General features: G+C 40.1%; 7 protein-coding genes and 1 pseudogene across 8 annotated transcripts in view; 4 read left to right on the top strand and 4 right to left on the bottom strand.

Annotated features, from left to right (window-relative positions):
• The window catches only part of LOC115690401 (sodium/proton antiporter 1), a 7798-nt gene extending 2425 nt beyond the window's left edge, over positions 1-5373 (bottom strand). The window contains exons 1-8 of the mRNA XM_030616729.2: positions 4924-5373; positions 4038-4211; positions 3766-3894; positions 2388-2564; positions 1410-1516; positions 642-762; positions 211-272; positions 1-115 (exon numbers count right to left, since the gene is read on the bottom strand). The exon at positions 1-115 is cut by the window's left edge and continues 188 nt beyond it. Coding sequence (XP_030472589.2) covers positions 1-115; positions 211-272; positions 642-762; positions 1410-1516; positions 2388-2564; positions 3766-3894; positions 4038-4211; positions 4924-5214 — 1176 coding nt within the window. The 5' untranslated portion in view covers positions 5215-5373. The remainder of the gene's footprint in view (positions 116-210; positions 273-641; positions 763-1409; positions 1517-2387; positions 2565-3765; positions 3895-4037; positions 4212-4923) is intronic.
• A 2207-nt stretch (positions 5374-7580) lies between these two features.
• LOC115690402 (ribosomal RNA small subunit methyltransferase-like) lies at positions 7581-12355 on the top strand. Its single transcript, XM_030616732.2, has 3 exons — positions 7581-8076; positions 8785-9547; positions 12206-12355. The coding sequence occupies exons 1-2, from the start codon at positions 7759-7761 to the stop codon at positions 9526-9528; spliced, it is 1062 nt and encodes a 353-aa protein (XP_030472592.2). The 5' UTR covers positions 7581-7758; the 3' UTR covers positions 9529-9547; positions 12206-12355.
• LOC115690382 (stress enhanced protein 1, chloroplastic) lies at positions 11131-13468 on the top strand. Its single transcript, XM_030616710.2, has 4 exons — positions 11131-11294; positions 11401-11505; positions 12203-12381; positions 13212-13468. Exons 1-4 carry the CDS (start codon positions 11249-11251, stop codon positions 13314-13316), a joined length of 435 nt encoding a protein of 144 aa, XP_030472570.1. The 5' UTR covers positions 11131-11248; the 3' UTR covers positions 13317-13468.
• A 404-nt stretch (positions 13469-13872) lies between these two features.
• LOC115690384 (ADP-ribosylation factor 1-like) lies at positions 13873-16474 on the top strand. Its single transcript, XM_030616712.2, has 5 exons — positions 13873-14362; positions 14640-14710; positions 15401-15520; positions 15873-15991; positions 16093-16474. The coding sequence occupies exons 1-5, from the start codon at positions 14215-14217 to the stop codon at positions 16181-16183; spliced, it is 549 nt and encodes a 182-aa protein (XP_030472572.2). The 5' UTR covers positions 13873-14214; the 3' UTR covers positions 16184-16474.
• Positions 16475-16627: 153 nt separating this feature from the next.
• Positions 16628-19604, bottom strand: LOC115690383 (uncharacterized). Of its 2 annotated transcripts, none has more exons than XM_030616711.2 (6): positions 19439-19604; positions 19267-19341; positions 19132-19190; positions 18855-18904; positions 17233-17375; positions 16628-17117 (listed from the first exon to the last, which is right to left on the bottom strand). In XM_030616711.2, the coding sequence occupies exons 2-6, from the start codon at positions 19284-19286 to the stop codon at positions 16916-16918; spliced, it is 474 nt and encodes a 157-aa protein (XP_030472571.1). In that variant the 5' UTR covers positions 19287-19341; positions 19439-19604; the 3' UTR covers positions 16628-16915. The 2 variants fall into 2 exon arrangements, with proteins under 2 accessions (XP_030472571.1, XP_056163877.1); XM_056307902.1 differs by having other exon boundaries at positions 19267-19328; positions 19439-19579.
• Positions 19605-28418: 8814 nt separating this feature from the next.
• Positions 28419-29783, top strand: LOC115690413 (LRR receptor-like serine/threonine-protein kinase FLS2). The gene has a single exon (XM_030616745.2). It carries the CDS (start codon positions 28532-28534, stop codon positions 29723-29725), a length of 1194 nt encoding a protein of 397 aa, XP_030472605.1. The 5' UTR covers positions 28419-28531; the 3' UTR covers positions 29726-29783.
• Positions 29784-33272: 3489 nt separating this feature from the next.
• On the bottom strand, positions 33273-37337 carry LOC115690415 (D-3-phosphoglycerate dehydrogenase 3, chloroplastic-like). The gene is made up of 5 exons (XM_030616748.2): positions 36417-37337; positions 34860-35236; positions 34669-34779; positions 34492-34587; positions 33273-34090 (listed from the first exon to the last, which is right to left on the bottom strand). The coding sequence occupies exons 1-5, from the start codon at positions 36943-36945 to the stop codon at positions 33410-33412; spliced, it is 1794 nt and encodes a 597-aa protein (XP_030472608.1). The 5' UTR covers positions 36946-37337; the 3' UTR covers positions 33273-33409.
• A 6876-nt stretch (positions 37338-44213) lies between these two features.
• LOC115663649 (D-3-phosphoglycerate dehydrogenase 3, chloroplastic-like) lies at positions 44214-45413 on the bottom strand (annotated as a pseudogene).
• Positions 45414-70651: the final 25238 nt, after the last annotated feature.

The following is a 70651-nucleotide window of genomic DNA, read 5'->3' as shown; positions in this document are numbered from 1 at the left end:
TACTGGAACAAAGATCAGTGCGCCTATTCCCACAGAGAAAACAAGCTGTCCTCGAGGAGCCATCTGTTCAGATGCCAAAACATCGGTAGACTCCTGTCCCTTCCCATTAACTTCACTGTACAGAATAAAAGAAACTAACCTCACAACTCCAGATCCATATAGTAGGAGCTAATTGCATTCGGCATATGGCTGGATATGCTAGGAGAGTACCTGGTAAGGGACATAAGAGCCAGTGGGACGGCTAGAGAAACTGCTGAGGGGAGAACCAAGTCCTGCAATTTACATATTCTGCTATGGTCTTGAAAGGGCACCAAAATATGAAAAACTATTGACAATAGAGGGTTAACACAACGGTGCGCCCAACAGATATATCTCATATAGGAAAGCAGTTAGTCATTGTTCAAGGAAATTGAAATTCCAATGCCGAGTTTTAAAGTTCAAATTCCAACTTTCATTGATGTTGTTAGAGCATGAGCAAATTCAAGCAGAGTGTTACTGTCATTGGTCATATAAACCTATAGAGAAGCATGGAAAATTCAATCACTATATGAGGTAATGAAGTTGAATCACTGGTAATAAATCATATGTTATTGGACTGTGTGAGGTAATTAAATCCCGGTCGAGAACAAGGATAAAATGACCTTCATTGTCTGCACTGTGGATATCTGACCATGAATCCAAAGCATAGTGGTAGTAACATCGCCTATGGGAGTCCATGCACCACCAGCATTTGCTGCTATAACCACAACAGCTCCAAGAAGCCTGCCAACATACAGTGGAACATTGGTTAAATAGAATTTCTCGAGAACATAGCACAAAGCAATTGAGAAGTGATGCACAGCACTACAAGAAATCCTACCAAAAATGCATGGAAAGGAACTAAGTCAAGCTAAAAAATGAAACATTAGAAGCTGATAGAATCAGAAAGCACTTGACAAAACGAGCATCAACCCGCGACACCAGCAAGGTGCTCTTTTATGTATTGTAAAGAAGGGGCTATATCAACCAGCAGCATCTATCACTAAGATTGAAAAGGTCGGTATGTGGCCATCTCACTTCCTTGAACCACTTGTCAACGTCGTTAGGTAGTTGCACTTATTATAAAAATAATTCTATTTTTTTGATCTGATAAACTATCTCAACTTAAAATCTCAAACTCAATAAAAGGAGCTGACTTCTGAAGTTACGATCATTACAAAACCAACTTAGTGGCTCATACTCCTAATAAATAGATTATAATGTTCAATATGGCCTAATGACATGACATCTCAATATGAAAGAAAATCCTATCAACACAGTAAGGGCGCAGAAAGACCCAACTGAAGGAAACAAAACACCTAAAAACCAAAATACAAGCTACAGATGTTGACATGGGGACTTCACGATAATCTGAAAATGTTGTAACATACTTGCGGTACTCGGAAGCAGGAACTAGCTTCCGCAATAAGGACACCATGACAATTGTAGATGTCAAGTTGTCCAGGATAGAACTTAAGAAAAATGTCACGAAACCAACCTGAAAATCCAAAAAGTTAAAGGTCAGCACCACACTGAATTGAGAGGGTTGATACTCAATTAGTCTCGTACTTATTCAAAGTTAGACATTGAGGTACCTAAAATGTCCATGAGAAGGATTGAAAGAAGTCATCTAAACTATAGCGATTACCAGTTTCTTTGCCTCCTTTCTACTTCCTGAATGGGCAGAAGCCAGTGTTACCAGTTCAATCTAGAACACAAATGGTTATCCTCCACAGTGTCCTTGTCTTCCATTAGAACTAAACACTAAAGCATCTCACGTTAAACAGGCTCATCCAACAGCCAAAGTTTCACCAGCTATGTCTAGTTCATATCCATGTAGATTTAATTCTGATCAACCTATTCAATGAATTCCATTTGTTGTTGCAGTACTTTCAAATGTCCTCCTCTAACTGTACCACAAGAAGCAATCTCAATGACAAGTTCACCTTACCTTCTTTCTAGTCCTTAAGTGGTTGGATGCTTCTTGAAATTCAGATGACAGTCATCACACTTTGGTCAACTAGGGATGTCAATGGGCTCCAATTAGGGGCTTAGGCAATACTCAATGGAAGTGCAAAGCTGACAGAAGTACTGAATCAATCACGATATGCACCACTTCCAATTTAAAAACAAATTTTAGTCATTTATGCAACTGTCAATGGATTATGTGATCAAATGTCACAGGGGGTTCAAACTAAAGTCATTTACCGCCCCTCATGCTAGTTGCTATATGAGATGCAATATGAACTGGGTAAGTGAGTTTGAACTAAAGGTTCAATAATGTATTAACAGGAGTTCTAATTGCAATTCACTGACTATACAGCTAAGAAGGATTCTTCAAGACACTGTGAGAGCAGAAAAGCACCTACCACCCAGAGAAGAGTACGTGGCTTCCGAGTAGTTATATTGTCTGTAACCAGCTTGAATCCTTGATGAGCATCTACTATCTCCACGATGGTCATTGCACCAAGCAAGAAAAAGACTATCTCACTGACTTCAGCTGATGCATGTCTCAGCTCTGAGACAGCTACATCAGTTGATGGAGCCTAGGCAAGTAGAAATATGAAATATCATAACTAATATAACTAACAAAATATAAAAAAATCATAAAACAAAACTTCAGTCAAGGGAATATGAAACAGTGATTGCCTACCAACAAACAAAAAAGAAAGTAAACAGCTCAATGTGACATTTAAGCATTGGAATTCAGAATGTACTTTCGCATGGAGACTTAAAAAAGTAGCAAGAAATGTACAGTACAAGAGCAACTGTCAAGAACCTTCTCCATCATCTGACTCAGAGACTAGAGGATAGTAAAAGGTGCTTTAATTAAGAATTCCTTCGCTTATTAGCTTCCACAGTCAAGAAAGAATTAGCCTAGTTAAATGCAATAGTCGCATGGACAATAGCTTAGACGTAGATGGCTACAGAAGAAACAGATAGGCAAGTCAATGTAGCCAATTGTTAGTGACTTCGTGCTTGACAAACACACCACTATTCATCAACTTCTTGGAAGATAGAAAATTTTTCACAGGCTTCCTAGCCAAGAGAAGGAAAGGCCAAACGCAAGGAGAAACATAAATAAATGATCAGAGCTTAAGCTAAGTGGTGTTCGTAGACCATAATTTTCCTGTTGAATATCGCAAAACAAAAGAAATACCATGAGAAAGATATCTGGAGCCTTCCTAGAAATAGCACTAAAGCCTCCCCTGACACACTAGCAATTTCTCAGAAAGAAACGATTTTCAACAGAAATTTTGCCATACTAATGAATAAAAACTTAATTCAGAATCTGCATCTACTTTGTGTGCCTTAAGGTTTGCCAGGGAAGACTTCTCCTACATATGCTAAATGTTTCAAGATCTACGAGCTGGAGGAGTATTAAATATTAAGGTGGTTTCAAAAGCAGCTGTCCTGCATATGGCATACTGAATTTATCAGGAAACAAAAGGAAAGAAATGACTTCTAGCATGGCATGATTCGTAAACACATATGTAACTTCACCTTTTTAATTTGGCAGTCACACTCCCAAATTTAGATTAAGATTCAACTAGAATAGCGAGAAGAGAAACATTTAAACAAACATGCTACCACATCATGCTTCAAATAAATTTTGGCCTGTTATGGGCCAAATGGTAAGGAGAATGTTCATGTCAGTATAAATAAACAATTAAGGATGAGCCAATCTACAATTAAAGTAACTGGCTGGCATAGACATCAATAACCACAACTTTATTTGAAGCTTACCCCAATACTTCGCACTACCCATAAGCTCACAGCCATCAATAATCCCACTCCACTTTTATTGAAGGCTAAAGATTCTTCGAAGATTATGCCTGCGTATCCTAATACAAATAAAATTGCCATAGCAAGATCCTGTATCACAATATGAACAAAATTAAACAAAAATATGAGTTATTCACACTAATATGTAAGAAAGTCTTTGCCACATAATGGGCATCCAATATATCAAAATTCCGAAAAAAGGAAACTGGCAACAGAGCAGGGGTCAAACCGACCTGATTGGCAGCAACCCATGAGTGGTTAATGGCTACAGCTCCTGTGGCAGCTGCAGCAAAAATTGCTAGAGCTTTTACCAAATCAGTCTTCGGTTGATATGAAACTTCAAATTCCTGTGAGCTTACTTCATCAACTGAACATAGGGGATCACATGACCCAGATGATGTAAGGTCCTAATGATACAGCAGCAGGTCAACGTAATGTCAACACTAATTTCATTATATAGTATGTCAGAGAGTTTCTTTAAGCAGATTAACAATGCTTTAACTTCCACATACAAGAAGCGCAGAATCGAATGCGGTCACTACTATTTAAGTGAGTGCATTAGCAGACTCTACTGCGTACAGAAAACTAGAACAAATTACTACAGTTATCCTCAGCCAGAACTTCTTTCTTTAAGACACATCCTTTCCTATATCTACGTCGCATTACACTTGTTAATGCAATATTCCATGGTCTTTGGGATCCAATACCATAATCTTCCAACTATTGCCTCTTTCAAAAACTAAAGACCACAAACATTCATTTCTGTCCCTCAACTGCTCTACATCATAAAGCAGAAACTTAATCAGTGAAAGCATTTTTTTCCCTCGTCCTGCATCGGCCAAGACGAGAAACAGTCAAATTGCATAAGAGACATGAAGGTCGACTGATTGTCCCACTGGGCTCTCAAGAAACAGAGCAAATCAACTAGTGTAAGTATCCACATTCAATTAGAGCCATTCATGATAAACCAGAGGCACCGTCAAGTGTAACTCAATCTTCCTCATAAGCCCCAATATCTTTGGAAACACAATTCATCTCACAGGTCACAAGATCACACGACCGGGGTTGTACTACTGAAGAAGTCAGATTATCAGAAGAAAAGAACAGGCCCAGGACAACCTTGACCCGCTCCTCCGAATTGGGTTGAGCTTGCCGTTGCTGAACCGAAGACGACGGCGGCGGCGACGGCGGCGACGACCCTTTGGCTTTCTCTTCGGCTCGAGCAAGAATGCCACTCCGGAGCAGCCTCGAGCTCCTGGAGCCGCACAGGGGCGAGCCGAACAGAGGCTTGGAAGAGGGCAGTGAAGGGTATGCGCGGAGGAGCGAAATGGGTGACGGCGGAAGCAATTCGCGCCGCGGGAAGGGGCGGGAAGGGGAGACATGGGTGGTCCCGGCTGAGAAACACGCCATTAAAGTTTCGATCTTTTTTTCCTGTAGAGATCGAAGCTATACCCAGAAAAGGTTTGCGCTTTGGATTATTTTCTTGAAGTGATGAAGCTGATTTGATGAGGGAAGACTCAAGACGCAAGAATCTGGGAAAGGATAAACGAAAGAAGCGTCGTTTGGGAGAGAGAGAGAGAGAGAGGGCAGTGAGAATGGCTGGCCACGCTCTCCCTGGCTCGCGGGAGGGTGTGGGATTAGTGAATCCTGGCCGTGGAGATAGTGATTCCTTGGCATTGATTAGCGCGCCCCAATTTTTATAAGGTCCCGGGTCGGGCTTTAATCACGTTCCTTCCCGCTAAGTAAGGGTGAGCGATTCCAAGTTCCGCAGATTCTATCTGGAATCTGGAATCTGCCCATTGAAACAGATTTATCATTTTTTTGGAGCTTAGAATCTACCATGTCATAGATTCCAATGTCTACTCAAATTCCACTTGTATTATTAATTGAATGATTGTAATGAATTATTACATTTAATTACCACCACTTGCTATTATAATTTACTGATCACAACTTATATTTAGGCACACGAAGAATATGAAATATTAACAAAGTAAAAGCCTCAATCAGAAAATAAAAATTCAGACTAGTGATTCAAAATTATATGCTCATCATCGAAAGCCGTGGAATACCGTAAGATCACGCGAAGATATAAATCAAGAAATACACATAAACCTAGGTTCCCCAATTTTTAGAATTTGAAATCGAATAGGTTTCCACTAATTCGATTCTCCAGTTTAACCATGCTTTTTCCTACCACCAGGTACTTGATAGGTCGGTCAATAAGCAAGAAGAAAAATCCAAAAAAGAAAACTTGTTTTAAATCTGGTGTCTTGCAATCTTTGGTCCTTAGATAAGTGAGAAAAAAATGATTGTCAAGTGGTAAACAAACGAAGAAAAGGCCCATAAGAAACCATTTTGTTGAATCATATAGTAGAGAACATTAAATTTGAACATTTTATGACCAAATTTTTTTTTTCATGCATTGGACACACAACTTGGCAATTAAAACTAGTAGAATTATCTGGACAATCATAAGGACTTGGTCTTAAAAATCTAATTAATCTCTGAACCTACTTGTATCAGTCTAATTAGCATGTAATTTACGTGAGCTTATTAAAATATTCTTGATATGCAAACGTAATTTAGTAATTTTTTTAGAGGTCGGGTTTGACTCCTAATTTTCTTATGCAATATATGACTAAACGGGTCGCCAAAATTTATATATCAATTAAAATTTCATTAAAAAAGGGGTAATATCACAAAAAACTCCAAACCGATATACCCGTGACAAATTTATCCCAAACTTATTTTTACCATAAAAAACCTCAATCTGGTACACCTGTGACAAATTTACTATATGTTAGTTTCCGTTAAATTTTACTGTCAAATTACTTAGTTAAATTACATGTGGCAATTGACAGATGTACCGGTTTGAGGTTTTACTCTCCGTTTGTCGCAGGTGTTTGAGTTTGTATTTTTTTTTATTAATCCAATTTAACGGAGGGTAAAGTTGTTACAAGTATACCGGTTTAGGATTTTTGGTGGTCAAAATATAAGTTTGAGGTAAATTTATCATGAGTACACTAGTTTTGAGTTTTTAAAAAGGACACGTAGGATGAATAATCGGAGACATTTAAGTAATTGTTTTTCCACCAATGTGGAACTCAAGTGATCACTAGTAAAGTTTGGTACCGAAGTTAACACTGTATAAAAATCATAACACTTTTCATGTTATATTCCCTTAGAATGCGTTCCTTTTATTTTATTTAAAGATAATGACACAAACAGTCCTTAAACTTTGACCATTCAATTGGTCCACGAACTTTTAATTTGTTCGATATAATCCTTAAATTTTAACTTAATATTTAATGCGGTTCTTGAACTTTTAATTTGTTCAATGTCATCTCTGAAATTTTTATATATGTTACAAAAATTTCAAAGACTACATTAAACAAATTAAATATTGAGGGATTACATTCCGCATTGAGTTAAAGTTCAGGAACAGCATTGAACAAATTAAAAATACAGAGATCACGTTGCATATTGAGCCAAAGTTCAATAATTGTTTGTGTCATTTTCCCTTTTATTTACTCGATATATATTTTTATTAACTATACAGCTTTGAGTGAAAAGTATTATGGAGCACTAAAAAAAACAAAAAACATTTAGACGGGATAAATGTTGTTTAATGAAAATGACGCTAAATAAACATTTTATTATCAGCCGTAACCAAGTATTGCCTTTTATTAAGAAATATTTAACAAAATCATAAAACACACACACACATATATATATATATATATATATTAAATAATTCTACTTTTTGAAAATTACAATAGAAGTCACGAACTTGCGCACGGCAGAACCCTACAATCACCCGCGCCACCCTCCAACAGAAAGTGAAGGCGGCGGAGCAGCTCGCAGCCTCCAACCCTAAGCTCTCGCCGCCGCCGCCGCCGCCGCCGCCGTCACCGTCGGAAACCCTAGGCTCGAGACCACGCTTCACTGGCAATGGCGGGGGGCAAGGTGAGGAAGGACAAGCCCAAGGCCAAGGCCAAGGCCGCCGCGGCGCCGTACCAGGGGGGCATCTCGTTCCACAAGTCGAAGGGCCAGCACATCCTGAAGAACCCGCTCCTGGTCGACTCCATCGTCCAGAAATCCGGGATCAAGGCCACCGACGTCGTCCTCGAGATCGGTCCCGGTACCGGTAACCTCACCAAGAAGCTCCTTGACGCCGGCAAGTCCGTCGTCGCCGTCGAGCTCGACCCCCGCATGGTCCTCGAGCTCCAGCGCCGGTTTCAGGGCACGCCTTACTCGCACCGCTTGAAGGTAAATTGATTATTGAAATCGAAATTTATCCGGGAAGGTTTTGGACTTTGTCGGCGAAAAGAAGGGTCTTTGTGCGTGAATTTGCAATTTTGAGTAAATTTGCAATTTTGAACAGACTTTGAGGAGTTGAAAGGGTTTTGATGGGCATATGAATTGACTTGCGTTGTTGGTGCTTTGTTTTTGGAACTTCCTACTTTATCAGCACTTAGCATTAAACAACGTTAATTGGTAAGAATTCTTAAGATTTTGTAGCTTCAATCTATCTTGCTCTGTGAAGAAGTCATAAGGATGGCTCTGTTACGTTGCATCTATGGTTGGTTAACAGACTCGACATGTTGGTAGAGCTTTATACAGCAGATTGTTCAAGCTATACCAGCAAGACTAGTTTTTGTGTTTGCAAAAGGGTCTGAATCAAACGTCACACGCTAGGCACTGACGATGAATTGGTGTTCTTCCCCGTGAAAATCGTAACGCGTGTAATAATTGATTGCTTGAGTCGTGAAGATTATACGGCTGTCCTGTTTTTATCGGTTTCTGAGAATGTATATCACTGCTCTTGATTGCATGCTTGTTCTGCTTCATTGAGCGGTGGAAATTGCAAGGCTGCTCTTTGATTGCTTTGTGTTCCTTTAAAGATCATTGTAATTTTTCTTTAAAACGGCTGTTGGAGATGATCAAAGTTTCTCTCTCCAAATTTCACATACACAGGTTATCCAGGGCGATGTGTTGAAGACTGATCTACCCTACTTTGACATATGCGTGGCCAACATTCCTTACCAGATCTCCTCTCCCCTCACATTCAAGTTATTGAACCACCAACCGCCCTTCAGGTGTGCGGTGATTATGTTTCAGAGGGAATTCGCAATGAGACTGGTTGCTCAACCCGGTGATAATCTCTATTGCCGTCTCTCTGCAAACACCCAACTGCGTGCTCGAGTCTCTCATCTCCTCAAAGTCGGAAAGAATAACTTCCGGCCGCCACCAAAGGTGGACTCATCTGTGGTTAGAATCGAGCCACGAAAACCGGCTCCTGACGCAAATCTCGTGAGAGAGTTTGATGGGTTGATGCGCATATGTTTCAATCGGAAGAACAAAACACTGGGTTCCATTTTCAGGCAGAAGACAATCCTTTCGGTGATGGAGAAGAATTATAAGACTCTCCAGGCGTTACAACAATCGCAGAGTAATTTATCAGGGGATTCAAATGTTGGAATGGACAGTTTGGATTTTGGAGATAATGGGGATGACTTGAGGATGGAGGTCGATGACGGTGGAGACGACGAGATGGAGTTGGAGGATGGCGACGGAGGGGAAGTGTCCGAATTTAAGGCGAAAGTTTTGAATGTGTTGAAGGAGGGGGATTTTGAAGAGAAACGATCATCCAAGCTTACGCAGCAGGAGTTCTTGTACCTGCTCTCCTTGTTTAATAAGGCTGGTATACATTTCTCTTGAAGAGTGTTGCAATTCTGAGGTATGCAATTTTGGCGATGTTTAGTTTCACAGCTTTTAAATGTAAGAGTGAGGAAGAAGTCCTTGTTGACTTACTTGATTAGTTATCATCTACATGTTGCAATTTTACGATAAGAATTTTAACTTAGCGGCTCCTGCTAGTACTTATTACACCAGCTGAGATTACACTGCTGCTAGTACTTATTACCCCAGCTGAGATTACACTGCCCCTCTCTCTCTCTCTCTCTCTTCCCTAACCATGCCTTTTATCAGACAAACTGCCCTTATGATGTTCTTGTTTTTCCCTTCTTTTTCACACCGCTGCTGATGCGAGGTGTTGATAGTAAAAAAAGAAGCAAGATTCTGTCTGGGGATTTAACATTTACTCTCTCTGAATCCTTGATACCGTTCTTGTTATCGACTTTGGAGGAACTAGATGAGAGACAATAAGCTCGTTAGCTAAAATCACGAGATTGTTTTGATTAAGTGAGGTGGGATATTGAAGTGGCACGGATGTAGCTGAAACCTTATTTCAGTTCACGGTTAGGAAGTATGGTATAGTCTCCCATTGCACGCCTGTTACTGCAGAAAACTAGCACGACACAGTTCGCGGGCGGCTAGCTCCGTCTACATCAACCGAACTATATGAAAGATCAACGGGGGTTGTCGCCAAGGGCTTCCTTGCGTCTTCTACTGTGCGCTTGCAAATTAGTTCCTGCCCTGCGATTTAGATTTGGCTAAGATCCCCTGGCTTGCAAGATTTTCTATGTTTCGGCTTATCAGTGATTCAGTCGCTCGTCTAGTTGCCGGTGCCATATTGGTTCGAGCACATCCAAACTGGCTTGAGCTTGACCAAGTTTTCAGTGATTTGTCCGTCGTAATTTTGTATACCCCTTCAATTACCGCCTTTGTTCCTGGCGATGTTACGGCTGCACTCGGCTTTAACATCGTCCCGTGCTCACGACGTAGGTCCACCGGCATGCTTCTTTTGCTTATCCCAGCTTGGCTTTCTTCCCTCACCCGCGAGCTTATGTCATCGAGCTTCAGACATCGCTTGTTCGAGTCACAGACACAACTCCAACCATGGATAGACAAAAGAAGCGCATACCCTCCAATGGGTTGTTTATATTGCGGCCCCCCGCGGAGACATTTCCGGTTCATTTGTTTGACCTAATATCAAGACACCACGAATTTGAGAACTGTGGATGCAAACAAAATTTCGTATTTCTTTTCCTCACTGGAGTTTCTTTAGATTTGCCTATCGATTGAAAAGTATAACATGATCACTCTGTCGACGGTTTTCCGTAATCTTGAGCCATGATCTCAACATGGAAAAGGTGAAAATAGTAGGTATGGAACGTTAATTGCATTTTTTTAAATATATCATGACTCAATTATACTTTCGTGATAAATTTTAAAATTTAATTACGTATTTTTTTATCACAATCGTAAGTCTCAATTGCGCGCATGTACCTATTTCATGTTTTTTTTCTTCCCAATCTTTTCTGGGGGAAAAGCTAAAAATACCTGACGGTCACGCAGCAACGAGACACGTGTCCCAATCCCCTTCTCTGGGTGAATGGGTGGACATCGTCATCATCATCTTCTTGCTTTCGCTCTCTTTCTTCCCTCCCTCCCTCCGATGCTTCGCAGTTGCAGAAGCAGATAAAATTCTCGAAGCTCGTCTTGTCGCCTCACAATTCTCTCTCTATCTCTGTCTGACATGGCCGCAGCTCAAGTCTCTGCTTCGCTCTCCGTCTCTGCTCGCGGTACCCTTTTCTTCATCTCTCTCCGCGGCAATTTGTCTCCATTGTCATCTCTCTTATGAAGCTCTGCACCGGTTCAACCCTCCGCTTTTGTCTTGTTTGGCCGCAGATTTCTGCGCTGTCGTCGGCCCGCCGAGAACCACCGTCATCCCTCGGGTTCGGCTCCCGGGCCGCGGTCCGAGCGGCGCCACTTTCGCCACCGGTTCTCCTCTGGGTAAGCATTCCCGAATTCGAATGAGTGTCGGGTCATGTTAGTGTCAACGGACCAGCTCAAGCTGTTGTCTGAATTGGGCGAGAGAGCTTCGCGGCTGAAATGATGACAGTTGACGTTGAGAACGGAGGAAGTGAGTGAGGTGGGTGAGGCTGCTTTGGTTGTTATGTCAGACTAATTAGGTGCTAATGAATTAGTGGCCCAGTTGAGTGAAGAAGAGTGATTTCTTCATGAGAGTCTCCATGAACTATTGAGCTGAGCTGGCTTTGAAGCCTAATGGGTTCCAACTTCCAACCAAGCTGACTTGTTTTCTGATCTGAAATCAGGTTTAAATTCGCTTCGAGAAAACCCATCAGCCCAACAGACTGTCTGGCATTGCTATGCAGATAGTTGCTACTTGTTTTTCCTGTACCGCTGTATCCTTCGGATCATTATCGAGGACCACATGTTCTTACCTTTATAACTGTTTAAAGTTTGTGCAATACTCTGTAGCATCATTAGCATTAGTGAATTTGGTAATGTGTGCACTAATGACATGTTAGCAACGACATGTATTAGTGTATGTCCTTCTATATTTGGATGCTGGAAATTCTCTCAATCTGCTGAAATTAGAAATGCCTTTGTGTTGCAACATTGATGGCTAGTCACTACACCACATGCTGATGTTTCTTCGTCTTTTCTTTCTCTTGGTCAAATGCAGCAGTAAGGAGATCCTCCTCTATTAGAAAATCTGCAAGCAAGGCAGCAGCAGTATCCATTAGGTGTGAGCAGAATACTCAAGAGGGGAACAGTTTAGATGTATGGCTGGGCCGTCTTGCAATGGTTGGATTTGCTGCGGCAATCAGTGTTGAAATAGGAACAGGCAAGGGACTTTTGGAGGTATGGGTGGCACATGGTCTGAATTTTAAATCGAAACTGCCAAATAGCATTCTTTTCCTATTGTGGTTTCTGCCTTTGGGTACTCATCAATTACAGATACTTTTTATGTTAAGATCCATGCCGCATAAAGTCATATCGCAGCTTGTCAAGATAAGTAATTGTGTTGGGACTTATGGTCTTTTTCTTTTCCTGCTAAAGAAGAAAAAATAGCGGGCATGGCTGCGGTGACATCTCTCCCTTTAAATTAACTTCGGAAGTCTGGCTGTGGATATTAACGTAGTTGGCAGTAATAGAACCTTAGTCCTAACTTTGGGTTATGAAAGGAACTTGTAGAAGTCTTTTTCTGAGATTTGAAGTATATCCTGGCTGAAGCTCCACCCTGGCACCAATTACAAATGCATGAGATGAGATACATATTATAAGTACTCAATAGATATTTTCTTGGCCTTGAAATTAATAGCCTTTTTGACTTTGTGTTTATTTACAGTTGATGTCAACAATGACTTGCGCTGTCAAAAACCAATAAGCTATTCTCAGGAGCTAAATTAGTATCTGTAATTTTGATGAGTCTGTTGGCAGATGAGAGAGCTTCTGTTTTATCTCGGAAGTTATTTCCTAGAATTCAGTTTACACAGCACAGAATAGAAGCTAATCAAATGAAGGTAGATATGTTTCTAGAAGTTAGTATTGCACAAACAGCTTCCTTTTGATTTTAGGTAAGGCTTTGTTGGAGTTCCTCACTGCTGTGAGGTGCAGTCCTAGCTACATAACTTACTATGTTCACAGTTTGAGAAGTATCTCACGAGATACTTTTGACTTCATCCCTGCAGAACTTTGGGCTGACATCCCCTTTGCCGACAGTCGCTTTGGCCGTTACAGCATTAGTGGGAGTCCTGACGGCAGTCTTTATCTTCCAGTCCGCCTCTAGCAAGTGATTGGATCCATGGTGATGTTTGTGTCTGTAAAGTTTGTTACTGTGAGGAGATTACTCAGTACATATTCTCTAGTTGTAATTTTTGTAAGGGACACATGTCATACGACTTTGTGACCGTAAAAGTAATGGAATTTTCTTCCCTCTTTCTTCTGATTTGCATTTCCTTTTACTTCATCTTTTTGCCTTTTTGACCATGGTTGGTGGGTATATCATTGCATTCTCTATGAAAGCAATTTTAGCTTTGTGCCTTTAGCTTCCTCTTGACACTGAGAATGCTGCTGAATCAACTCTCATGATCCAATTTATTCTTTTATCAAACAGGGTGAAGTAAAAAGAGGAATGACTCCATTAACCATTGTCGCATAGAAAATTACATTTTCCCCTTTAAGAGTTTGCCTATCTGTTTCTGGCATCATGGAGCCTTTCCCTTTAGATCTGGTATAGACGAGTTATCACATTGAAAAGGAAAGCCTGAACACTTCTGCTGAAATGGGCACTCAATATACATTTTATTTTTTAGCCTTTTCAAGTCTAAAGATATGCCTGGATACTTTAGAGGTAGTGTTGGTTATGTCAGTGATCGTGTGCCTTTAGATGTTGGCACTCGTACCCCTGCATCAATCAGGGTTTTAAGAGAATCGACTTTTCCTCTTCTTTATACAAGAATCAATTCCATTTCCCTTTTCTTGCAATTGCATCTCACAAGGTGCTTACTTTGTGAATAAGAGATCTTCTTAACAAAAGGTCTGATCTTTCCTCAACCATAGGCTTCCTTTCAAGTGGCCATTTTCCTTCATTTTCAAGTTGTTTCCCATCTCATTCTCGAGTCTACTCTCTTGACGGAACAATCTTACTCCATCTTTCTCTGTTCTTGCTCCCTCTCTGCACAAACTCCGAGCATGGGGGTTGCGATATCTAAATTTGCAAAGAGGTTTCTGAAGAAGAGTGCGCTGAGGATACTAATGGTGGGTCTTGATGCATCGGGCAAGACGACCATCCTGTACAAGCTGAAGTTAGGCGACGTCGTCCAAACAATACCAACCATCGGTACACACACCATTTACTTATGATGACTGAACCTTTTGGTCTTCCTTTTTTTCTCAACCGAAATCTTTTACCAGCATATCTAATCTAACTTTACCACTTATCTTTAAGCACACACTGTTTTGTGCTAATCTCTGAAATTAACATAATGACACATTGAAATCCAAAGCATGTAGATGGGATATCAGAAGAAGATTGTAAATTACGGAAAGGAAAAAGTCTAAATCTTTCATAGTGAGTACAGGTCAGTCATCATATGTTATAATTCTCTACTGGGCAGGTTTCAACGTAGACACAGTAGAGTACAGGGATATCAATTTTAATATTTGGGATGTTGGAGGGCAGGATAAGGTAATACGACTTCTGTCTTTAAATGTTCAGACTTGTTGCGTTTGAGATAGATTCTGAAGCTGTACAAGATTACATTCCTGTTGTGTGGTTAGAGCATCGCCCCTTGGGAAAAAGAGTACTAAGCACCTCATCTTGTTGCGTTTGATATAGATTCTGAGGCTGTAGAAGATTACATTCCTGTTTTGTGATTAGAGCATCTCACCTGGGAAAAACAGAGTACTAAGCAAGCACCTAGTGCTCACAAGATGCTGTCGGCGACTTATAAATGCGACAACCTTCACCATTGCATAAATTCCCAAACCACATGGGCTCCATATTGAGTACGCACACCGGCGACCCGGACATCTAGCAATCAAGTGGGACCCACGTGGACACCACCGAAGTGATGGTGTCTAGGTGCACGGTGCAGTTGATTGCAAGTCCACCTAAATATACCTAATTTCGAAAGAGTCTGATTCACAAAGTCTATTACGTGACAAGTGACTACTTTTAAGAGGTTAGTAGCGAAAATCTGGTCAAAAAGCCATCCAACGTTTTTCCATGGAAGTGAAAGTTTTATGGCATAATCACATACAGCATTAGGAAGCCCTTTCTTGGCCACCATGTCCTTGACTGAAAGATGTCGAGTATTATACCGTGTTTTCGAAGTCGGTTGCATGCTTAGTTGATATGGAGACTCCTGCGTACCAGATCCGGCCTCTGTGGAGACACTACTTCCAGAATGCACAAGGACTCATCTTTGTGGTGGACAGCACCGACAGAGAGCGGATTGGCGAAGCTCGGAGCGAGTTGCATAAGATCCTAAGTGAGGTCAGTCACTAGGTCATGTATATATATTGTTCTAAGACAATCACAGTAGCTCTGTTATCATCCTCTGCGTTGCATTGATGCTGCTGGTCTTCACCATTTGAAAGTGGAATGCCCTCAAAGCAACTCGGAATGAAGCAATGGCCTGCTTATTGTCAATGAGCTATGAGGCAAAGTTCAAAAAGCATATAGTTTTATGCAGAAGAGAAACAAAATAGGAGAAACAGATGCATAACTGTCTTGAGTTCACGTCCTTCAGAGGGTACTCATTTATAATCAGCAATTGCAAGGTCTCCGGGCCTTGGCGTTACGTTAAAATTAATTGCATGTCACAGTACATCATTTTCTTTGGCAGAAGGAATTGAGTAATGCAGCTCTTCTTGTATTTGCCAACAAGCAAGACCTGCAGGAACCTATGCACGCCTCCGAAATAGCCGACAAACTCGGCCTGCATTCACTCGGTCAGCGTCACTGGTAAGCTTTAGTTTTGTCATTCACCGAAGGAAAAGGCTTTGTGCGAGTTACAGATCGGTTTCGTCTCAACTGTTGTTGTCTAAGATAAATATTTTGTTCAGGTATATACAGAGCACTTCTGCCACCTCTGGACAGGGACTCTATGAAGGCCTCGATTGGTTGCATAACAACATCCCCTGCAAGGCCATGTAGAAGGGTCTCTTGCTCGACTCTTCAGCAGCAGAAACTTTTACAAACATACACAGAGCAGATTGACGAATGGAATCTATGCTGCATCTTTCTCGAGCCGTATACAAGCCATTTATAAGCAAACCGAACTTCCAAGACATCATCAAACCTTAAAGTGCAAGTTAAAGAAAAGCAGAATCAATTCTTTTTTTGGTCAGGGTCATTGTGATTGGCCGCAGTGATAATTGTAAACTGTATTCTCAGTTCGGTCTTGCATATGGTGGCAAACGAATACCAAGAGTTTCACCAATTCAATGAATGCCCAAATAATTAGTGTAGGTTTATTTATTATTTGCCAAATCTTGTCAGCTTAGCAGATTTTTGCCAATCCATCATTGAATCCCTAACACATCACACAAAATGCATCTTTTCTCCTAAAGACAACGGGAGATTTCTTTATGAAGAATCTGAGTAGAAATGATCTGAATCAGAATGGGATAGGCGCTTTAAAACATTCAGAACAAGAAATCATACCACAAAGTCAGGACTATGGTCAATTTCTGTACAGCACTACCAGATGACAAAGACTTGTGTCTTGGTGGAAGCAAGCGTGCCCGCTCATTTTGGTAGTCATCGTCTTCAAAATAAGGAAAAGGGCAAACGGGCAACAGGAAAATTCTACCAACCCACACGCGCATCATTTTACTTTCATCTTCGGAGCCGACAAAAAGATCTTCTCAGCCATGAGATGTGGATTTAGATCTCCATTGATTGACTTGCAGAAGCGGCCTTTGATTTCTTGCTTTTGCTCTTCTTTCCACCAGTTTTATTCTTCTTCTTGGGTTTCTCATCCAAAACAGGTTGTGTGCTCTCCAAGTGCTGTTGAATGGCGGCCAGAGGATTTGATTGGAAAGCCGGGTGGTTAAGGACTGTACTCAACTGCTTCCCTTCCTTCAATCTGAAAAAGAGGAAATTGAAACGGCTGCTACTTAGAATTTTTTAAAAAAAAAAAGAAGAATAATCCCGCAATAGGATATTTTAGGCAGTTTGAGAGAGCAGTGCGAAACACTTACATTAGCTTCCCCCTAGATCTGCAACTGAGCCTGATCTCAGTGGGTGGACATGGTTGCTTGGTATCTGTCTCAGGAAGGAACTCGGAGAGGGCAGAGAGGTCGTATGCTTTCAACTTCTTCTGCCGGCTTCTCAATTTCTTCTTCTGTCATAACAACACAAATGTGTTAGCATGCGTACCTTGATTTTTAAACACTGTATTCGCATTGCAGAGAGCTTTATACCAAAGACGCATCATCTAGTCAAACATTACGTCATGTATGCACTAACTAACGAGCAGATATTAATCAATCTAGCTAACACAATTCAATCTGTGTCAAGCCGTTGTTGGGTTTCCATCAGGAGATATGTGTTTATGAAGTCAAAGCTCCTATTTTCTAGTGAGTGCAAAAACTGTACCGGATGGGAAGAATAGGATAAAATAACTAAAACATGAAGGCCTTCATTGGGTTAAGATCGATGTGAGAAACCCATCTTTGGCAACAGCATCAGAAGGATTTCAGCAAAATATATCCTATTGGCGGCTTCACCTAACAAATCCTGTTGTAACGCTCCATGTTTCTTCAATACAGGATGGGTAGGATAAGATAAAATAACTAAAACACGAGGGCCGTGATTAGGTTACGATCAATGGCAGAAACCTATCTTTGCCAACAGCATCAGAACGATTTCAGTAAAATATATCTTATTAGTGGCTTCATCTAACAAATTCTCTTATAACACTTCATGTTTCTTCAATTATTCTAGCAATCAAATCTCCTCGTTACTCAACCTCTACAGAATCAAGCCATAACATACGTCTAAGATAATCAAATTATTCTTTGCTTTACACATAACATGGTTCTACACTTGAAAAGGAGAAGACATCACAACGGAAACAAGCAACAGTTTCCGAATCAAGTGGATTAGCTGTAGCTTAATGAAGTAAAGACAGAATTGACATAGCTTATAGTTCCAATATCATTGACTCCAATTAAAGTGACAAAGGCAACTGTAGCATACATATTGCAATTTACGTTATTAAACTGACAGATTCATCAGGCCATGATGCTTATATTAGAAAATGGCGACAGGAGTACCATCTCTTTTTTGTTCGGATGTTGTCCTTTTGTCTTTTATTCACAGAAAAAGGAAATAGAGCAGCCCGCTATCCCTTCAATTCTTCCAACCAATATACATGAGTCATCCCGTATTGTTAGTAGGAACTTTGTTTGGTCACAGAGCACATTCATGCTTCCCTTTCAACTTACGGTGAAGACGGAAAGAGCTGGCGGTTCCCTTAATTTCATTTTTCTGGAAGCAGACATCAAACTCTTGACAAGAGATTGGAGGACCGCCAAAAGCTATTTTTATGTTCACAGACTGATGTGCGAAGAATAGTGAATTACAGCGAATAACTCAAACCCCTCCACAACCATATCCCTTAGTGATCATTCTCTGAATGCCAAAATTATACACTTATCTGAGACCGCATGTAAACAACAATACGAGGAGCAAGTATTCGCATGTATATAAGCAACCATGCCCGACGCCCGACAAAGCAGGGTCGAGAACAGGATAACAAGAGGGTGTCATGTCAAGAACAAGTTGAAACAAACTGGGGCATAAGTTGACAGAAACTCACCTTGCCAATACCACTTTTTGCACTCAAAGAAGCCACAGTATCTCTAACCTCTGTATCAAAGCAAAACAAAGGGCTTCACTTCACATATAATCACACCCCCAATAAATCAAAAGGAAAGAAAAAACATTGCATATTCCAGACAAAGATGAAACATCACCGCTCATGCGACAGCTAAATTATTACAACGATCAACGCAATTCTCATGAATCCCCCCTAAAAGAAGGAAAAAAACATCAAATTTTCTACCAGTCATATACAAGAACGGGCTGAACATTACTAGCATAAAACTGGAGCTTCTTCTCGAACTTGCGATCAGCTTTCGCTGCTAAATCCGACCTGCAAAAGATCGGAACCGTTAACACACGAACAATGTCTCAGAATGCACATAGCATCGGAAAACCAGGAAACCCACCGAGAGCCGGGCTTGCCCATGATTGCTAGTCCCCCGAGCTTTCCCGAGCGGGCGACGAACGCCTGCTTGCTTTCGCTTCGCACCCAGAATGCAGAACACGGCGTTCAATTTGCATCCCCAAGAACTGAAAACTAAGAATTTGGAGCGACCCTCTATAGGGTTCATGCCGTACCTTTGGGAAGAGAAGTCGCCGGAAAAGTTTTGGGTTTCGTCGGAAGCGCAAGCCGCCGCAGCGGCGAGAAGTTGCGGAGCCGGAGGTTGAAGAAGACCTAAGGATGGCGGAAGCAGAGCGGAACTATGCTGTGCCGTGGAAGCTCTAATTTGCTGGGGGTTTGAAGTATTGTAGTTTTCTTTTTCTTTTTTTATATATGATTTCTCTTTGAAAGAAAATCTTGTGCTGCTCAAGAAAAAGATTTTTCAGCTTTCTTGGTAATGAAAATATAAGGATTTTTCTAATTTAATTTCTTTTATCTTTGGAAAAATGTACAATTATGATAAATTTACTAAAAACTAAATTTTTGACTATCAAAAACTCCAAACTTATATAACTGAGAAGAATTTACCATCCATTAATTTCCGTTAAATTTCACCGTCAAATTACTAAGTTGAATGTACGTGACAGTTGACAAGTGTACCAATTTGAGGTTTTACCCTCCATTTGTGACAAGTGTACCGGTTTATAATTTTTCGTGGTATTAATCCAAATTAACGAAAATTAACGGAATATAAATTTGTCATAGGTGTATCAGTTTGGAATTTTTAGTGGTAAAAAAACTATACCAGTTTGGAATTTTCGTGGTATTAACTCTCGAAAAAGTGACTAAAAATTCATGAACCGATCGGAAGCCAATTGAGTTTAGCTTTAAACATAACTAGACACGAACACGCGCATTGCGCGGAAAATGCCTGTATAACCATATAATAACACTATCTTGAAGATTGTCTCTAAAAGTGATGCAGTGTTCTCTAACTCAAGTCTAAAAGTGCATTAATTTGAAGGACCGACTTCATATATTTATTGAAGGGTGTTAATTTTTTTTAATTGGAGGAGGTTGTTCACTTTGCTTTCTCTTGTATCTTCACAAGCCCGTCGTCAGCCGGCAACCGACTAGTCCCTCGTCTGGCAGGACAAACACTCCGGCCTCGACCATATCCCGATAACGGGCAATGGCAGATTGAACTTGGAACCTCCGACTTTAGTAAACCAAATCTCTATTTAAAGGGAAAAAAAAGAGAAGAAAATTTGCTAAATCTTTATTATTTAGGACTTCCGATTTAAAATTGTAATTAAATGTGATTTGCCTATGTCAGTAGAACCCGAAATTTACATGTACAAACAACAAATAAGTTTTCAGTGGCTCGATCGACCTTGAATTTCTATGTTTAGAAAGAGACAGACTGATGTAAAAGATTAACACAACTATATTGAAAAGGACTGGTGGAAGCGTTAGAATATGTAATGCATTGAAGATGCGGTAGGTAGACACGTGAATTGTCAGTGAGTACACGGGTGGTCATGCACTAGCAACCTAGACTTGACGCATCAAACATCAATTTCGCTATAGATTGTAGATATATGGATTGTGATGTACACTATAGAGTAGGAAACATTAATGCATCCATAAATATAGTTCGACACACTAGATATTGGTCAAGTATGCCATATTTTCCGAGGTTGTCACTTGTCACTAAGTTAGCCATTCATATGAATCACCAAACATCTAAAACGGCAAAGGACATTAGCGTCAACAGGTTCGTATGATGCTCACTTTAGCACTAAAAGTTTTTGCCGAATTACTTAAGTGCCAAATCGGAGAAAAAAGAATTACTTAAGTGCGAACAACGAGGTGGCCTTGATCACAAAATGATGCCGCTTAACAATTTAATTTCTCTTTCTCTCTCCCTCTCTCTTGCCGCTCCTCCGCCATGCGCCTTGTCAAATTATCACCACTTGTGACGACGACGTCGTTGGCGAGGCTACATTTTTTGCCGTTGCTTTTGCCGTTGCCTTGTCTCTCCTCTTGCACTTCTTTTCCTCCCAAACATTGCTGTTTCGCTTCCAGCTCGGCGGCGTCGACGCTTTCCTGGGGAAAAGAACGGAGATCGGATCGAATCTCTAAAAACTCGAAATCGAGGGGAAAAATTGAAAATCGAGGCAACTTGAAAATGAACGAGGGTCGGATTTTTACCTCGGAGAGGATCTTCGACTCGGGGAAATTGGCTAGGCTCCCATCTTTATTGTCCAAAGTCGACATGGAGGAAGTCACGATTTTTTAGTGTCCCGGTGATTAATCCGGTCGATTGAAGTTCTGGCGTTTTGGAGGGGAAGACTGTGGCTTTGGGTGAAAATCGAATAAGCGTTTCGAATTTGGGGCAAAACATGTAGACAATGTCGTTTAGGGGTATATACGCTGATTGAAGCATGCCGTCGAGCCACGTCGGTTGGAAAAATTAATAGAATATGGCCACGTCAGATTTCCGACGATCTAAATCGGAGTTAGCATTCAAGTGATTTTTTTAAAGCGACACTTAAATGATCAAAAAAAAAAAAAACTTTTGACACCAAAATGAGCGTCATACGAAACTTTTTGCAATTTTAGCGTATTTATCCCATCTAAAAACCAACTGACTACCCCAACCAAAATGCAGCTAAACCCAAGACTCCACGGTTAGGACATAAGTCCTGCAATGGACTTTGCATTTTCTAATGATAATAAAAAAAAACCTAGTTAAGATCAATGGGAATTAACCCTTTTCATTTGTCCTAGGCGAGAGAAAAGGAGCGCGTGCCGGTGAAAAAACGCGAAGTCTGAAATAATTGAATGGGTGTAGGAATACAAGGTAGGGATCTATATTCGAATTCTCGATGTACTCAACCTCTCCAAGGGTGCATTCAAACTACGCAGTCCATGTGTATCGAATAAAACTCCAACGAAATCAAGCTTGACTGATTATTAATCGGATAATGACACAAACAATTAGGGGTATGCAAAAGAATTGGGAATCGCCCAGACTACCTAGAACCGGACCGGAACCAGTGGTTCCTAAGGGAACCGGTGGGTACCAGTCCGGTTCCCGGTTCTAGGCGTGGAACCGCCCGCCCACCCGGACCGGACAGGTAATATAATAACAAATATAATATATTTATTTAAAATTTTATTTTTTAAAAAAGAAAAATCATAAATTCTTAAACTAAACCTAACTAGCTTGAAGTTTACAGCCTCACATTGAACCGAGAAACACCTTCTTTCGCTTTCACCTCACACTCACTCTCACTCTTTCACTCTTCTCGGTCGATGCTCAGCTCACTGTCTTCGACTCTCTATCTCCATCTTCGTCTTCGTCTTTCCGTCTCTGTCCTTGACTAGTGGGACTGGTTCCAATTTTTTGAAATCGGCCCTTAGTGGGCGGTTTCCGGTTCTAGGGTGGGAACTGCCCACCCGGACCATGCTCACCCCTACAAACAGTCAATGAATTTTGGCCAAATATGTAATTTTAATTTGTTCAATATAATCCCTGAACTTTAACTCAATGTGTAATATAATTCCCGAACTTTTAATTTGTTCAATGTCATTTCTGAACTTTTTGTACATGTTCAATTCAGTCCCTGAATTATATAAACATGTACCAAAAGTTCACGAATGATATTGAACAAATATGTTCAGGGACCACATTGAACATTAGCTTAAAGTTCAGGGACTATATTGAACAAATTAAAAGTTCAGGGATCAAATTGTACATTGGCCCAAAGTTTAGGGACTGTTCGTGTCATTATCTCATTATTAATCTATAAATTGGACCCACCAATTTGTAGAGGATAGAGTCAAACCGTGGACAATGCGGCGCTGACTGACGGTAAAATTTTGTAAATAAAATTGCAGAATGTTAGTCTCAAAAGCATCTTTTGACAGCTACTGATGCTGCGGTTCGATTTGAACAATTTGAACATTTGAACTCTACTGATTCGTATGATTATGTTATTGCCTCTTAAGCAGGCCTTGTCTCGACAAGTCAAAGTGAGTTTGGTGGAACATATTTTATGTCTCCCGACATCATCACTTGTAAATGCCAAAAAAATTTATTAAACAACATAGGAAAATGACGAGATGCTAATTATTTTTGTATTATTATAAGCCTGAGAGTGATTTTTGTCTGGTGGAATTAAATTATTGGAGCAGGTGATTTTGCCAGCTTGCTGCATAAGAGGTGGGATGGACAATAGACTACGGTCCAACATGCGGCGATTGCATTTGGTATGAGAGTTTGTGCTTGGTAGGGATCGACCGTGTGATTAAAGCTTGATTTGGAGGTTAAGAGATTCTATATTTGTAGTGCAATGTTATCCCTCTTTAGAATAATTTTAGAGGTAGTGTTTGCTTTCTCGTGAGTCCTGTGGGCGGTTTGCGTGTATTCGGTAGATGAGTCGAGTCAAAGGTTCGAATCATCGGATTATAATCGAAGCCCTTCGATATCGAATTTGACCAAATTTGGCTGACATGACTATTGGCTGATGCCGAAATATGATGCGACCTGCAGGTACTTGCATGGATGTGTGTGGAAAGATATAACCAATGTGGACAACGTCACAGCATGATGTGAATGAAATTTAGTCAATATAAACAACTACATGTGGACACGTGCTGGAAGAGTTTCATCCATGTCACACTATGACATCGGTGGATGGCTATGCCGGCTGGATTTAGTCGTATTTAATGTTAAAGGGACTTAATTAGGAAATTTGTGAAAGTAGAAGAGCTTGATCTTTTTTTTTTTTGATCGAAAGAAAATCGTATTCATTGCTCAAAAGGATATATGAGAAGTATAGTGATTTTCACGGCAAATAAAATCGAAGCAAAGCAAATCCCATAATACAACAAAATAAAGCCAAATCCAAAAAATAAGGAGGATCAACAGAGCACCGGTAGGGTTAAGCACATACTCATTCTATAAAAACGGATCTATCAAGCAAAATAATCGGCGGCCGATCACTAAATCTCGTATCACTATTAGTAATGAGTACATACCGGAAAGTCCTTCTCTAATAGCTACGGCATTGCCTGTTGGTGGTGCATGCCTAGGTTCGGCTTCCTTTACACCATCGCCGGATGGAGACAACCAAAACGGGTTGAAAAAACATAGATCTAACCTTTTGGAAGAACAAATCTTCGTGGTTCAGCAAAATGCTAAAGCTCCTATGATCATCAATAAAACCGAAGGCAGAGAACCTGTACACGGACAGAGAACGGGGTATCGAATCCCCGAAAACATTATTAAACTCCCCAAATCTAAATTAGGAGAGAAAAGCTCTTAGATCTAGAACTAAATTAGAAGAGTTCAAACTCTCAGATCTAGAATTAGACCGAGAGAAGAGAGTTCCCAGATTTAGATTGGGAGAGAAAAAAATAAGAAAATAAAAGAAAAACTCAAACAAAATCAACGGGAGGGGAGAGTGAGAATAGGAAGGGCTTGATCAGACAAGTTAAACGTGCGCGTATTTAATTAGAAAAAAGTGAGTATATTTGGACGACAAGCGTAACGTTTCCTATAAAAAAAATAGCTCGCTATTGGCTGATGTGAAAGTATGATGCGACAAAATCTGCAGGTACTTGCATGGACGTGTGTGGAAAGATTTCATCAATGTGGACAATATTAGAGTATGATGTCGATGAAATTTAGTCAATAGAAATGACTACATATGGGCACCTATGTTAGAAGAATTTCATCCTTGTGACACTACCATGTCGGTTGATGGTCATGTTGGATTTAGTCGGATTTAATGTTGAAGGGACTTAATTAGGAAATTTGTGAAAGTAAAAGGACTTGATCAGACAAGTTAAATGTGCAGGGATTTAATTAAAAAAAAGTGAGTATATACAGACGACAAGCACAAATTTTCCTATAAAAAAATAGCTCACTATTTTGGAATTTGGAGGAAGGATTGTCATGAAGTTTTTAATTATAATAATGAAGTTTCTTATGTAAAAATTTATGCTTTGTTTGTTTCACGGAAAATAAATGATATGAGAAACATTTCCTAAAAATGATCACTTGTATCACTTGAAATAATTTGTCAAGGAAAAATGTACTCATTATCAACAACAAATTAAATCTAAACATTTTCATGAAAAATAAAAAAAAATCGTTTATTTGTTTTTGTAAACAATATAAACGATCATTTTTTGAAAAATATTTTCTTAATTATTCAATTTCCACGAAATAAACACAAACAGAACTTTAATCAAACTCATTTTATTCTTCTAAAATCATAATAACCTCATTTGTCAATATACCTTAATCATCCCACCACTTTTTAAAGAGATTGAAGGTCAAAAGTCAACTAAAGTGGGGTCTCAATTTTTGTGTCCCAATGGAATAGTTCGATATTTTGGGTCAATTCCTTAGGGCCGGCCTGCCTTAAACATTGTGACTTCCAGCTGGTATGATTGGTATAGCACATAGAAAATTTAAGGAAAGAAAAAGAGTACCCCCACCACTTTAGTCCCGCAAATTTTTTAAAAAGAGTACCCCCACCACACATCGATACTACGATACGAATCTTAATTCACAAGATCACGTGTTCTTCGAAAATATGTGACCGGGTCAAAATCGTATCACAGGACTCGCGCTTACATGCGATGGGTTTGGGACCTGATCTCAGTTGAGAACCGTAGGCAATCGTGATACGATCGAGCTTATCACATTTGGGTTTGGGACGACATCCATCCATCGCGCGAAATCCGCCACACCTCGTTCCTAATGAATGCAATCATGTGTCGCCCACAACCAAGTAACACTAAGGATAGATGCATCAGTGCAACAAAGAAACAACAATTCCTAACTTTATACACTAATCAATGTCTCAGTTCATTCACGTTCTTTAGTAATGGGATGCACAAAATTTTTTAAAATGTAAGTGCTGGACAGTCAGTGGACACATATATTTATATAATAACAATTATTTCCTAAAGTAACAACTCCATTGTCTTATTTTTCTAATGATAATCTAGTTGGTACAACAACAAATTATTTTTCTGGGGAATATTGGATAAATTAGTCGAGAGCCGACGTACACGATTGTGCAAATTGCCCAAAATAAGCGACACGAACAATGGAATGGTCGCACATCGGAGTTCTCCCTCCAATTGTATAACTTATAACGATGGTCTCGTGTCTGATGTGTCGGGATTGGAAATCGAGCAACCCGGATCGAGATTCGGTTTTCGACCTCCGCAGGTGGCGCCCGTGCAACCACCGCCAGCCCGTGCCGGCGATGCCAACATTGGCAATGCAGTTGCTGCTGCCAACTTACTATTTAGGGCTTCTGTTCTTTACTTTGATCCAACCCGACCTTTTATGCGAGCAACAAGACATCCCTCAAGCGATGAATTTCATGAATCGGTTTCTCATTATGAGTGCAAGTCACATCGATCAAATCGAATAGATTTTGACGTTCTATTCACTAGAGTTTCTGTCTCTACGCTCAATAACACAAAAGATAGGTCACGCATTCACTAGTCGTGAATTTATTCATCTTTTTTACCAAAATCAAAATCGCATCGCCGACACCAATCATCACTAAATGCCACAACTTCTCATTGACATTGCTACTCATAGCTCTCCCCTAGGGAGAAAAAGAGATTTTACATGTATGGCTTAGGCCCAATAATTTCGAAAAATCTACATGTCCATCCATAAATCTTGACCCCACCAAAATTTAAGGAAGAATTATTAGGAATTTTCAGCAAAAAAGTCTTCCCAATTTAAGAGCTATGTTTTAAAAAAAAATCGGACTTTCAATTCGTGAAATATGATTAATGATGAGTAATTAATTCAGAAAATGGAGAAATAATGGAATAATTGAATTTTGCTATTAGATTCATTTCAATTTTCGTGACATTTGGGCGTGAATGATAACTATTATGTTCCAAAAATCAATTTCTGGCTAAAAATTTTCTATTTCTAATCTCTGGACGAGTTTTTGAGCCAAAATATACATTTGATAATGACACAAATTTCTGTTCTTGAAATAAAAATTTGTTTGATAACGACGTAAAATTTCTCCCTCCCAGGCGGACGGTGGCGGACGGCAGGAGGCGGGCAACGGGTGGTGACGAACGGCGGTGGGAGGTGTTGGTCGTCGGTGGGAGGCGTTGGGCGTCGGTGGGAGGCAGGTGGCGGCGAAGGATGGCAGACGGCGGCGAGAGGCAGGTGGCGGCGGACATCGGCGGTAGACAGCTGGCAGACATCGGCGGGAGGCGGCTAGCGGACTGTGAATGGGTGGCCGGCTAGTAAAGAGGGCGAGCAATAAGAGTAGTTTTTATTTCTCATTTCTGTTCTAAAAATAGAAAACTATAAAATTTTTACTTTTCATTTATGTTTCAAACCTATTCCTAAAATCAAAATTTATTCTAGAAATAGAAAAACAAAAAAATAGAAAAACAGAATGATTATCATGCGCGGCAACTTACCCACTATTGACATGTTACGAGAAATTCTTTAGGAAAGGATTCCAATGCGTTAATAATCTAGAACGTCAAGGGCTAGTGATAAAGGGAAGAAAAAATCAAGAGCTATTGTCCAATTGAGAAAATCATTAAGCGAGTCATAAATCCATCAAGAAAATTAAATGTCATTTGCTGTTTATTTTACGAAATCCATCATCTTTCTATATTGAGAAAAAAACAGATTCTTGGAACATCATTTATGTTAATAAATCCTAAAAAAGTTGCCAAAAGTCAGGTTAGCTGAGATCGAGAAGAATAATTATTTCTTGGATATGTCTCGATTTTGACCTCACCTTCTGAAGAGACTTGATCTTGACTAGCAGATTAGCCCGGCCGCCGACTCATTTATTGGATCGACTCGAACGTGATCCCTAACACCATTCTGATCGAGAACCCATCGAATTTGTATAACACCCAACATTTAACTACATAGACATATACGTGCACGCCTAAACCCGTAAAGAAGTCATCGTCTAAGCTCGTTTTATTAAGATCAAATCGATTGCACATTGAGACCCTTTGGAGTTTAGAAACAAAAACACATAAGTTCCATACCCATTAATATCTAGGAATCAAGATACATAATATTTAATTTTTTTCCAAAGCATATGTTCCATGCCCCCAAAGCCATGGTCCATTCCAACCATTTCAAAAGGAGGACAGCACAAACCCCACCACCTCACCACCACCACCACACTCGCTCAACTATTTTGCCTCCGTCAATCACTCGCAAATTCCCACACCAAGGCAACACCAAAGCCATGGCCAACCTCCTCTCCTCTCTCTTCCTCCTCTTCGTCGCCGCCGCCGCCGTTCATCATCGGCAAGCCCTCTCCATCACCTCCCCCTCCGACGTCGCCGCCCTCAAGGCCTTCAAGTCCGCCGTCGACCCCGCCTCCATCCCCCGCTGGTCCTGCCTCGCCTCCTGGAACTTCTCCGCCGCCGACCCTTGCTCCGTCCCCCGCCGCTCCTACTTCACCTGCGGCCTCTCCTGCTCATCCTCCTCCTCCGGCGGCCCGGCCCAGATCACCCTGATCACCCTCGACCCGGCCGGCTACTCCGGTACCCTCTCCCCGCTCGTCTCCGGCCTCTCCCGCCTCGCCGTCCTCGACCTCTCCGACAACTCCTTCCGCGGCCCCATCCCTTCCTCCCTATCCTCCCTCTCCGCCCTCACCACCCTCTCCCTCCGCGCCAACTCCTTCTCCGGCGCCGTCCCCGCCTTAGCCGGCCTCAAGACCCTCCAGTCCCTCGACCTCTCGTACAACTCCCTCTCCGGGTCGCTGCCGAGCTCGCTCAGCTCGCTCCCGAGCCTGACCCGGCTCGACCTCAGCTTCAACCGCCTGACCGGGTCCATCCCGAAGCTCCCGCCGAACCTGCTCGAGCTCGCCCTGCGGGGGAACTCGCTCTCCGGGCCGCTGTCGAAGGACTCGTTCGCCGGGTCGGCTCAGCTCGAGGTCGTCGAGCTCGGCCACAATTCGCTCGCCGGAGCCCTCGAGCCTTGGCTCTTCCTGCTCCCCTCTGTCCAGCAGATCGATCTGGCCAACAACAGCCTCGCCCGCGTCGACGTCCCGACGCCCCCGACCGCGGGCGGCGGCGGCGGCGGCAGCCTGGTCGCCGTCGATCTGGGGTTCAACCGGATCGAGGGGCTCGTCCCCGGCAGCTTCGCGAGCTACCCGCAGCTGTCCTCGCTGTCGCTGCGGCACAACCGGCTGAGGGGGGACATCCCGACCGAGTTCGGGCGGAAGGCGACGCTGAGGAGGCTGTTCCTGGACGGGAACTACCTGACGGGGAAGCCGCCGGAGGGGCTGCTCTCGCGGGGGTCGGCGGTGGCCTTCGGGAGCCTGGGGGACAACTGCCTGAGGGAGTGTCCGGCGAGTTCGCAGCTGTGCGCGCCGTCGCAGAAGCCGGACGCGGTGTGCAAGCAGGCGTACGGCGGCGGAAGACCGAGGTCTTAGCTTAGCTTCCTGTCGGGTTTCAGTCAGATTTTCGACATTATTAATTTTGTTTAGGCCATTCTTGTCTTTTTTTTCCCTTTTTTTTATAATTATCATCAGAGATGTGTAGAAAAATAAAAAAAGAAAAACAATAATAAATGTATTGAATAAGAGGGTAAAGAGGATAAAGAAATGAGGATATTATAAAGGAAGGGGGTATCTGCACGTGTATTTGTATATTTTTTAATTTTGTTGACATAATTTAAATAATTAGATATGATGATCTCTATATCATGTTTATCGTGCTCATAAGTTTTTATTGTCCAGATAAATTTAGAATGCATGCACTAAAATTTTCTTTTCTGGAGTAACCGGCTCGTTGACCAAATGATTTTTCGACAAACTCAAGGGCGATTTTTTATCTAAAGATGCCATCAAATGCTTATTTAATTTTTTTTGTCGAAATGAAAGAAAAAATAATACTCGTATTTTGTAAATAAAAGAATGATCTTGCTTAAATACATCGTATGGGAGATCTAAAAGTGTTCGAAGGTAGATTTATACTCTTTACTTCTAATCTCACATTCATTCGGGGAAAATGACATCACCGGTGTCACATAATTTTCGTACAGCGTTTGCTCACGTGTCATAACCTTTCAATCGATCGCTCAAGTATAAAATGTTCACCTTGCAAGAGTAGGAAATCTGACGTGGCATGTCGCTTATAGTCAATGTGTTGTAAAAGTCAAAACACTCAAGTGATCGCTTGAGAACGTTACGAAAGTCATGAAACTTGGGGTGTCTTTTTTCCTATTCATTCCATTTTCTAATTTATATCCTCATTATAAAAAAAAGGATAATGACACAAATAATCCCTGAACTTTGGTCAAATGCGCAATTTGATCCCTAAATTTTTAATTTGTTTAATTCAGTACCTGAACTTTAGCCTAATGTTTAATATAGTCCTTGAACTTTTAATTTGTTCTATATAGTTCATGGACTTTTGGTGCATGTTCAATGTAGTCCTTAAACTTGAATTAATGGAATGACTATATTGAACATTTTCATATAGTTCATGGACTATAACATGCATTAAAAGTCCATGGACCACATTATACATCGGGTTAAAGTTCAGGGACTACATTGAACAAATTAAAAGTTTAGGGACCAAACTGCACATTGCGCGAAAATTCAGGGACTGTTTGTGTTATTTTCCTTTAAAAAAATAGAAACAAAGACATAGAATGCATTTTTTTTTAATTTTTAATTTTTTGGGTCACTCCGACCGCCCAAACAGTTATGGAGGAGGGCTTGAGTGACGTGGGAGTGAAGTCACAAAATAAAAAAGTGTTTTGTTGTTTTTTTTTGGTCTGAAACACGAATAAAAAGTTGATTTGTGGAAACTTCTCATTTCTTTTAATCGGTGTTTTTGTGGCGGATCTCGCACACGCATCTGACACTCAACTTGACATCTGCAGGAATGCGCAGGAATCTTTCGAAATTTGTGAATAAAACAAAATATAGCGGGAAAAAGATTTATTTTTTTTTTCTATTTGAAATAAAAGAAAACGAACGACTCTTGTTATAATCCCAACTAAACCCAAACGGTCAGAAAAAATGTCTCGACACGAGATCCGTCGCAATTAGGCGACACAAAAAAAGTGATTCGGATATCCGCTCTGGAAGTGAACCGAACTCATGGCGTCGGAACTAAGGGTGAGCGGTTTCAAGGTCGGTCCAAGTTTCACCTAGAACCTTCCCGTATTTAGAATCTTGAACTTATCTCCTCATAGGTTCCAAGGTCCACTCAAAGTTCCACCCGAACGACATGTTCGTATTTAGAATCTTGAACTTATCTCCTCATAGGTTCCAAGGTCCACTCAGTTCCACCCGAATGATTACAAGAATCATCATCACTAATGAACACCATTTGCTGCAATATCGCACGATTGTGCTAAGACGAAAACAAGGAAAACGCAAAGACCTGGAACTTGGAACTCATTTGTCGGAGTCGATTCCCAAATTTTTGGAATTTGAAATGTACCATGCATATTCTACACTAAAACCATCATCACCCCTAGTCGGAACACGTGTTGCATCGCACTGATCTTGTGGAAATCCAAACAATAAGATAAAGAAAGGTATAATGACACAAAAAGTTCGTGAACTTTGGCTCAATGTGCAATATGGTCCCCAAATTTTAATTTGTTCAATGTAGTTCCTAAACTTTAGCCTAATATTTAGTGTTGTTCATAAACTTTTAATTTGTTCAATGCAATCATTGACTTTTGGTACATGTTTAATGTAGTCCCTGAATTATATGAACATGTTCAATGTAGTCATTCCATTGTCCCTGAGTTTGAATTAACGAAAGAACTACATTGAACATTTTTACATAATTCAGGAATTAAATTGAACATGTATCAATCAAGGAATACATTGAAAAAATTAAAAGTTCATGGATCACATTGCACATTGAATTAAAGTTCAGTGATCACATTGAACAAATTAAAAGTTCATGAACTATATTGCATATTGAGTTAAAATTCAAGAATTGTTTACGTCATTTTTTCACAAAGAAAAGATGACCGAACCCCTACAAAAGTCATTAGTTAAACTTTATCTGATGTCAGAAAAAAAAATAGAAAAAACTTTATCTGATGCATGATAATGACAATGTCTATTTTATCATTTCCTTTCTATAATGGTCGGGACCCACTTTCTTCTACCCCTTCTTGGACCAATAAGCTAAATGTCTTATTGAGAGATTCGCTTACTTCATTTAGGTAAAGGTTGGACATTTGCACAGTATCTCTTTAAATATATTCTAAAATTCTCATATATATATATTTCACTGTTTTTGAATTTACGACAGTGAAGTAGTCACAAGAAAATATCAAACTGTGCTCTTTGCACATATTTATTTTAAACTTTTTTTTTGTGACACCGATAATTTTAAACTTGTATTTATGTGACCTATTTACCCTCTATTAAGATTTCATCAATGAGCACCGTTAAAAATTTACCTCCATGGACGGCGAAAGGCTAATGGTCTTGACGTGCCCACGTGGTTTAAGTGCAATAAAAATGATGTCGTTTTTGCTGGAAAATCATCTCGTGGAACCTTAATGGAAAGTAAATTTGTCATGTGAACACAAACTTGGAGATTTTGATGTCGCAATAAAGAGTTTATGGTAAATGTGTCACGGTGGGTATAATTTGAGATTTATTGTGTTACAAAAAAAATTTAGGGTAAATTTGTCACAATGGAAATAATTTGAGGTTTTTGATGGCGTTTTTCCTTTCAAAAAAGAATATACTAACATTTGGTTTATCAAAGGCTTGCTTAACAAGTTTTGCTGGAGCAATGATTAAATTAACTAGAAGTGGAACTAAAAATTTTCAAGATATTTTTAGAAAAATGACAAAAAAAACCTACACATTTTAATAAAATCATTAACTTCAAATCATACATTTAATAAGACTTAACAAGTGCCCAACCCAAGAGCACTCATTTGAGATTTGAGGTACTCAGCTTGGCAATCACAGGAAGAGTTGGTCAGCAATCTTCTCCAAAGGGGAACCGATTTTATTCAAGCAATTGAATCTTAACAAGTGACATATCTGTACAAAGGCAGAAATGAAAGGGAATTAATCAAATAATGTGTTCTCCAGGTACAATGAAATAATGTGTCATTCTCACGTTTACACAATCAGGAACACGAACTCCCGAATCGCGGCGATCTCGCCGATCTTCTTCAGCGTTTCCTTGGTGGGCTGATCATCCAGCTTGATCGAGATCATACATTCCGAGTTCTCCGAGTTCATGGTGGTCCTGGTAGCTTTCATGAAGCCGATGTTCACGTTGGCCTCTCCCAGGATGCTTCCGATCTTTCCAATCAAACCCGGCTGATCGATCGCCCTGCAGAGCAGGATGCACCCTTCCAACCGAACGTCTACCTCGAAATTCCCGACCTTCGTCAAGAAGGGGAGCCCGTCTTTTACCCGTCCCTCCACTTCGATATCCCCGGACGTCGATAAGGCGCTGTCGAATCTCGATTCCACGTTTGCAATCTGAACCCGGATGAACTCGAGAGGGTACTCTGGTGAACCTGTCAAAGTGACTCGCTCTTCGGAAATTCTGAGTCCTCTTTGCTTAGCTACTGAATCTCCATTCACCCAGTTGACGATGACGCTGGAAATGGGTTCGATCAGGCCCTTGATAACCCCTGCCCGGAGGAGTTTCGTATCAAGTTGATCTGGTTCTCTAGCGGAAGCGTACGTGACTTTTACTGCTTTAAAACCACCTCTTCCCGCTATTAGTTTGACGGCAAATCTTCCTAGATTGATTGCAAGGTCCAGAAATGGTTTCAACTCTGCAAGAACCTGATAGAACAAAGGAGCATTAAAATGTGCAGGACATATTTCTAATGAATGTAGAAGAACTGGTAACTATCATCAGATATATATGACAGCATGTTAGTGGAACGGTTTCTTTAGCCCAGAAAAGGAGGTTTATTAGACCTCAGATAACATCGTAATAGACGGGCATTCGCATAAAATCAAAGGATCAATGCAGGACTAACATTATTTGTTCTACTATATTTATTCATTAATTGTTAATTAATTTCTGGAAGAGAATGAGGGCAATGGCTTCTGAACATAGATGCATGAACAATCCAACAACATATATGCAGTATGCTGCTTTTAAGGAGCACTTTTATGTCGCATGGTGTTAGCTCATGAAGAGACTAGATGCTACACAATATAAAGATGCCAGACGATACCTCAGCAGCAACCATCGGTTCGTTGACTACAGTTGAAGGAAGTTCTCCTTTTAAAGCTTTAATGACAGCTTCTGCAATTTCGATAGCCAATTCTTCCTGCATATTGCTTTTGCTGTCATCTAGTGGCACATAAAATGAACATTTCAAGCATTCATAAACTCGGGCCATTCAACCAACCTGAGCTTCAAAAGTACTGTCTCCAAGATTTGGGGTAACGATAACTTTCTCATGTTGGACCAGCTTGTTGTCTTTTGGTGGCGGCTCCTCTATCAAAACATCTACTGCTGCCTATTAGAGAAATCACTTCAATGTTCCAGATGACATAATTAGCAGTCCCCTAAAGACAAAAGTGAGACAGAAATAAGTACCCGAGACACAATTCCTGAATCAAGTGCCCTGACTAGAGCATCTTCATCAATCAATCCTCCATGAGCAACATTCAGAATTTGAACGCCTTTCTTCATCTTTGCAAAGGTCTCGTCATTAAGCATCTTCTGTGTGGCAGGAGTAAGATGCATATGTAAGGAGATGAAATCTGCATTTGCTATGGCTTTGTCGAATGTCACCAACTCCACCCCAATTGCACGGGCTAGATGACCAGAGGCGTATGGATCATATGCAATTACGTGCATTCCAAGACCTTTGGCACGTCGGGCAACATCAAACCCAACCTCGACAAAACCCATAACAGCAAGGGTCTTCCCTGAAAGAGACATGCCCACATACTTTTTCTGTTGCCAATTACCTGCATTAGCCGATGCATGTATGCCAAAAGTCACTTCAAGTTTCTGGCCATATTGTCACAGTCAAGTTCTTTCCCTCTCTATTTAGCCAAAACAGTTGAGTGTCTGACTATCCAATTTGAGAATATGTAGTATGTACACAAAATAGAAGATCTGTTATCATCAAGTGTTCCATTAAAAAATATATGCCAGATTGATCAAAATTCGTTTGGTTATCTGACAGTCAGCTATAGAAAATTGTCATCATCAAGCAGCTCCTCTGCAAAATTCTACGTTCTGGATGAGAAAGACATTGCTACTATTAATGAGGAAATATATTGGTAAACATAGCCCCTGCATAAATATACTGAGATTCACAAACTCAACCTCCTCCTTCATCATCCTGATTTCTCAAGGTCAAAAGGAACCTCATAAACCAAAGAAAATGTAGTTAGCTATTTCAATTTATACGTACGGAAAAGGGTTTCCTGAATTTACACTGCATCTTGCAGTAACTAGTATGTGGTTCTACTAAGATATCTTGAAACACCTTCTCAGACTGATTCCGCTTCAGAATCATATTTCTGACTAGAATATGAAACTCCTCTCCTCTTATTCTTCAAACAATAAGGTATAGAAAGAATCCATCTAGACCCTGTGTCATTCCAAAAAGAAGGGGCATGCAGTGCTCATGGCTCAGAACACATCAATATTTGGGACCTGCATAATCTAACGGGTAACGCCAATTGGCCACGTCTGGCCCAGGAGCATGCAACAAATTTTCCCAAAAAAGGCGCCTAGAGAAAGCATCCAATTATTGCTGTTGTACCCTTTTAGATCACAAAATCATAGTTGCACATGAGTATAGCTAAACTTTTTACACGCAGATTCCAGGATACAGTTGTTCTTGTCTCTGATTGTTCCACACGAAACCAAACCATTATCCAATGGAATCGTTCAGTAACTTCTGATTATGGAATATATTCCAAAAACTTTAGGGACAAAAGTATCTCATGCCATGAAAGTTTTCACAAGTAAATATGCATTAACTAGATGCAGAAAGACAATTCAACAGTTACCATTTGAGTCCCTTCCCCATGTATGAACAACCCCAACATATAATACTAAACAATGCCAAACAGAACAAACAGCCAGAACTAGAAGTGCTAAAAAAGGATTGAAATTCATAAAACAAACGCTGACCCGACTTCACTGAAACTGCAGCCTGCGCAATGTTTCGGGCCATGGCCGTCAGGAGCGCAATCGCGTGCTCGGCCACCGCAGTTGCGCTCGCACTCGGTGCATTCACCACCAAGCACCGATTCTCGTTTGCCGCGGCCAAGTTCACATTGTCGATCCCACCCCCGGCGATCCCGACCACCTTCAGCCTCCCGCGGGAGCAGCCGAACACGTCCCTGCTCACCTTCATCTCGCTCCCGACGATGAGCGCGTCACACCCGCCGATCCTCGCGCACAGCTCCTCGGGCGCGAGGTCAACGGCGTAGTCAACTTCCACGAAATCCCTGAGCATCCCCAGCCCCGCATCCCCGAGCTGGTCCGCCACCAGGACGGTGAACCGGTCGTCATCGGAGGCTGCACGCAGGGCTGCCGGCGGGCTGCGAAGGGCACGGCGGAGGGATACAGAGGCGGCGAGGTTCGGCGAGAGAGCACGCCTGGAGGAGGGGAAACTGCCGGTCGCTAAGGCTTTCCCGAGGTTGATGGTGCACGCCATGTCGTCGTGACGTTGGGTTCGCTCGAGGAAGGTGGAGAGGGAGGGAATTTAAAGAGCATGTGGCCGTGGTTCTCATGGCGGTTTGGGGGGTTTTTCACGGAAAAGAGAGGGAAGATGAAGGGAAGCTGTGAGAAAAAATGGAAGAAAGAAAAAACAGTGGGAACTTGGTCAACAACGCCGAGGGGTTAACCAACTTCAGAAGAATGAAGAAAGTCGTCGCTTCCACCGCCGTCGGCGGTGGACGGTGGCTTCGATCTCCGTCACGGCCGACGACGGAGTTGAAGTGCGACCTGGTCTCAGCCGCCGCCGTCTTCTTCCTCCTCCTCTTCTTCTTCTTCTTCTTCTTCTCACGTGGTCCCTTCCCTGCAGATGCAAGTGAATTGTTCCTAGTCTCACTGCACCGATGATGTCTTAACGCATTGCTTTCTTTCTAAAAAAGAAATTATCACTTATATAATATATAGGGTTAATACATCGAAAAACCCTTAACTGATACACTCGTGACACATTTACCCCAAATTATTTTTTTGACCATAAAAACCCCAAACTGGTACACCTGTGACAATTTTACCCCGAACATACCACAAAAAACCCAAAACAGTTAAATACGTGACAATTTTACCCCAACTAATTTTTAATATTATTTTTGAATTTTTTGAATTTTTTCTTTTTCTTTTCTTTTCTTTTTTTTTTTCTTCACTTCAACCTTTGGCCGGTCGCCGATCCGGCCGAGCAGCCAGCAGAAGCCGGCAGAAAGCCTCGGCGACGGCAGCGGGCCGCCCTCGCTCGACTCGGCAAGGGCGACCCTCGCCGGATCTAGCGAGGCGGCCCTCGCCGCGTCGGGCCGCCCTCGCCTAGGGCGACCCTTGCCGGATCTAGCGAGGCGGCCCTCGCCGGCGTCGGGCCGCCCTCGCCCGAGCTCGGGCGGGCCGTCCTCGCCCGCCCAAGCGAGCCTCGCCGAAGCCGAGCGAGGCGGCCCTCGCCCGAGTCGGGCGAGGGTCGCCCTTGCTACTGGGCGGGCGAGGATAGCCCTCGCTCGGCCAGCCGGAGAGCAACCCTCGCCCGACGCGGGCGAGGTCGCCCTCGCCCCGAGATCGGGCGAGGCGGCCCTCGCCCGAGTGTGTCACAAGTGTACCGGTTTAGGGTTTTTCGTGGTATTAACCCTAATATATACACACACATATACACACACTTATATATGCACTACCAAATGTGCAAAAGAATTGCAAAAAATGGGCATTTGCAAAAATCAAACAAAGTTAATTAATCGCAGAATATTTGAACTATTAAATAATGTAAGGAAATAAATTGCATAAATATTCGTGGGAATGTGATATATGTGAAAGAAAAACCTTTCGAGCTTTGAATTTGTTTTCCGAAAAAAGGGTTACTTTTGGATAGGAAATATTTAATACTAGTAAACCGTATATAAGTGCATGTTAGAGAAATAAAGGGAAAAGTGTTAGAAAAGTCCTAAACCTATTGCATTGGTGCCAATTTAGTCATAAATCTTTTTTTGGTGTCAATTTAGTCCTAAATCTTTTGAACTAGTGTCAATTCAATCCTTTTGGCTAATTTTGACCCGATTTTACTAATGTGGACGCCGGCTAGCTTATGTGGCACTGTTGATGTTGACGTGTATAATTTTTAATAATATTTTATTTTTAAAATTATTTTTTGATTTTTTTCTTTCTTTCTTTCTCCCTTCTTCCCATTGCCGGTGACTGGCCTTCGGCCAGGCGAGCCTCGGCGTGGCCTGAGTAAGCCTTGGCAAGGGGAGCCCTCACTGGGGCTCGCCTAGCCAGTGGCTGGCCATCGCCTGTGGTCGATGGCCAGTCACCGGCAAAGGGAGGAATGGAGAAAGAAAGAAAAAAAAAGAAAAAAGAGAAAAAAAAGAATCATAAAAAACAATTAAAAAATTGAAAAATATATTAAAATATTATTAAAAAAATTCAACGTCAGCGCTAGTCGTGCCACGTAGGCTGGCGATGTCCAACCAAAATTAGCCGGAATGACTGAATTAACATTAATTCAAAAGGTTTAGGACTAAATTGGCACTAAAAAAAATTTAGGATTAAATTGGTACAAATGCAATAGGTTTAGGACTTTTTTAACATTTTTCTCGAGAAACAAATGATTGAGATTCTTTTGAATAAAAAAGAGTTCTTTTGATTTAAATATATCACTGACGATGTAATAAATTTTGGTAAGATGCTTGAAATTATTTATATTTCGTTTATTTATTCTTCGTCTTGTAATTTAAAAAAGAAATTTTATTTACCCATTATTGGGTCACTTTATAAGCTAGTGGTGTTTTCGCCGACCTTCGATTTTCGACATTTAATAAAAAAAAAACTCATTTAGGATTACAATCTTCATTGTGATTAAATATACATCTATTGCTTATTTATTTGAGAGGATGGCAAACTTTTCTGAATCCCATCGGCCAAATCAATCTGGATTAACATTACTTGTTAATGCATTCAAATTTAATTTGTCGCCCCTTCGGTAGATATTGATGTTATTTGTGAGCTCAACAAATTAGATGTGCATATCAACATAGTAAATTTTGAGCTATTTTCTCCTTCTTTTTTCCCCTTATATCTTACCGTTCATTTTTCTTTTTTGCATTTGCTCCCTGCCTTCTTTCTCAAGCCGGTTGTTGTTTATCAGAAAGGCGTAATTTCTGTCTGAGGTCGATTTTGGACCTCCACATTATAAAAACAAAAAAAAAACATTGTTATATATGTGTTTCTTATCATAGCAAATGAATGGAAAGGAAAATTACCAAAAAAATCATAAATTTATTGTATTTTTATCAATTCAGCCATAAACCTTTTAATTATGTCAATTGAGTTCTAAACTTTTCATGTTTTGCGAATTAAGTCAATCTGGCTAATTTTGGCAGGAAATTGCTAACGTAGATACTGATCTTTTGACATGGCACGGTCAACGCTAATGTGGATAATTATTTTTAATTTTCTTTTAATTTTCTTTTTTTCTTCTATTTGGCTTTTATTTATTTATTTTAACTATGGTCGACGAGGGTTGCCGGGCTCTTGTCGGTCACAGTTGAGGCCATCACGGCTTTGTGTGAGGTCATCCTAGGTCAGATTTGGGTAAGGTGGCCTCACTCGCAGCCGCAATGGTTTGGGCGAGGGTCGCAAAGCCCTTGTCAGCCACAAGTGAGGGTTGTGCCTCGCCTAGACCTGGCTAGGGCCATGACCCTCCCTCACTACTAGAGAGGGCTTCGTGGCCCTCTCCCGTGACCGGGGAGGACTGTGCAGCTCTCATCGGCCACAATAAAAAAATAAAAGAAGGAAAAGAGAAGAAAAGAAAAAAAAGGAAAAAAATTCAAAAAAAAATAAAAAAATTGTTCAATTCAGTGCTAGCCGTGCCACAAAAAACGGCTGGTATCCACGTCAGTAATTTTCGGTCAAAATTGGCTGATTGACTCAATTGTCAAAACATAAAAATGTTTAGGACTTAATTGGTACAATTAAAAGATTTTGGACTAAATTGGTAAATGTGTAAATGGTTCAAGATTTTTTTGGTAATCTTTTCCAATGAACTCGGTAACTAAATTGATGGATAAATATTCGGCCACATTCTTAGTAAATGTTAAATAGTGCTTCGACATCTGTACTACCTTATAAAGTGGACTTTGAAGTTGGTGCCCACTTCCTCCTCTTTAATAGATAACCGATCCAATTTTTCGCGAAGAGTTTTTTTTCTATTGTATATGTCATGATCTGAAATTTTTCATACAATTTGAAACTTGAAAGACTAAAAAAAAAAGGGTACACTTGTGACAGATTTACCCTAAATTATTTTTTTGACCATAAAAAATCCCAAACTGGTACATCTGTGACAGATTTACCCCGAACTATTTTTTTGATTACCAAAACCCCAAACTGGTATACCTGTGATAATTTTACCCCGAACTAATTTTTTAATATTATTTTTTATTTTTTCGAATTTTTTTAGTTTTTATTTTATTTTCTTTTTCCTCTCCTTTTCTTTTTTTTTTTCCTTCACCTTTAACCTCTGGCCGGTCGCCGATCCGGCGAGGTCGGTCCCGCCGGCCGCTGGCGAGGCCGACCTCGCCGGCAACTGGCAAGGTCGGCCTTGCCCCACCCCTGGCGAGGGGTCATCCTCGCTGTCGCTGGCAAGGTTCGACCTCACTGCTTTTGGGCGAGGTTGACCTTGCCAGTTGCGGCGGGGCCAAGCCTCGCCAGCGATGGCGAGGACAACCCCTCGCCGGCAACTGGCAAGGTCGAACCTCGCCAGGGGTGGGCAAGGCCGACCTCGCCGACCAGAGGTTAAAAATGAAGGGAAAAAAAAAGAAAAGGAAAGGAAAAAGAAAAGATAAGAAAAACTAAAAAAAATTCGAAAAAATTCGAAAAAATAAAAAATAAAATTAAAATATTAGTTCGGGGTAAAATTGTCACAGGTGTACCAGTTTGGGTTTTTTGGTGGTCAAAAAAATAGTTCGGGGTAAAATTATCACAGATGTACTAGTTGGAGGTTTTTTATGGTAAAAAAAATAGTTTTGGGTAAATCTGTCACAAGTGTACCAGTTTAGGGTTTTTCGTGATATTAACCCAAAAAAAAATGAACCTCAAATGATTTACACAAATTATATATTTTTATATATAATACTTATGCAAAATATAAACGCTTACTTTTACTGCACACTCTAATCAAGTCCTCAATAGCGCTAATTTAAATGTCTCGTACTCTAAACTCGATTAATTTGTAATTTTTGTTTGGATGAGCCTAATCTGAATAAATGAAATCTCTAGATTTAAGGTAGGAGATTATCTTACTACTTGACCCAAGAGTACAATAGTATGATAACATTCAACGAGTGATATCACATTACATTTCGAGGAATCACTATAATTCAGAAAATGACAATCATTCATTTGACGAGAGTAAAATATATCTTCGTTATTTAAATATTCATAATAGAGTAATTCTATCACTTGAGGAAATAAAACATGTATTCTACATGATTCAAGTTCTTGGAACCCAACTCACATCTAACATGTTAACCGTTTCATCTTTTATAAGCACGTATCACAACATAGATTTACAAACATATCAAGATCCATATATTGTCGTACATATTCACAAAAGTCGTTTCAAAGACAAATCAGCCATGCCAAATTTCTTCATCACTTGCTCACTTCAGGAAGATCAACTTACTCTAAACAACGAGTATTCGCTTACACTTTCCAAACATATTATTTAAGTTAATTTAAGATGTAAGTCGGGCATTATTAACAATAATCATGTAGGCAATGAATTAGAACTAGAAGCCATGATATGATATTTAGTTTTAACACTCAAATGCACATATATGACTTATTAATTTCATGATCACGTAGTAGCTCATTGATATACACATGTGAATATCTATTCCCTACTTTTTATTGGTCAGAAACCATTTCGACTAACGAGGCATCTCAATTAATGAGATATTGTCACCAACAATTCATGGGAGACGGAATCATAAAGACCTCTATGCCATGCCTCTCAACCCATCCATCACGGGTGTCTTCTACATCAACAAAGATAAATATATCACTGTAAATGGCTATTCTATAATATTACATCACAAGCTACATAAGCCATACTAGGCTACACAAGCCATATCATTTTGTGTATGAATCGTAGGACTTATGTCCTCTCAACCTATTCATTACGGGTGTCCTCTACATCAACAAAGACAAATACATCATTGTACATTCGCATGATGATGGCTGTTCCATAATACTGCATCATAGGCTACAAAAACCATATCATTTTCCTGAAACACGAATAAAGGTATTGATTTGTGGAAACTTTTCATTTTTTAATTGGTTCGGTGTGGACGGATTTGCGGTATTTTGTGGCGGATTTCGCAAACTCATTTGACATTGAACTTTGACATCAGTAGGAATGCACAAGAATCTTTCGGATTTATGAATTATAAAAATAAGCGAGAAATGGATTTTTTTTAATTTAAATTAAAAGAATTCAGATGCTCTTACGATAACCACACCAAAATCCTAACGGATAGAAAATCTCTCGATATGAGATCTGTCGTAATTAGGTAACGCGATAAGAGTGGTTCAGATATTCGCTGTTGACGTGAACCGAACTCGTGTGGTAGGAAGATGTGTTACATCGCATTGATCTTGCTAAATCCAAGTTTGTCAAGAATAAGATAAAGAAAAGATGACTCGACACCTACAGAAGTCCTTAGTTAAACTTTATCCGATGTATGACAATGAAAAGATGCCTATTTTATCATGTCTATTTTATAATGATCGGGACGCACTTTCTTCCCAGCCCTGTTGGACCAATAACCAAGATATCTTACCAAGAGATTCGCTTACTCCATTTATGTAAATGTTGGACATTTGCACATTATCTCTTTAAATATATATTTTTAATTTTCATATATATATTTTTAACTATTTTTATTTATAATAGGAAAGAAGTCACAAAAAATCTCAAGATATGCATTTGTGATATATTTATCCTAAATATTTTTTTGTAACATAAAAAATTTCAAATTTGTACCTGTATGACATATTACCTTACATCAAGATTGCACCGTGTTGACGTGGATGTGCCCACGAGGCAACAACGATGTCGTTTTGACTGGAAAATCATCTCACGGAACCTTGATGGATTGTAAATATGTCACACAAATACGAGTTTGGAGATTTTGATGTCACAATAAAGAGTTTATGGTAAATATGTTATGGTTGACATAATTTAAGATTTTTTATGTTACAAAAAATTTAGGATATCTGTCACATTGGACATCATTTGAGGTTTTTGGTGGCATTTTCCTTTTAGAAAAAAAAAAGAAAATTACAAAAAAGTCGTAAACGTATTACACTTATACCAATTCAGTCATAAATCTTTTAATTATGCCAATTGAGTCTTAAATCTCTTCATATTTTACCAATTGAGTCCATTTGGCCAGAAATCGATGATGTGAATACCGACCGTTCTATGTGACACCGTTGACGCCGACGTGGACATTTTAAATAATATTTTAATATTTTTTTAAATTTAAATGCAATTGATGAAACCGTTGCGAATGCTCCAAGTTTTAGAAACCACTTTGTTTTGCTTGCGGTCCATTCCCTTCATTTTTGAGGAGGGGTGGTGAGAGAGCTGAGCTGGAAACGAGCCCTCGGGGTGCTGCTGCTTTAGAAAGAAAACTTCTCTTGCAATTTGTCAGAAATTCATACCAATTCACATAATTATTTGAAGGGGAGTCCGTCTTTTACCTGCCCCTCCACTTCGATCACCCCGGATGGTGATAAGGCGCTGTCGAATCTCGATTCCACGTTTGCAATCTGAACCCTGATGAACTCGAGAGGGTACTCTGGGGAGCCCGTCAAAGTGACTCGCTCTTCGGAAATTCTGAGTCCTCTTTGCTTAGCTACTGAATCTCCATTCACCCAGTTGATGATGACGCTGGAAAAGGGTTCGATCAGGCCCTTGATAACCCTGCTCGGAGGAGTTTCGTATCAAGTTGATCTGGTTCTCTAGCGGAAGCGTACGTGACTTTTACTGCTTTAAAACCACCTCGTCCAGCTATTAGTTTAACAGCAAATTTTCCTAGTTTGTTTGCAAGGTCCAGAAATGGTTTCAACTCCGCAAGAACCTGATAGAATAGAACAAAGGAGCAATGAAATGTGCAGGACATATTTCTAATGAATGTAGAAGAACTGGTAACTATCATCAGATATATATGACAGTATATTAATGGAATGGTTTCTTTAGCCCAGAAAAGGAGGTTTATTAGAACTCAGATAACATCGTAATAGATGGGCATTCGCATAAAATCAAAGGATCAATGCAGGACTAACATTATTTGTTCTACTATATTTATTCATTAATTGTTAATTAATTGCTGGAAGATGATGGTGTTTATACTTGGAAAATGAGGGCAATGGCTTCTGAACGTAGATGCATGAACAATACAACAACAATAATGCAGTATGCTGCTTTTAAGGAGAACTTTTATGCCGCATGGTGTTATCTCATGAAGAGACTAGATGCTACACGATAGAAAGATGCCAGATGATACCTCAGCAGCAACCATCGGTTCGTTGACTACAGTTGAAGGAAGATATCCCTTTAAAGCTTTAATGACAGCTTCTGCAATTTCGATAGTCAATTCTTCCTGCATATTGCTTTTGCTGTCATCTAATGGCACAAAAAATGAACAGTTCAAGCATTCATAAACTCGGGCCATTCAATCAACCTGACCTTCAAAAGTAGAGTCTCCAAGATTTGGGGTAACGATAACTTACTCATGTTGGACCAGCTTGTTGTCTTTTGGTGGCGGCTCCTCTATCAAAACATCTACAGCTGCCTATTAGAGAAATCAGTTCAATGTTCCAGATGACATAATTAGCAGTCCCCAAAAGACAAAAGTGAAACAGAAAGACGTACCTGAGACAATTCCTGAATCAAGTGCCCTGACTAGAGCATCTTCGTCAATCAATCCTCCATGAGCAACATTCAAAATTTGAACGCCTTTCTTCATCTTTGCAAAGGTCTCGTCATTAAGCATCTTCTGTGTAGCAGGAGTAAGATGCATATGTAAGGAGATGAAATCTGCATTCACTATGGCCCTGTCGAATGTAACCAACTCTACTCCAATTGCACGGGCTAGATGACCAGAGGCGTATGGATCATATGCAATTACGTGCATTCCAAGACCTTTGGCACGTCAGGCAACATCAAACCCAACCTCTACAAAACCCATAACAGCAAGGGTTTTCCCTGAAAGAGACATGCCCACATACGTTTTCCATTGCCATTTACCTGCATTAGCCGATGCATGTATGCCAAAAGTTGCTTCAAGTTTCTGGCCATATTGTTACAGTCAAGTTCTTTCCCCCTCTTTCTAGCCAAAACAGTCGAGTGTTTGACTATCCAGTTTGAGAATATGTAGTATGTACACAAAATAGAATATCTGTTATTATCAAGTGTTCCATTAAAAAATATACACCAGATTGATCAAAATTCGTTTGGTTATCTGACAGTCAGCTATAGAAAACTGTCATCATCAAGCAGCTCCTCTGCAAAATTCTATGTTCTGGAGGTAACCCCTGAGAAAGACATTGCTACTATTAATGAGGAAATATGTTGGTAAACATAGCCCCTGCATAAATATACTGAGATTCACAAACTCAACCTCCTCCTTCATCTTCCTGATTAATCAAGGTCAAAAGGAACCTCATAAACCGAAGAGAATGTAGTTAGTTATTTTAATTTATAGTATGTGGTTGAAAAGAATCCATCTAGACCCTGTGTCATTCCAAAAGAGAAGGGCTAATTGCCTAATCTAACAGGTAACGCCAATTGGGTGCGTCTGACCCAGGAGCGTGCAACAAACTTTTCCCAAAAAAGGCGCTTAGAGAAAGCATCCAATTATTGCTGTTGTACCCATTTAGATCGCAAAATCATAGTTGCACATGAGTATAGCTAAACTTTTTACACGCATAATCCAGGTCCCATGTTCTTGTTTCTGATTGTTCCACACGAAACCGAACCATGATCCAATGGAATCGTTCAGTAACTTCTGATTGTGGAATATATTCCGACAACTTTAAGGACAAAAGTATAGCACGCCATGAAAGTTTTCACAAGTAAATAGGCATTAACTAGATGCAGAAAGACAATTTAACAGTTACCATTTGAGTCCCTTCCCCATGTATCAACAACCCCAACATATAATACTAAACAATGCCAAAACAGAACAAACCGCCAGAACTAGAAGTGCTAAAAAAGGATGGAAATTCATAAAACAAACACTGACCCGACTTCACCGAAACTGCAGCTTGCGCAATGTTTCGGGCCATGGCCGTCAGGAGTGCAATCGCGTGCTTGGCCACCGCCGGTGGTTTTCATGGCGGATTGGGGGGGTTTTTCATGGAAAAGAGAGGGAAGATGAAGGTAAGATGTGAGAAAAAATAGAAAGAAAAAATAATGGGAACTTGGTCAACAACGCCGAGGGGTTAACCAACTTCAGAAGCATGAGAAAGTCGTCGCTTCCTCCGCCACCGGCGGTGGATGGTAGCTTCGAGCACCGTCACGGTCGACGACGGGGTTAAAGTGCGACCTGGTCTCCCCGTCTTCTTCTTCTTCTTCTTCTTCTTCTCGACGCGTTCACAGCAGATGCAAGTAAATTATTCCGAGTCTCACGAGACCGATGATGTCTTAGCGCATTGCTTTCTTTGTAAAAAAGAAATTATCACTTATGCATACTACCAAATGTGCAGAAGAATTGCAAAAAATTGGCAGGGAAAATGTCGGGAAAGTCATAAACCAATTGCATCACTGCCAATTTAGTCGAGAAAATTTTTGATATAATGCCAATTCTGTCATTTCGGCTAATTTTGATCGGATATTACGCGTCGTAGGCGTCGGTTTGTCTACGTGACACCGCCGGTGCTGACGTACATAATTTTTAATTAATATTTTTTTTTGATTTTTTTCTTTCTTCTTCCTTTTGTCTGTGATCGAGCACTAGCCATGGTCAGGCGGGCTGGCCTCGCCAGATTTGGCGAGGGGAGTCCTGGCTGGGATTCGCTTGGCTGGCGGTGATCCTCGCCTAGGCGAGGCCAGCTTGCTCGATGGCTAGTCACCAGCAAAAGGAAGAAGAAAAAAAAAGAAAAGAAAGAAAAAAAGAAAAAAAAATCTGAAATAATAATAAAATTCGAAAAAATATTAATATATTATTAAAAATTGTCCATGTGATCTCCCACGGTACCATATAGGCCAGCCTCCATGTTAGCAATATTCGGCCAAAATTAATCGGAAGGACTAAATTGACATAAGTAAATTTGCACAAAAAAAGATTATGATTAAATTGGCACAAATGCAATAACTTTAGGACTTTTCCGACACTTTTCCCAAAAATCGGCATTTGGAAAATTAAAAAATTAATTAATTACAGAATAATTGAACTATTAAAAAATGGAAAGGAATAAATTGTGTAAATATATGTGGGAATGTAATATATGCGAAAGAAAAGCCTTTCGAGATTTGAAATTTTTTTCAAAAGGTTACTGTTGGATAGAAAATATAAAAAGCTTAATATTAAAATACGTGAGAGATAAACAAAATTATTGATCTAATGCATTTGTCCATAAACATAATACTAGTAAATTATATAAGTGTATATTAGAGAAATAAATGATCGAGATTCTTTTAAAAAAGGAGTTCTTTTGATTTACATATATTACAGACGATGTAATAAAATTTTATAAGATGCTTGAATTTACTTATATTTCATTTCTTTAGCCTTCTTTCTGCAATTTAGAAAAGAAATTTATTTACCCATTATTGGGTCACTTTATAGGCCAGGGGTGTTTTCCTTGACCTTCGATTTTCGACATTGGACATTCAATTTTTTCACGCACAAAATATAAAATTCTCGAAAATACAAAATAATGATATCATTCAGGATTACGATCTCGATCGTGGTTAAATAGACGTCTATTCCTTATCTATTTGAGAGGATGGTAAACTTTTCTAAATCCCATTGGCCAAGTCAATCCGGATTAACATTACTCGTTAATGCATTCAAATTTAATTTGTCGCGCCTTCAATATGTATTTATGTTATTTGTAAGCTCCACAAATTTGATGTGCATATCAACAAATTAGATTTTGAGCTATTTTTTCCCTTCTTTTTTCCCCTTATATCCTACCATTAATTTTTCTTTATGGCATTTGCTCCCTGCCTTCTTTGCGGGACAAATATTCGGCCAGTATCATCAGTTGCGCACATTCTCGGTCTATGTTAAGTAGTGCTTCGACATCTATACTACCTTATAAAGTCAACTTTGAAAACCCTTTAGAATCTTGTATATGCTGAAGCTTATCTTGATGAAATGAAATGATTTTGTTTTGACCAAAAAAAAAAAAGGTCAACTTTGAAGTTGGTGCCGCTTCCTCCGCTATAATAGAGAACTGACCCAACTTTTGGCGAATAGTTTCTTCTCTATTGTACAGGTCACGATCTGAATTTTTCATACAATTTAAAACTCGAAAGATGAAAAAAGATTATCCTCAAATGATGTACACTGTTGAGGAAAACTCCTATTAATTTTGAAGTTGACAAAACCTTTTATGTTATTATAAATCTGATACTTATTCTGAACTAATCTATTCCAGGTCTGTATATTCTGGAAAATCAGAAGAAAGTTATTCAGACTTTACAAACTGTCAAGTATGTTTTTGAAGACCCACATAATCTAAGTTACGAGATTCGGACGCGAAGTTATTCGGATGCGAGATGCGGATGCGAGATGCGAAAGCGAGAGATTATTCGAGATGCGAGACGCGACGCGAAGTTCTTCGAGATGCGAGCACGAGAATTTCTTGAGGCGCGTCGAACGTAACACAACGGCTAGTGATCGGCATGAATTTCACGAAGGAATGTTCGATTGTCTCAATCTCAATCAAATTGATTGACAATCAAACATCACGACAGGAATGCATTACAACGGACAAAGCTCTACTTATGGAAACCAAGATTCTGATTGTATGGGCGACCAGAATCAGCGGGATTCAGAATCTATCATCCAATGGCTACTCAATCCTTATTATACAAATCTGTCCAAGGTGAAGATTGGAAGATGATCCTCTGAATGCTGTCCAACGGCTAGTTTTGGAAGTAGAGGAGTATTTAAGGAGATCAACGAGCAGCAGAAGGAAGAACAGAATCAAGAATCAACAAGTCCAAAGTCTGAGCATACTCCAATCATTTCTCTTGTCGTTCTGAGCAAAACATTAAGATCTTGAGGGACACTTTGTAAGAGTGATTGTGTGAGATAGAGAGTCCTATCATACACAAGAGTATTAACACTCAGAAGTTGTAATTCCTCTTGATTACATAGTGAAATCCAGCCGGTAGAGTCGTAAGCGTGGGAGAGTGGACGTAGGCTTACTATAAGTCGAACCACTATAAACTTGTGTGCGATTCTCTATCCCTTATCTCTTACTTTACATTACGCACATCAAGAGCACCGTCTATATAATCTGTCTTGAATCTGAATTTTATTCGGACTCTTCTGTGATTTATTTTGTTTCCGCATAAATTATTAAAATTGTTTTAGATCACCTATTCACCCCCCTCTAGGTGATCCTTGCTAGCTACATCAATTGGTATCAGAGCAGGTTGCTCTTTTATTGAAGTGTCTTACTTCTAAGCTAACGATCTATATGGCTAGCTATGGTGCTCCAGGGCTCATTGAAGGACAGAGCAACAACAGACTACCATATTTCGATGGCAAAGAATATAGTGTCTGGAAGAATAAGATGAAGGCATTCATAAAGTCAATTGATCACATGCAATGGGATGTCATCATCGAGAGAGTCAATCCAAGATCTTCGATTCAAAAGAAAAGGCGAAGCAAGCATAGCACAACGGATCCTCCATTATCTCAAACCGAGATATCCAAAAGAAAAACCTTAGATTCCAAAGCAATTTATTCTCTCTATTGTGCTTTATCTCCTATTGAATATAAAAAAATTGCTGCTTGTGAATCAGCTAAGGAAATCTGGGATACTCTCCTTGTCACTTATGAAGGAGCAGATCGAGCCATGGAAACTCAAATCAATCTTTTGCTTGGTCAATATGAATCCTTCAAAATGAAGCCTGGAGAATCAATTGCTGATTTGTATGACAGGTTTACTGATATAGTAAACGGTCTTGCTTATCAAGGACAACCAGTTCCGGATGCAATGAAAGTCAACAAACTTCTGAGAGGACTGACAAATCAGTGGGATAACATCAAAACATCTCTTCGAGAAACACAAAGGATCAAGCCTCTATCAGTGAATGAGTTAATTGGAACTCTTTAATCATATGAGACTGAGAAACGGAATGAGGAGAATGAATCCAGAGGTAATAAGTCAATTGCTTTGAAGACTAACATTGATTCTGATGCAGATTCTGAAGATGAAGATGTTGATGATGAAGAACTAGCTCTCTTTATAAAGAAGTATAAGAAAATGAAGATCAAAACCTCAAAGGTAAGAAACCTTTTGAGAAGAAGAAGTCTTTCGATGAAACAGAGAGATCAAAGGATGTTATATGCTTTCACTGTAAGAAACGTGGACATATTAAGCCAAATTGTCCACTTCGAAAAAGAAGACCAAGTTTGAGAAAGCAAAGAAGGCCTTAAAGCGAAACCCAGGTGATACGAGTGCGAAGATAGTGACGAAGATATCTCAAATTTCTGTCTAATGGCTAAGTCAGACTCAGACTCAGATTCAGATTCTGATCCCAAAGTGGAGATTGAGGTAAAACATTCTGACATGCCTATTGAAATATCAAATTACATTGATGAATTATGCTTTGAATTTAAGACTACTCTTAAATGTATCTCTTCTTTGAAAAAGGAAAATTCATCACTGAAGCAACAGGATGTTTCACAAAAAGAAAAGATCGATTTCCTTCAAAAAGAATTTCATCAAGTCAAGGAAAGTCGAGATTTTCTTTCCAAAGAAAATGCGGTTTTGAAAAAGCAAGTTTCAGAAATTACTTCCAAGTTTTCAAAGGGTTCAGAAACCTTGAAGTATATCCTTTCTATCCAAATTCCTTACTACAACCAATCTGGTCTCGGATTTGTGAAGGAAAGTGATAGCTTGATTGATTTTCCAAAGGTCAAGGAGAGATTAAAACAAAGACCTCATCGACAAGCTTATAAAAACCATTTCAAAAAGAATTTTGTAAAACCTGTTGGCCGAAGTGCACTCAGGTGCTCAAAATGTGGAGATCCACAACATTTTGAGAATGATTGTCCTAAGGTCTGGAGACCTGTTAGAAGAGATTTTGTTAAGACAGCTTATACTAATACTCAAGGACCCAAACAAATTTGGGTACCAAAGAAAACTTGAGATGTTGTGATTTTTGCAGGTTACCACAAAGAGAAAAAGGAAGTAGTACCTAGACAGTGGATGCTCTAGACATATGACAGGAGATCCAAGCATATTCGCTGATCTACACAGTCTGAATGGTGGAAAAGTTTCCTTTGGAGGAAATACCAAAGGAAAAATTGTTGGCAAAGGAACAGTTAAAATTGGAGGACTTACAATCAATGATGTCTCTTTGGTAAAATGACTCAACTACAACTTGATAAGCATAAGCCAACTATGTGATACAGGTTTCAGAATCAACTTTCAAGAAGATACATGCTCGGGGACAAACAAAGATTCTTCTCAAACATTTACAGGAAGATGACATGGCAATATCTATCTTCTAGATGTCAATCCAAATTCCACTCACTGCTTGATCTCAATCAAAGAAGATGAAGATCTATGGCATAGAAGATTGTGGCATATCAGTATGAAACAAATCTCAAAGATCTCAAACAAGAAACTGGTGCGAGGTCTACCAGATTTGAAATACAAGAAAACAGAGTTATGCAATGCCTGCACTCTAGGAAAACAAGTAAGAAGTTCTTTCAAGTCTATTCATCATGTTTCCACTGATCGTGCTTTGCAGCTTCTTCATATGGACCTATTTGGACCAACCAGAACACAAAGTATTGGTGGTAAGAAATATTATTTAGTTATTGTTGATGACTTCACAAGATTTACTTGGGTGTTATTCCTTGCTCATAAAAATGAAGTATTTTCATATTTTTCAAAATTTGCAAAAAGAGTTCAGAATGAAATGGGCTATTCTATTTCCTGCATTAAAACTGATCATGGGGGAGAATTTGAAAATCAAAGTTTTTCAGATTTTTGTGAGGAAAATGGCTTTCAACACAATTTTTCTACTCCTTATACACCAGAACAAAATGGTGTTGTGGAAAGGAAAAATCGTTCTTTGCAAGAAATGGCAAGAACTCTGCTGATTGAAAGCAAAATTCCTTTTTATTTCTGGGCAGATGCAGTTTTTACAGCATGCTATATCATTAACAGAGCTTTTCTCAGACCCATTCTTGAGAAAACCCCCTATGAGCTTTACAAAGGTAGAAAGCCCAACATTTCATACTTTCGTGTGTTTGGTTGTAAATGCTATATTCCGAAAAATCCAAATGACCGCTTGGTAAGTTTGATGAGAAAGCAGATGAAGGATTTTTCCTTGGATATTCTACTTCAAGTAAAGCATACAGAGTCTTCAACAAGAACTCTCAGACTGTGGAAGAATCAATGAATGTAAAGTTTGAAAAAAACATTCAGACTCACAGAGATGAATCTGAACCACCTCCAAACATTCAAGAGTTATCAGAAGATCATCAACAATCAGTATCAGAAGGAAAAGAAGGAAAAGAAGATACAATACAGACTCAACCAGAAAGTTCAGAGTCTGCAGATTTTCAGAAGGAAAGATTTGACAAAAACTGGAAACATAAATCCAGTCATTCGAAGAACCTCATCATTGGAGAAATAGAAGATGGCATCAAGACAAGATCCAAACACAAAGAGAACATCAGCAACTTAGCGTTGATATCAGAAATAGAACCAAAAGAAGTTGGTGAAGCTTTATCAGATGAAAGCTGGATCGATGCTATGCAGGAGGAACTTCAGGCAGTTCAGAATCAATAAAGTTTGGGAGCTTGTGCCAAGACCCAAAAATTATCCGGTCATTGGAACAAAATGAGTATTCAGAAATAAACTGGATGACAAAGGAAAAGTTACAAGAAACAAAGCAAGACTGGTTGCAAAAGGCTATTCTCAAGAAGAAGGCATAGATTATGATGAAACATATGCACCGGTTGCAAGGTTAGAAGCCATTCGGCTACTATTAGCTTATGCTTGTTTCCATAACTTTAAATTGTTTCGGATGGACGTGAAAACTGCCTTTCTAAATGGATATATCAAAGAAGAAGTATATGTGGAACAACCACCTGGGTTCGAAGAACCTAGAAAGACTGATTATGTCTACAGACTCAAGAAGGCTCTTTACGGTCTGAAACAAGCACCCGGAGCTTGGTACAAAAGGTTAAGTAACTTCCTTCTGCAAAATGGTTTTACCAAAGGTAAGGTTGATACAACTTTATTTGTTAAGAAAAAGGGTAAAGATTTCCTACTTGTTCAAATTTATGTTGATGATATAATCTTTGGATCCTCTAACGAATTGCTATGCAAGGAATTCTCAAAGAATATGCAGAACGAGTTCGAGATGAGTATGATGGGAGAATTATCATTCTTTCTTGGCCTTCAAGTGAAACAAACCAAAGATGGTACATTCATTTGCCAAGAGAAGTATGCAAAGGAGATTATCAAGAAGTTTGGATTACAGAATTGCAAGAAAACAGACATTCCCATGTCTCATTCATCCAAACTGGACAAAGATGAAAATGGTAAAAAGGTTGATCAGAAGGTATATAGAAGTATGATAGGTTCATTATTGTATCTAACTGCATCTCGACCTGACATTCTTTTTAGTGTCTGTATGTGTGCGAGATTTCAATCAGACCCAAGGGAATCTCATTTTTCTGCAGTAAAGAGAATAATCAAATACATTGGAACATATCCAATGTTAGGTCTTTGGTATTCCAAAGATTCAGATTTTACTCTTACTAGTATTCTGATGCTAATTTAGCTGGATGTAAAGTGGACATGAAAAGTACTTCAGGTACATGTCAACTGCTTGGGAATATGTTAGTATCCTGGTACTCAAAGAAGCGGAATACGGTTGCACTTTCTACGGCGAAGCGAGAATATGTAGCATTGGGAAGTTGCTTTGTGCACAGATTACGTGGATGAAGCGGCAATTACAAGACTTTGATATTGAAGAATCAAGTGTTGCAATCAAATGTGACAACACAAGTGCAATCAATTTGACAAAGAACCCAATTCTTCATTCTCGAGCTAAGCATATTGAAATCAAGCATCACTTTATTCGAGATCATGTTCAAAATGGTGATGTGAATATTCAATTCATTGATTCTAAGAATCAATTAGCTGATATATTTACAAAACCTCTTGATAAATCTTCATTTGAATTCATAAGAGAGAAACTGTGCATCATTTATCCATTTTTCTTGAAGTGTTTGATAGACAGGAATTTTTCAGACTCAAGTATTCTCAATCTGAACATTTTTCAGACTCACAAAGAAAGGTACGTTCCTTATTCAAATTTTGGCGGGTATATTTTTGGCATGTTTGGCAGGATATTTTTATAATCGTTACTTTTGGAAGCAAATCAGGTATGTGTTCTAATTTATCTGATAAATTGTGCTTAATATATTGTTATGATATCATCCTGTTTGTTTAAGCTTCAAAGAGTATATTTTCTTCCTACTTGCTTGGGATATCTTTTTATTTTCTAAAAGTAACTTTTCCTTCCAAAAATTATCCACCTCCTTTTTAAACCCGTCCTTCTCTTTTCAAAACCCTATCAGTACGATCTTTCACTCTCAAAACCCTTCCGATATTCAGAGACTCTCCTCTTCTTCCTCCAAAGATAGAAACTTTCGTTTCCAAAGGTGATCATAATGCCGGTCAAGATGGTGGCCCATAGAAGATCTTCTCGTATTCTTAATCAAAACTCAAAATCTACCGCACCGGCGGAATATTTGGAAGTTTCAGACTTAGAATCCGATCATCCTGCAGACCCTTTTGAAGCGTCAACACCTCAGCGATCGTCTACACCAAAATCGTCTGGTAAAACTGATTTTCGGTTCATAAGCATTAAACATGTGTAGGAACATTATCAAAGGTTGAAAAGGTATAATGCCTCTGAGTCGGCTCTTCGTGCTTGTCTGAAAGACAATGATCTTCGCTCTGAAACTCACCTTGTGCAAACCTATTCTGATTACTGCACTAAATCTGGACAAGTTCCAACCCGTTCTACCTCACAAGAGACTTCCTCCAGAAAGGGCAAAGAAAAAGTTGGAGAAGCTTCAACTCCTTCTGAAAAGAAATCGGTTCATGTAAGCCCTAAGTCATCTAGTGCTTCAAAATTTGTTGTTCCTGATGATGATGCACGATTTTTTGAGACTTTTGAGATAAAGGTGGGAATAGCATCTGGTTTGCCTGGAACAGGAAGCTTGTTCAGAAGCACTGCGCATCATATGTGCTACAAGGTGTTACTTGCTAGAGGAGTAATGAACAATAGGACTGTGGATTTCAAATACCTGGAGAAGGCTGGAATTTCTGTACAGCACCTATTTGAAAAATTAGGGGTTTATGAATTTTGCCTTCAATCTGCCAATACTTATGCTGAATTAACTGCCTACTTCTATTCCAATCTTTCAATTCTGTCATCAAATTGGATACAGTTTACTGTTGGTGACAAGAATGTTGATTTAAAGGCGCATGAGTTGGCAAGGATAATTGGAGCCACACACTCCACTTTTACTTCATTGGCAGTGAATCTTGAAGAAGCTTCACAGGTGGCTTCTGAAAATCCGAATTTTGCTCAAGGATCAAAGCGTCATCTCTCATATTCTGACTTATCAAGATGATCTGTGATCTTGCATAAGATTATAATCAACTGTCTGAAGCCAAAAGATGCCTCAAAAACTGACCTATCAAAATCAGAGATCAAGCTCATTTGGGCTATCTTGACAGGTCAATCTTTCTCTCTCCCTCACCTCATCATATTCCATATGTACAGAGCATTACAGAAGGATAAGGGTCATCTGCCATATGGAGCTTTAATCACTCGTATCTTCATGTATCTCAATATATCTATTCCTGGTGAGTTGCGAGAAACCATGCTACCTGTTATGTTTGTTGGAGAACGAATGCTCTCCAAAATGAAGAACTTTGAAGGTGTAAGGGAAAGAGTAAAAGGAAAAGAGGCTGAAAAGTCAGAGGTAAAATCTATTGGCAAGAAAGTTGAGAAAGTAAAGGAGCAAAGGAAAAGAACCAGTTCAGCCAGCAAGCAGCCTGATTCTCCTACCCCAATAAAAGTGTACAGCAAAAAGCGAAAAATTCTTCTGCAAGATGAAAATGATGAAGCAGAAGCTGAACACTTTAAAACAGGAGGCTCAGAACATGTTCTGAACCGGATCCCAGGTTTGAGAATCCATTCATGCGAACATGTTTCGAAGATCCATCACACTGTTCGGGGAGATTCCACCGGAATCGGCCACGGGATACAATCGATCGAGGAAGCTAATGTCCAAGGTCAGCCATCCGAAAATCAGAACATCCTTTCTATTCTGCTTGAGATTAAAGACAAGCAAGCTGCTCTAGAACACCATATGCAGAATCTACAAAACATTGTTGAGGAAAACACCAAGGCTCAACAACTTCAGGCAGCAGCAGATAAAGCAGCATTAGAGGAAGCCATTACTATGTGCTCATCCAATATGGATAAGGCCATAAGTCAAAGCAGTTCGAAGATTGAGAAGGCTGTCTCAATATTGGAAAATTTTCAACTGATTCGTACTCCTAAAAAATAGCCTGTTTTTCAATATTTTTCTCCACATTTTTTTCAATTGGTCTGTAATATATCTCATACTTTTTGTTAGACTGGTTGATTACTTAATCTCAGTGCATTATTCTATCTATTATTATTCTTTTTGCTGATGACAAAAAGGGGGAGAAATTATGTGCAGATTTGCAGGTTATATTCAAAGGAAGAAAGACACAGATATCAACAGAGTTTGCTCTTTCAATCTGTGTTTCATGAGCTTAATATGTTTATTCATTTTCAAAATAATTCAAACTGCAAGAAAGTTTTGTCACCATAAAAAAGGGGGAGATTGTTGAGGAAAACTCCTATTAATTTTGAAGTTGACAAAACCTTCTATGTTATTGTAAATCTGATACTTATTCTGAACTAATCTATTCCAGGTCTGTATATTCTGGAAAATCAGAAGAAAGTTATTCAGACTTTACAAACTGTCAAGTATATTTTTGAAGACCCACATAATCTAAGTTACGAGATTCGAGACACGAAGTTATTCGAGATGCGAATACTGAAGCGAGAGTTATTCGGATGCGGATGCGAGCCTTGAGACGAAGTTCTTCGAGATGCGAGACGAGAATTTCTTGAGGCGAGAATTCGAACGTAACACAATAGCTAGTGATCTGGCATGGATTTCACAGAAGGAATGTTCTGATTGTCTCAATCTCAATCAAATTAATTGACAATCAAACATCACGACAGGAATGCATTACAACGGACAAAGCTCTACTTATGGAAACCACAAGATTCTGATTGTATGGGCGACCAGAATCAGCGGGATTCAGAATCTGTCATCCAACGGCTACTCAATCCTTATTATACAAATCTGTCCAAGGTGAAGATTGGAAGATGATCCTCTGAATGCTGTCCAACGGCTAGTTTTGGAAGTAGATGAGTATTTAAGGAGATCAACGAGCAGCAGAAGGAAGAACAGAATCAAGAATCAACAAGTCCAAAGTCTGAGCATACTCCAATCATTTCTCTTGTCGTTCTGAGCAAAACATTAAGATCTTGAGGGACACTTTGTAAGAGTGATTGTGTGAGATAGAGAGTCCTATCATACACAAGAGTATTAACACTCAGAAGTTGTAATTCCTCTTGATTACATAGTGAAATCCAGCCGGTAGGCTGTAAGCATGGGAGAGTGGACGTAGGCTTGCTATAAGCCGAACCACTATAAACTTGTGTGCAGATTCTCTATCCCTTATCTCTTACTTTACATTCTGCACATCAAGAGCACCGTCTATATAATCTGTCTTGAATCTGAATTTTATTCAGACTCTTCTGTGATTTATTTTGTTTCCGCATAAATTATTAAAATTGTTTTAGATCACCTATTCACCCCCCTCTAGGTGATCCTTGCTAGCTACATCATACACAAATTATATTTTTTTCTATACACAACCAAACCTCCATAGGCAAAATATAAACTCCTACTTCTGCTGCGTACTCTGATCAAGTCCTCCAAAAAATCTTTGGAAGCGCTAACTTAATTGTCTCTAAACTCCGAACTCGACTAATTTATAAAATCTTGGATGATCCTAAGTTCAGTAAATGAAATCTCTAAATCTAAGATAGGAGATCATCTTACTACTCAACCCAAGAATGCAATTGCATAATAACATTCAACAAGTAATATCAAGTTACATTTTGAGGAATCACTGTAATTTAGAAAATGGCAATCACTCATTTGACAAGAGTAAAAATATATATTAACCTCATGTCTTAATTATTTACATTCATAATAGAATAATTCTGTCGCTTAAGGAAATACAACATGTAATCTACATGATTCAATTACTTGGGACCCAACCCACATCTAAGATATTAACTGTTTTATCTTTTGTGAGCACGTATCACAACCTAGATTGACAAACATGTCAAGATCCACATATTCCGGTACATATTCACAAAAGCCGTTTCAAATACTAATCAACCATGTCAAATTTCTTCATCACTTGCTCTCTTTAGTAATAGGAAGATCAATTTACTCTAAACAACGAGTATTCACTTACACTTTCCAAACATATCATTTAAGTTCATTTAAGACATAAGTCGTGCATTATCAATAGATGACTATAATCATGTATGCAACGAATTAAACCTAGAAGCCATGATCTGATATTTAGTTTAACACTCAAATGCACACAAATGACATACTAATATCATGATACACAAGTAGCACATAGTAGCTCACTATATACGTACATAGGTGAGTATCTATTCTTTACTCGTCACTAGCCATGAATCATTTTAACTAGTGAGGCATCTTAATCAATAAGACATTGTCACTACTAACTCATGGGAGATGAAATCATAAACACCTCTATGCCATGTCTCTCAACCCATCCATTGCGAGTGTCCTTTACATCAATAGAGATAAAGACACCACTGTATATTCGCATGATGATAGCTGTTCTATAATAATGGATCACAGGCTACACAAGCCATATCATTTCGTGTATGATTTGTAGAGACTTTATATCCTCTCAACCTTGTAGAGACTCGTCTTAAACGGTCTGTCTTGTCCCGTAGTCTTATACACATACTCATACAATGAAGTTCGCTCCCTAGTGAATAGGCTGTGGGAAAGATTATCATCACATGGCATCACTGATAAATAATATCATTTTGATCTAATTGGTACTCCCCGTGTCAATAATAGAACCAAATATACATTTATTGTTATTTACAAACCCACTCATTAAACAATTATCATTCTGTATATAGCACCATCATATGCGAATCATTTCCATGAAACAAATGGCACGTATTTTTTAATAATCATATTTACAAATAATAACACACTAATCTCTTGACATATTATGTGTAAATAGTGACAATCAAATAATTTTGTCCACTTCAACATATAAATCTTCATCCTCAAAACAACATGCAATCATCCTTCAATGGAGAACTTATGCAAATTCATATATCATGGAGATGAATTTTCCTTAGAGAATCAACATTTCTATAATTTAAGTAACTCGTATAATTTCCATTTCCAAGACCCCGCATTGATTAGATTCACCTTAATCATAAAAATTAAAAGTAATTTCCTATAATTCTAGATTTCAAGAATTACATATGCCTCAATAAAATTTCTCATTGTGCAATTGTCACCCCTAACTTCCAATCTTCAATTAATCAAACCATATTAATTAAACTAAATATCAAATGAAAAGTGCTGAATAAGTCCTAAACCTTTTGGGGAGGTGCCAATTTAGTCCTAAACCTATTTTTGGTGCCAATTTAGTCCTAAACCTTTTGATATAGTGCCAATTCAGTCCTTTTGGCCAGATTTTGCTGACGTGGACGTCGGCCGGCCGGCGACCGGTCACCGGAGCTGATGTGGACAAAATTTAATAATATTTTAATATTTTTTTTGAATTGTTTTTCTTTTTTTCTTCTTTTTTTTTCTTCTCCCTCTTCCTCTAGCCGGTCGCCGGAGGGGCGACTGGCCGGAGGCTAGAGGCCGGCGAGGTCGAGCTCGCCGGTCTCGGGCGAGCTATCGCCGGTCACTGGCGAGGGCGAGCCTTACGCTGGCTGGCGAGGCTCGCCCGGCCCTCGCCAGATCCGGCGAGGTCGGGCCTCGCCCAGCCGCCGACGAGGCTCGCCCGGCCCTCGCCAGAGGTCGCGAGGTCTGGCGAGGGCCAGGCGAGCCTCACCGGCGGCTGGACGAGGCCCGACCTCGCCTGGCCATGGCGAGGGCCGGGTGAGCCTACGGCGAAGGCGAGCCTCACCATGGCTGGGCGAGGCTCGACCTCGCCGGATCTGGTCGGGCCTCACCCAGCCGTCGGCGAGGGCAAGCCTCGCTAGTGGCCGGCATGGCTCGCCCGAGGCCGGCGAGGTTGACCTCGCCGGCCTCTGGCCTCCGGCCTGTCGCTGCTCCGACGACCGGCTGGAGGAAGAGGGAGAAGGAAAAAAAAGAAAAAAAATTCAAAAAAATATTAAAATATTATTAAATTTTGTCCAAGTTAGCTCCGGTGACCGGTCACCGGCCGGCCGACGTCCACGTCAGCAAAATCCAGCCAAAAGGACTGAATTGACACCATATCAAAAGGTTTAGGACTAAATTGGCACCAAAAATAGATTTAGGACTAAATTGGCACCACCCCAAAAGGTTTAGGACTTATTCAGCACTTTTCCCTATCTTAAACATATGAATATTATTTACACTCTAGACATGCCACAAATTTTATAAAATTTTATCCAAGTAGCCCTCTTGTGAATTAATTGCGCAATTAAGTCCAATTTTGACTAGTTAGATAAATTGTTTAATCATTTTTATAAATAACTTAACTACCTATTATCATAAGTTTTCTAATGCTGTGTGTGACATTCCGAATTTTGACCTATTTTAGGAATTATAAAACGTGTATTTCGTCAGTATGCTTATAGTTGAATCTCGCCTAGAACTGATCACTTTCGAGTTATTTTAAATTTGAGATTTTGCTAAAATCGCATTCGATCGAATTTGGCCGTTATTTAGAGCCCGAACTTTGGTGTCGAATTTCTCGGAGTTCCATGACGAATTTAATTGAACGGTGTCGATATTATTGTGGCCAGCGTCGATATTGCCAGGAATTATCAAAAAGTGAAATTTTGACCGGGTGCGGATTTTGACTAATAGACCTCTCTCTGGTTTATTTTAGTTAGTGTCTTTGGCCTTTTCTTAATTTATAAATTAGAGTTTTTCGTGGGCCATTAGATCGACTTCAGGTTTGAATGTGGGCCGTTGGATCGCAATCGATTACTTTCTCTCTCTCTCTCTGTTTCTCTCTCTCTCTCTCTCTCTCTCTCTCTCTCTCTCTCTCTCTCTCTCTCTCTCTCTCGGGCTCCTCCCCCTTACGCACGTCCCCTCCCCCTCTGCCCCATGCAGACTCTCTCTCTCTCTCCTCCTTTCTTCTTCTTTCTTCTTCTTCTTTTCTTCTTCTTCTCTTCTTCTCCTTCTCTTCCCCGCGCTATTGCTTCTGCTCTCTTCTTGCTGCTCACCACCGACCACCACTCGCCGTTTGCCTTGCGTTGACGCTCGCTCGACTAGCTACAGCCTCCGCCGTCGCCACCGCCCAGCCATTGGACACCGTCGTCATCGCCGCTCGCTCGTCCGCGCGCCTGGCAGCTCGCCGGGCCGAGCTCGTCATCGCTCGGCAGCTTGCCACCAGCCGCCGCCGTGTTCGTTGCTTGATCGAGTTGCCACCGCCCAGCCACCGGACGCCGTCGCTGTCGTCGTCAGCTCCCCCAGCAGCTCGCCGCCGTGAGCCCAGCTCTCTGCTCTCCTGCTTGCTTGCCTGACGCCATCGCCCGTCGCCATCTCGTCGCTTGCCTGGCTGAGCTCGCCGCTATCGCTGTTCGCCCAGCTCACCGGCCAGCTCGCTCGCTAGCCAGCTCGGCCGCTCACCCAGCTCACTGCTCGCCTGGCCGAGCTCACCGCCGTCGCCGTTCGCCCAGCACGCAGGCCAGCCCGGCCGCGCGCTTGCTCGCGTACCCATGCCGAGTGCCCAGCCGTCGCCTGCTTGCCTGGCCACCGTCCCGGCCATGGCCGAGTTCGCCCAGCCGTTTGGCCACCCGCCTGGCCATTGCCCCAGCTGTGCTCAAGCAGTCCCAGCCGCTTGCCCGTTCGCTTGCCCGGCCGCTCGCCTATCGCTTGGCCGAGTGCCATACCGTGGCCGAGAGTCCTGGGCCATGGCCGAGGTCTATGCCGAGCGCCCCGGCCGTGACCAAGCGCTTTGCCGGCCGCTGTGCTCGTGCTGCGTCGAGCCTGACGCAGCCCCGATCGGCCTTTGTTGGCTTTTGCTTGTCTCCCTTGGCTTTGGACTTAGGTAAGTGACTTCCTAATCCCTACTTAGTACTTTGGGTATTATTAGACTTGTTTATGGGTGATTAGAGTTGGTTTAGTGACTAAGTTAGGGAATAGAATTGTTGATTAGAATGTGGTAGGTTGTAGATTAAATTGTGGTGATTGTGTGGCTGAGTTATGGTGGGTTAAATGACCAAATTGCCGTGGCGTTTGTGGGTGGAATTGATGTTTCAATGTGGCCGACTTGAACGTCGGGTTGGTGGGCTAATGTGGTGAGCTTGTGGCTTGAATTGGGATGTTATGATGTGTTAGATTGGTAATGGTGAAAGTATGGCAAATTGTGTTGTGGCGTATGTGCATGAGGAATGTCCTAAGACGTGGTTACGCGGGACTAAGCCCGGATTGATCGGAGAGCTGCCAACCTGAGGCGTGGTTACGCGGGTGTGGCTAGAAAGGCAAGAAATGACCTGAGGCGTGATTACGCAGGTCGAGAAAAATGTCCTGAGGCGTGATTACGCGGGACTAAGCCTGTATTGATCGGAGGGCTGCCCACCTGAAGCGTGGTTACGCGGGTGTGGCGAGGAAAGTAAGAATGACCTAAGACGTGATTACGCGGGTCGAGTGAAATGTCTTGAGGCGTGGTTACACGGGACTGAGCCGTGGATAGTTGGTTGGACATGTACACGAAATGTGTTTGGTTGAATTGGGTGAATGTACGTGTGTATGGCGCTCGAGTGTTTATGTTATGTCCTTGAGCTATGATTGCACTATGGTGTTTGACTAACGTGCAGAAGTGACGCATGATGTGAGGCGAGGTAAGTGTGTTATATGAATTCGATTATGTCGATTGTTAGATTGCATGTTGGGAGTCGTCTGGGTACGCATTGGCCTAGGTGGGATTTAGGTTGTCTGCTTATTGAGATTTATTCTCATTACTGTAATGCAAACAATTTCAGATTTGCGACCGTGATTGATTTGGAGACGCCGCCAAAGTACCTCGCGGATCGAGGATGGGTCAAGTTACCCCATCTTTGAAGCGCCCCGTTTTGTAGAGGAGATAAGTTTACCAATCACCGCCCCTTTTTGATGAACGTGGTTTGAAGTTAGTAGCATGGATGGTTGAGGTGTAAATGAAGGTTGTAAGCCGGTGCCGAGTATACGTTATGCAATTATTGTTTGTGCTATTATTATCCCTTTGTCATTGTCTATTGTCTGGGTTGTTTTATTTCGCTTCCGCTTGCGTACACATGTGGGTATTTCTTTTGGGTTCTCGACGCGTCCTGGGACATCGCGTTCTATACGACCGATCGAAGGGGTATCGTGAGCTCGTTGGGGTTCGGGGCGTGACACTGTGAATAGCCCCCAGAATTTCCAGTTTTTGTAGATTAGTCTCATAGCTAGGTGACATGACAAATTTCCCCCTAAAGCTTCAAACCTAGTTATTTTAAATCAGTTTGATTTCTTTTAACACTTAAAACCATAAAATATCACTGCTTAAAGAGCCCGCTCATTTCTGCAAATTTACAAAATGGTTCCTAAGTATATAAAAAATTACTAAAATGCCACTTTTAGGTCTAGTTTTACCATTCTCATTTTTGCCCATCCAAGATGCAATAAAACATTTTAGTATTCCTTCAAACACCTTCTGGGCATGTAGACAAGATTACAATTAAGGCAAGAAATCACTATAACTCGACATGTCAATCTTGAAGTCCAATTAAACTTGATATCAAAATTCAAATCAAATGAGTAAACACTAAACAACCAAGTTCAATGGCACTAAGTAGGTCAATCTAACTTAATCCCAAGATTTTCACTTACTTTGAGTGGAATCTTGAACAAACCAAGTCTTAAATAACTTAAAAAACTAAACAAATCATATAAATTGACGACTTCATTCTTAAAAAAAAAACTAGTTTAATAAAAATAAGTTCATGCATTAAATTTGTAAGATACTTGATGGTGGGAATAGATTTTGGGGGGAAAATTATCGAGGAAATTGTTCAAAAAGTCTAAACATATTGCACGTTTACCAATAAATCCTAAACCTTTTAATTTGCCAATAGAGTTCTAAACCTTTTCACATTTTTCCAATTGAATCCATTTAGCCAATTTTGGCCGGAAATCACTGATATGGACATTGACCGTCCTACGTGGTATGGTCGGCGCTAATGTGGACAAATTTTAATAATATTTTAATATTTTTTGAATTTTGTTATTGAAATTTTTTTATTTTCCTTTGCTTTTATTTTTTCCATGTTGTTTCTTGTGCCGACAAGGGTCATCGGCGACCTTCATCGGTTGCGGGCGAGGTGGCCCTCACCCAGATCTGGCAAGGGCCTTTGCACCTTGGCTCTCAATCGGAAGGGTTGCGATGAGGGCTTTGCAGCCTTGCTGGCTGTGAGTGAGGACCGCCTCGCTTGCGGTGCCATGAAGGTCCTTGCCCAGTGCCTTCGCGGCTGCAAAGGGTTGCCGGCACAAAAAAAAAAGAAAAGAAAAAAGCAAAGAGAAAAAGGGAAATAAAAATAAAAAATAAAAAAATTTGTCTACGTCAGCACCGGCCGTGCTACATAGAACGGTCTAGAGGTGAGCATCGTTTTAGAGTAAACCAGAGAACCGGACTCGTTCACCGGTTTGGTTCTAGGTACTAAGGTATATATGGTAGATTTCAGGTTCCAAAAATTTGGGAACTAATTCCAACGGCATTTCCATGTTGGAATCGGGAACAAGTCTTTGCGTTTCTTTTGTTCTATGTCTTCGCTCAATCTTGCAGTATTTTATGGCGTCCAATGATAATGTGTAATATGTAACTACTAGTATGATTTTCCATTTCAGGCGATATTCATGGTTGAGACTTTTATTTTATTAAGATTTCATATTCTTTGTATATCAAATATGAGCTGTAGTTAGTGGATTGTAGCTGCAAATGGTGGTTATTAGAGATAATGATTCACTGTAATCATTCAATTAAGAACAATGTGGAACCTGGGTAGACTTTGGAACTAACCTTATAACTTGTGACAATGTAGGTTCTAGGTTCTAGACTATGTAGGTTAGGTTCCGGGTTCCATGTGGAATTTCGACCGACCCTAGAACCGCTCACCCCTAGAATGGCCGGATTCCACATCAGCGATTTCCGGCCAAAATTGGCCGGATGGACTCAATTGGTAAATCGTGAAAAGGTTTAGGACTCAAGTGGCAAAATTGAAAGGTTTATGACTGAATTAGCAAATGTGCAATAGATTTACAATTTATTTAAAATCACGATGCATCCCTATTTTTTGTGTAAAATAAAAAAAATAGACTATATTGCCGATCGCTAGGGCTTTTCCGAGGCTGATGGTGCTCACCATTTCATCGTGATGTCATATTCATTTGAGGGAGAGGGATGGAACTTATACACAATGTAGTGACCGTGTTCATGGCGAATTTTGAGTTTTTCAATGGAAAAGAGAGAGAAGATTAAGGGGAATGTGTAAGAAAAGTGGGCACAAATCATGGGAAGTTGGGAACATGGTTAACAATGCTGTGGGTTGAACCAACTTCAGAAGCATAAGAAAGTTCTCGCTTCCTTCGCCGTTGGCAGTTGACGGTAGCTTCGAGCTCATCATGTACACCATTATGTTAAATGTATTAGGAGTTTACTAAGATATTATACCTAGGACGGTAATTTATGTGTAATCATGGAGTATCCTTTTTTTTTTGTATGAAATGAGGGTAAAGCCCAAGAGTTACACCGTTACTCTCCTAATAAAACTTGATCTTGTCTGATCTCATATCAACAAAGGAAGTAAGCCTCTCGGTGACTTAGCTAATGCTAAAGTGTCATTTACATAAGATAATTGAAGTATCCAATTTGCTAACCAATCTATACATGAGTTTCCTTCTCTAAAAGTTATGATTTTGACCAACTGGAAATACTTAAACATCTTCACAATTTGAGAAAAGGAGAATATCCCCAAAATTGAGAGACGGAGTTGATTTTTGAAGAAGGGAAATAGCCGCTTGCAAGTCTACCTCCATACTAAGTTTGCAAATGCCCAGCAAGATGGCCATTTGGAGACCCAAATATAGGTCCCAAGGTTTTGCTTTGAGCGAAGATCACGCTTCCACAGTTTGCGCGAACCCAGCAAGTCAATTGCCGATTCAATATGAAGAAGCCCACCTGCTGAAGCTGGACCCGAGTTGTCTTTAAAGGCCCTGTCAGAATTGAATTTGATCCATCCAGAAGGAGCCGAAAGGATGTCCAACCCACAAACATATCCCGTTTCTCCCTTAGAGAAGACAATATATTTTCAGTCATATGAGCCGAAAGAACGTCCTTAACATATCCCAAAATCAGGCCCATAGGTGTGCAGGAAAGAGAAAAGTCTGTTTAAAATAATCTCTTATTTCTCCAACTACAACAATGCCAACAAAGTACACCAAAAACTAGGGTTGTTGAAGTAGATAAGTTTGCCAACAATCACTTGGGCCGATCATGGGCAAAGAATTCGCCCCTTAAGCTTGTTAGCAAAATCTTTTGCCAAACAGCCTTTGCATACTTACAATCTCGAAGCCCATGTAAAATTGTTTCATAGGAATGCGGATAAGAAGCGCTAAAGGAATTCGCAGTGATTTTATGTTGGAACCTTTTGTAATTAGTAAGTAGGCACTGGTGAGAAACCAGCCACAAGAAGCTTCTAATCTTCTGCGAGCCATCCCATTTCCACAATGAACTCTAGAGTTTATCTGTAGGCAAATGATTTCTTGGTGAAATCAATTTATAAGCTTTTTTAATAGTGAATGAACCACTGCTATTGCTGCCCCAAACCAGCAACTCATCATCATCACTGCCTGAAGGTGGGAGCATGGATTGAATTCGCATAAAAAATAGACTTATTTAAAATCATGACGCATAACTATTTTTGTGTGTGTAAATAACTAGTCTCATGTAATCTAACTACTTTGTAAAATGAAAAACAGGAATTATTACTTTCCTAAAAGGAAAAATAGACTATATTGTCAATCGCTAGGGCTTTTCCGACACTGATTGTGCTCACTATTTCATCATAATTTCGAATTCATTCGAGGGAGTGGGATGGAACTTAAATATCATGTGGTGACGGTGTTCATGGCGGATTTCGGGTTTTTCAATTGAAAAGAGAGAGAAGATAAATGGGAAAATGTAAGAAAAGTGGGCACAAGTTATGGGAAGTTAGGAACTTGGTTAACAATGCCGTGGGTTGAACCAACTTCAGAAGCATAAGAAAGTCGTCGCTTCCATCGGCGTTGATGGTATTTTGGCCAATTTAACAGTTACACAGCATAAGAACATTCTGCAATGTTACACATAAGTAAACTAATTTAAGAAATTTAGGAACGAATTAGGCAATTTTTAAATATCAACAATTTTTTTCCTTCTTTTTTTCACTTTATGTCTTACCATTCACTTTTCTTTTTAGCATTTGCTCCCCCCTTCTTCTTTCCCGAGCAGGATGTTGTTTGTCACAAAGGTGTAATTTCAATCTGTGCTCAATTTTTTTTTTTTGGTAACCGAGGATCCGCCACCATTCCCCGGGGACAAGCCTGCACGGGTAATCGGGGTGCCTATACCTCGGGGGAGACTAGCCCAGCAACCCACCGCCAGGGCCCTCCACTTAAATTACGGAGTCTCTGCTCAATTTTGACCTCCAATAAAATAAAATAAAATAAATATTGGGATAAGGATACCACAAGGGTCATAATTTTCGTACGGCGCTCACCTGAGTGTTATAACTTTTTTTTCGACCACCTGAGTGCCATAACTTTTAAAAAAACGTTCATTTGAGTGCCATAACTTTAAATTGATTACTTAAGTGCCAATAATTTTTAAAAACATTCACCCCAATTGCTTGAAATCCAACATGGCATATCATTTATGGTGAACGTTTTTAAAGAGGTATGGCACTTAGGTGATCTATTGAAAAGTTATATGACACTTGAATGATCGGAGAAAAAAGTAATGGCACTCAAGTAATCGTTATACATAAATTATGACACTTAAATGATCGAAAAAAAGTTATGACATTCAAGTGAACGCCGTACGTAAGTTATGACACTTGTGGTGTCTTTTTCCCAATAAATATTACTTTTGTAGTGCTTCGTTGTCTATAAGACCCTATAAGGCAAACTTTGAAGTTGGTTTCCACCACCAAAATGTTCAATGTCACCACATTTAATTTAATGCTCAACAATAGACCGTTCAATGTCACCACATTTTCGACCAAAAAAAAATATCACCACATTAATTTAATACTCAACAATAGAGCGTACGATTTCTTCTCTTATTCTGCATATCATGTGTCATTGCTCACTTCCTCCACTTCCGTAGATAGCCACCCATTTCACCTCTGGATCTTCTCGATTGCAAATGTTCTATAACATCCACTTCCTTCACTTCACTAGATGACAATCCATTTCAGCCACCGAATATATCATAAAAAACTCAAAGTGGTAGACCCGTGCCACACTACCCCAAGTTAATTTTTATGTCCCAAAAACTCCCAAACCAGTAGGCCCATGCTATATTTACACAAAATTAATTTTTATGTTACAAAAAATCTCAAACTGATAAATCTATGACACATTTACCCCCGAAAAAATCCCTAATTTACCATAATATGGGGTAAGTATGGCATGAGTATACCGGTTTAGGATATATGTAGCACGAGCTACTAGTTTGGGATTTTTCATGACAAAATTTGTTTGGGGTAAATATAGCACAATATACTAATATGGGAGTTTTTGTGACACAAAAATTAATTTGAAGTAGTATTGATGTACCGTTTAGGGTTTTTGGTGATATTAGCCCTAAATAGAAACCCAAATTTTCACGCAGGTGTAGCCCATGCGAAAATACTAGTTGAATTAAGACAAATATGTAAATCAACTCCCCACATTCACGCATTCTTTTGATTTTACGCTTGCAAACGTAGGACCGTTTTGGACGTAGTGGGCCTGGGTGGTCCTTTTGTGATTATCAAAACCCAATTAGGGCAAATGCTTCGCTCGACTTAACTGTTGAGTTGTATTCTCCCTATTCTTCTTCCCATTTTTTTTTTCCAACTCTTTTTCTCCACTTTCTATTTGTTATTGCTTTTCCTTTCTTCTTCTCCATTTTCTTCTCCAAATCTCTCCCTCTAATAAAACGATACAACTATGCCATCGATTTTTCTTACACTTGCATAGCATGAAGTAAAGGCACAAAAGGACATTCATACATCGACATCGTGAAAAAAACATACACGACCATCTTTATTCATCCAACGGGGAGCTTAGCAATATCATCTCAACCATAATCAATGTCTAACCATTAAGAACCTTTGTAGCATAGGTTTTGCCAGCCGTGAAGGTTTTAGGGATTCCATTTTTCACATTCCGAGTTGCGGAAGCACGGACCATCAGGCTTAACATTCCAAATACAGTAGCCACATCGTTCAACATCTCTCTCCTCAACATATATATCGAAATGATGAA

Source organism: Syzygium oleosum, unplaced genomic scaffold (genome assembly GCF_021117445.2).
Source record: "Syzygium oleosum isolate NSW1041296 unplaced genomic scaffold, Sole_v2.1 Sole_v2.62, whole genome shotgun sequence".
Taxonomy (NCBI): domain Eukaryota; kingdom Viridiplantae; phylum Streptophyta; class Magnoliopsida; order Myrtales; family Myrtaceae; genus Syzygium; species Syzygium oleosum.
This window is presented reverse-complemented; position numbering and strand designations above follow the sequence as displayed.

Coding starts and splice junctions, on each gene's coding strand:
- LOC115690384 (XM_030616712.2), top strand. CDS start 14,215: ATGGGGGTTGCGATATCTAAATTTGCAAAGAGGTTTCTGAAGAAGAGT. Junction 14,711..15,400: donor ATGTTGGAGGGCAGGATAAG/GTAATACGACTT, acceptor CCTGCGTACCAG/ATCCGGCCTCTGTGGAGACA. Junction 15,992..16,092: donor TCACTCGGTCAGCGTCACTG/GTAAGCTTTAGT, acceptor TATTTTGTTCAG/GTATATACAGAGCACTTCTG.
- LOC115690383 (XM_030616711.2), bottom strand. CDS start 19,286: ATGGGCAAGCCCGGCTCTCG. Junction 18,905..19,131: donor GAAGCTCCAGTTTTATGCTA/GTAATGTTCAGC, acceptor GCTTTGATACAG/AGGTTAGAGATACTGTGGCT. Junction 17,118..17,232: donor AGATCTAGGGGGAAGCTAAT/GTAAGTGTTTCG, acceptor CCTCTTTTTCAG/ATTGAAGGAAGGGAAGCAGT.
- LOC115690382 (XM_030616710.2), top strand. CDS start 11,249: ATGGCCGCAGCTCAAGTCTCTGCTTCGCTCTCCGTCTCTGCTCGCG. Junction 11,295..11,400: donor GCTCTCCGTCTCTGCTCGCG/GTACCCTTTTCT, acceptor GTTTGGCCGCAG/ATTTCTGCGCTGTCGTCGGC. Junction 11,506..12,202: donor CGCCACCGGTTCTCCTCTGG/GTAAGCATTCCC, acceptor GGTCAAATGCAG/CAGTAAGGAGATCCTCCTCT.
- LOC115690413 (XM_030616745.2), top strand. CDS start 28,532: ATGGCCAACCTCCTCTCCTCTCTCTTCCTCCTCTTCGTCGCCGCCGCC.
- LOC115690415 (XM_030616748.2), bottom strand. CDS start 36,945: ATGGCGTGCACCATCAACCTCGGGAAAGCCTTAGCGACCGGCAGTTTC. Junction 34,780..34,859: donor ATTCAGGAATTGTGTCTCGG/GTACTTATTTCT, acceptor TTTCTCTAATAG/GCAGCAGTAGATGTTTTGAT. Junction 34,588..34,668: donor ACAGTACTTTTGAAGCTCAG/GTTGGTTGAATG, acceptor AGCAATATGCAG/GAAGAATTGGCTATCGAAAT.
- LOC115690402 (XM_030616732.2), top strand. CDS start 7,759: ATGGCGGGGGGCAAGGTGAGGAAGGACAAGCCCAAGGCCAAGGCCAAG. Junction 8,077..8,784: donor CTTACTCGCACCGCTTGAAG/GTAAATTGATTA, acceptor TCACATACACAG/GTTATCCAGGGCGATGTGTT.